This window comes from Peromyscus californicus, unplaced genomic scaffold, assembly GCF_007827085.1.
Source record: "Peromyscus californicus insignis strain IS unplaced genomic scaffold, ASM782708v3 Scaffold_5__1_contigs__length_169319896, whole genome shotgun sequence".
NCBI lineage: Eukaryota > Metazoa > Chordata > Mammalia > Rodentia > Cricetidae > Peromyscus > Peromyscus californicus.
In genome coordinates this window covers 54,796,401-54,868,489 of record NW_026294573.1, presented here as the reverse complement: position 1 = coordinate 54,868,489, position 72,089 = coordinate 54,796,401, and positions in this window count along the sequence as shown.

The window sequence follows — 72,089 nt, the reverse complement described above, 5'->3', positions numbered from 1 at the left end:
ACCACTGCAGGAGGAAGGGTAAGGTTTTAGCTCTTAGCTCTGACCTCTTGGCTTTCTTCTTTACATTGGTTCTGTGTTTCTTATTTAATAAGAAGGTTGTTTACATCTACATTTGGCACCTAACGTGACAAGAATACATTAAAAACCGCTTGGCTTGGCTTGGCGGCAGGTCCGGTATCCGGCCTGGGTGGCCCGGCTGCCTAGCTTGGGCCCAGGCCTGACTGACCCGCAGCTGGAGCTACTTGCAACTGCTACAAACAACTCAGGCCTGCCCTACCGAATAGGGCCCCTGCCTGTAAAGCCAAGGCTTGACTCGGCTCAAGCTGCTATGCTTTCTCTCTCTCTCTCTCTCTCTCTCTCTCTCTGGATTCACACCTGGAACACCAGGTGGCTGTTTTGAAATTCCCTCAGACTCTACTGTTCTACCCAGACTTGGTAAGTCAATTAACATATCTATTTAAAAGAGAATTTTTTTCTACATTAAAAAAAATGGGCTTTATGTGTACATTAGAAGAAAATTGGGCTTTGTTTGAAACTTTAGGCACTCTGACAATGGAACAACTATATGACAAGATTAATATTGATCGAATTATTCAGTTTATTACTTTTCTTATCCTCATTTTACTATTTAAAAAGATAGTCAATTTAAGTGCCAGGATAACAGTCTTAGAAAAACTTGTTAAACCGGTAAAAATAAATTATAGAGAAATTCAAATTCAGACAGAAGAAATAAACAGTGAAGTTGTTTCAAAATTGAATCATAAGGTTACAGAAAGAAAGCCAGTTTTCACACAATCACCCTTAATTTATCCGGTAGCCATACAGCAGCTACCTGATGAAGAGAATGAACAAAATACTTGGGTTCCAGTTAAAATGTTAGACTTACAAAGATTTAAGGAGGCAATAGCATCTTATGGCATGCACTCCCCATATGTAAAGCAAATGTTAAACACCTGGTCAACTTGTAATAGGATTCTACCAAAGGACTGGCGGGATTTGGCACAGGCTGTTCTTGAACCCGGACAAAATCTCCAGTGGAAAATGTGGTTCAATAATGAGGCTAAAAATATAGAAAAACAATGGAGGGATAACGGAATACAAGTCTGCCAGGATCAGCTTATTGGAGAAGGCCAATATGCTTCAGTACAAACACAATGTTTATATGATGTCCAAACCCTAGTTCTATGTCGAATGGCAGCTTTGAATGCATGGGACAGAGTTGAAGAACCAGGAAAAAAAACTGAGTCATTTACAAAGGTTATACAGGGCCCAAAAGAATCTTTCACAGATTTCTTACAAAGATTAGCTTCAGCAGTACAGAAAATGGTCCCGAATTCAGAGGCTAGTCAGATAATAATTGAATCTTTGGCCTTTGAGAATGCAAATGCAGCATGCAAAAGAATAATCAGGCCATTAAAGGCAAGATCTGCACCTTTGGAAGATTGGATTAGAGACACAGTTAATGTTGAGGCTTATGACCATGATGATATGTGGGTAGGAGAAGCAATTTCGAAAGGTTTGAGAAATGTTAGATGTTTTGGATGTGTAAAGCAAGGACATTTGAAAAGGGATTGTAAACAGGTCATTCCTAGAAATAATGTTTCTTCAAGGAACACTGGCAACAGAATGCCCCTTCCTTCTGGAGTATGCAGAAGGTGTGGTAAGGGAAAACACTGGACCAACGAATGTAGATCAACAAGGGACAGACAGGGTAATCTGCCTCGAGCTTCGGGAAACTCCTAGAGAGGCCTCAGGCAGGCCCCCACAGTAAATCCAGTTCAAACCTTCCCTGCAGTTGTAGAGGAAACCCCTACTCAAAGTAACTAAATAACCAAATGTCTATTGGAATAAATCATGTTAGTCGAGATGATAAAACAGAGAAAATAGAAAATTCAGGAAAAAAACATAAAGAAAATTTTTTGGCAAACTTCTATTAATGAACAAAGACCAAAACTAACAATAAAAATAAATGGTGTTTTGTTGTCTGGTCTGGTAGACACAGGTGCTGACATTACCATAATTGCACCAGAATTTTGGCATCCAACTTGGCCTCTTCAGGAGGTAAACATTCAACTGTTAGGAATTGGGACATTATCTCGAGTGAAACAAAGTGCAAGATGGCTTGAATGTATAGGTCCAGAAGGACAGAAAGGAAAATTAAAACCATATATGGCTAACATAGCTATGAACCTGTGGGGTCGAGACTTGTTACAACAATGGAATACTCAGATTAATATCCCTCCAATCTCAGAAACAAATCATAAATTAGTACATGTTTCTGAGAGAAATATTAAAAGATACTATTCTAATGAGTGCTCACCAGCCATCCATGTCATACAAGAACAGGGCACAACAACTGATAATCTTCCAAAAACACTAACAGCTCTACCTTTAAAACGGTCAACAGACAAGCCTGTATGGGTTCAGCAATGGCCTTTAACAACAGAGAAACTCCAGGCTTTACAAGAGCTGGTGGAAGAACAGTTAAATGCTCATCATATTGAAGAATCAACCAGCCCTTGGAATTCTCCTGTATTTGTTATTAAAAATCTGGTAAAATGGAGAATGGTAACAGACCTTAGAGCAATTAACAAAGTAATTCAGCCAATGGGCTCTCTACAATCTAGAATTCCTTTGCCTACTCTGCTACCAAAAGGATGGCCTCTCATAGTTATTGATTTAAAGGACAGTTTCTTTTCAATACCCTTACAAGAAAAAGACAGAGAAACATTTGCTTTCACAGTGTCTACTTATAATAATTATCAACCGGTTAAAAGATTTCAATGGAGAGTTCTCCCACAGGGAATGTTGAATAGCCCAACTTTGTGCCAATATTTTGTAAAACAGCCATTAGACGTGGTATGTAAAAAATTTCCTAAATCTATAATTTATCATTATATGGATGATATTTTATTAGCTGACTCAAATGCAGATACTTTAGAAAGAATGTTTGAAGAAGTAAAGAAAATTTTGCCTTGCTGGGGATTACAAATTGCTCCTGAAAAGATACAAAGAGGAGATTCTATTAATTATTTAGGATATAAATTAGAACTTCAAAAAATTAGACCTCAAAAGGTGCAAATTAGGAGAGATTGACTACAGACTCTTAATGACTTTCAAAGATTTTTTGGAGACATTTCTCATCTAAGAACTATTGTTGGGGTAAAAAATGATGAACTGAATAATTTGTTTAAAACCTTAGAAGGTGATAAGAACTTGAATAGTCCAAGAGAATTATCAACTGAAGCTGAGAAAGAATTGGCCTTGGTAGAAAAGAAAGTACATGAAGGGCACGTAGATCGTATTGATCCAAAGCTGGATTGCATTTTGGTTATTTTACCTTCTAGGCATTCCCCAACAGGAATATTAATGCAAAGGGAAGATATTATATTAGAATGGATATTTTTACCAAATAAACCAAATAAAAAATTAAAAACTTATGTGGAAAAAATCTCTGACTTGATTTGGAAAGGAAAATTGAGACTTCGTCAATTAGCAGGAATAGACCCAGCAGAAATTGTCGTACTTTTAACTAAGGAGGACATTGAAAAATTATGGATAGAAAATGAAGCTTGGCAAAAAGCTTGTAGTAATTTTTTGGGAGAAATTAACAGCAAATATCCCAAAAGCAATAGAATTGATCTTATAAAGAGAGCTGATTGGATCTTGCCTCGAATTGTGAGGAAAAAATCCATATCTGGAGTTCGTACATTTTATACAGATGCCAACAAACAAGGAAAGGCAGGTTACAAATCAGAAAATTTAAGTAAAGTGGTTCAAAGTCCTTATAATTCAGTTCAAAAATCAGAATTTTTTGCTATTCTGTTGGTATTAATGGATTTTTCAGAACCTCTCAACATAGTAACTGACTCTCAGTATGCTGAAAGAGTAGTATTACATATTGAGACTGCAGAATTTATCCATGATGCTTCAGAATTAACTTCACTATTTATTCAATTACAAGATACAATCAGAAAAGGAGTCATCCTTTATATATAAATCACATCCGATCCCATACTGGTCTGCCAGGCCCTCTAGCACAAGGCAATGATGAGATTGATAAATTATTGATAGGAAATGTGCTGGAGGTCTCAGAATTTCATAAAAAGCATCATGTAAATAGTAAAGGTTTAAAAAAGGATTTTTTCATAACCTGGCAACAAGCCAAAGAAATAGTAAAGAAATGTCCTACTTGTTCCTTCTACAATCAAACGCCATTACCAGCAGGATGTAACCCAAAGGGTACTCAGAGGAATGAAATCTGGCTGATGGACGTGTTTCACTTTTTATAGAATTTGGAAAATTGAAATATGTACACTACACTATTGATACTTATTCAGGGTTTCAATGGGCAACTGCTTTGAGTTCTGAAAAAGCTGATTCTGTAATCACTCATTTGCTAGAAGTTATGGCCATTATGGGTATACCTGCACAAATCAAAACTGATAATGCTCCATCATATGTCTCTGTTAAAATGAAACAGTTTTTTGCTTATCATAATATAAACCATATTACAGGTATACCACATAATCCTACAGGTCAAACAGTTATAGAACGATCAAACAGAACTCTAAAGGATATGCTAAATAAACAAAAAGGAGTAACAAAAACCCCCAGAAATAGACTACATAATGCTCTATTAACTTTGAATTTTCTCAATGCCAATGAGAAAGGAACAACAGCTGCAGAGAGACATTGGATAATAGAAAAAAACTACAGAATTAAATCAACCTATATACTTTAAGGATGTGCTGACCTCAGAATGGAAACCAGGGTATGTGTTACATTGGGGACAAGGTTTTGCTTTTATTTCTACAGGAGAAGATAAGCTGTGGGTACCATCAAAATTGATAAAGGTTCGATTTGAACAAGAGAGACCTCTTAATTAGAGGAGGTGATAGTTCATCAACTATCATGAACATCCAATTTAAACTAACTTACACCAGTAACACATGCCTTTTCATTTAATCAGATAATAACTTGCCAAAAAGGAACATCCCCAAAAAACCTTGGGGAAAGGTTTTTGGTTTTGTCTTTTAGGAAAATGAAGGTTAAGGACTTTGAAGAACAGTGGACAAATGAGACAACTTAAGAAAAGGGACAAATCGTCTATCCTAAGAAACAGAGTGAAATGGCGTACGGGTATGTTATCTAAAAAATTTTATGTCTTCCTAAATGTTTGTTTCTGCTTTTCTTTAAAGATTTAACACTATTTAACTTCTAATAGTCCCAGTTCAATTAAAATTTAAAGCTGACTTTGGAGTTGGAGAATGGCTCTCTCCTAATTTAAACTCAAGCATGTTGTTAAAAGGAAAATGCAAACTCCCTGTATCATGCCAGAATACAAGAGCCATCTTCTGCTATGGGACAGGAGAAAATCCAAATTAATTAAGGGACTATTCTATTACTAATCTCAACTCTTTGATTCTATTCTGATTCTTTAAACTTTTCTTAAAGTATAAATTTTATATCAAAATTTACAAGATTAATATATATAGATATATATAGATATATACATTTTAAATTTGTTAAGATATAAATGGTCATATAGAGTACTAACTAATTCTAAAAAGCCACATATATAGTCTTTGTGTTCGAGTCTCTTATCAGTTTTTTGCAAGAAATCACGGTCAGGCGTAGCTAGAGTTTTCCTGCCTGGCCCACAGTCAGGATAAATCTCTGCCACCCGTCAGTCCCACAACCTCTCAGACCCAACCAAGTAAACACAGAGACTTATATTATTTACAAACTGTATGGCCATGGCAGGCTTCTTGCTAACTGTTCTTACAGCTTAAATTAATCCACTTTTATAAATCTATACCTTGCCATGTGGCTCGTGGCTTACCAGCATCTTCACATGCTGTTTCTCATCATGGCGGCTGGCAGTGTCTCTCTGACTCAGCCTTCCACTTCCCAGCTTTATTCTCCTCCTTGTCCCGCCTACACTTCCTGCCTAGCCAATGGCCAATCAGTGATTTATTTACCAACCAATCAGAGCAACACATTTGCCATACAGAACATCCCACAGCACTTCCCCCCCCCTTTTTTTTTCAAAAAGGAAGGTTTTAATCTTAACAAAGTAAAATTACATATAATTTGGGAATTTGGGCGTAGCTTCTCTTACTACTTTCTGTTGGAGGGGGGCGCTGTATCTTATGGGGACACAAAGAAAATTTAAGGATCATGGTATAGTCCATGAGGCTGTATTGTCTGAGCCAGTTGCCTTCAAACCATTCTGGATGTTGGATCATCTGGGCCATGGTGTCACTGGAGACCTTTCAGGTGGTCTTGGCTGGTCAAACCTGATGTATCTTAATCTGGAACAAATCCATAGCCTTTGGCTTTCTGTGGGAACAAAAGAGACTCTTTTCCAAAACAACATATCCTTATATCCAAATTTTGAAGTCAAGGTACCTTTAAAATATACATTTTGGCATAACTCAACAGCTTTTACAATCAAACGTTTTTTTTGCAGTTAAAAATCCCAAAGACAACATAATCTAGATTCTCTGTGTAATATTTATCTTTACGTGGCTTTTTTTTATATTAATTTTACTGTCTCTTTAAAGACTTTATTTTTAAAACTATGTATTTGTTTCTATAACTGTATATATCACCTTTTTTGTCTCTTTCAAGCATATGTATATTTTACACACATTGTAAACTATTATATCTGAATCTGTCCTATTGTGAATCTATTGCTTTAAACTGCAGCAGCTATGGCTGCTGGCTCTGCCCACCTCAGCTTCCCAACATGGTGGTGGTAGTTTACCACCAGCTCTGGGAGCTTTCGGGGGTCTATGCTTTTATCCAAGCAGCGTGTAGCCCAAATACCTCTTTTTTTGTTTTGTACTAGCAAAGTCTAAATCCACCACGCAGCTTAATGTGCCACTTGCAGAGGCCTCATTCCATATGCGGCAGGTCAAGCACGCACTATAGGAACCCACCAGTAGCTCAAACCGGCAGCTGCCGCTCATTTGAGAGAGGCAATTAGGAACTGTTTTTAGCTCTGTTTTAGAATCTTTTTTTCTCAGTTTTTAGGTGGAAACTCTTGCCACCACGTTGGATGCCATTTGTAGCTAGAGTTTTCCTGCCTGGCCCACAGTCAGGATAAATCTCTGCCACCCTCCAGTCCCACAACCGCTCAGACCCAACCAAGTAAACACAGAGACTTATATTACTTACAAACTTTATGGCCATGGCAGGCTTCTTGCTAACTGTTCTTACAGCTTAAATTAATCCACTTTTATAAATCTATACCTTGCCATGTGGCTCGTGGCTTACCAGCATCTTCACATGCTGTTTCTCATCATGGCGGCTGGCAGTGTCTCTCTGACTCAGCCTTCTACTTCCCAGCTTTATTCTCCTCCTTGTCTCGCCTACACTTCCTGCCTAGCCAATGGCCAATCAGTGATTTATTTACCAACCAATCAGAGCAACACATTTGCCATACAGAACATCCCACAGCAGTCAGGCCTAACATCAAGTGAAGTCTCCAGGAAGAAGATGGGGCCCCACAACAACAACAATTCTACGTGGACAATGATAACAACACTAAGCTGACAAACATCATCTACAGATCAGCTTTGAACTATAAAGTGCTCAGAGCAATTTTGAGAGGGCTAACTGAGATGATCCAGTCTCAAAGACTACTTGAATAAGGATTTGAGATAAACCCTGAACTTTGGCATTATACACAGACTGGATAACGAAGGATATATTTACCTTTCCTAGAATTTGACAATTAACCTAAAATTTTTCTTTCAGGATAAAGATACCTTTGCCCATACCCAGCAGGAAGCAATTTCAAGAATACGACGCCCACATTCCCAAAGAGGTGGTGTGAGGCGGGTGGTTTTTTTGGTCTTTTAATGGGTTTTGGGTCTGGGATAATTTTCATTGATTAGGGGGGTTGGTTACAAGTTGTTGTCAAGGGTTAGGAAAAAGGCTAAGCAAAGGAGATTAGATTTAATGTTCTTATTTAAAAAAAAGAAAGAAAGAAAGAAAAGAAAAGAAAAATGTAAATACTTTACATTGGATTGGATTGTTTTATATTGTATACAAATTATATATATTGAAATTGACATTGTTAGAAAATGTTATATGTATATTTCTAATTGTACCGTTCATGTAACAATGTAATGCAATTTTCTGAACCTTGAATGTTATTACCAACTATTAGGATATAAAGAAATGAAAGTTAGTAGTTAGACATTATAATAGAACTTGTAGTTATATTAGGTATGTTTTCAAGATTGAGTAGATATATTTTAGATAGACAGGTTATCTTCAAACCCTTCAGAGATCTACAGAATATGGCATTTAAAATGTTTTAATAACTTAGAAAATTTTTCTTTTTTGTTATGACTATGAGACATGTCGGCTCCTGGCAGTACCAATCTACTTCAGAGAAAATATGGGCATTGAAAAAACTGCAATTGGAGTTAACTTTCATTGTGGCAAAAGTTAGCCATTGGACAACAAAGTATCCTCAAATCAACTGCTGACAAACAGGACAGACAGGACATGAAACAAAGGACTACTGATTCTTGTAAAAACAAGTGTGGTTATGGCTTTATCAAAAGGCATCTTCTGAGGCCAGGACAATATGGCACCATCCCTGAAGTGGCCTTCGCAATCTGGGAAAGTTACAGTGCTCTTTTCTTCGAAGGCAGCTTAACAGGCAGTGGGCCAATGGCTTCTGATGTGTAATGGGAAGGTAGTTGAAACAGTTATTCTTGAAGAGTAATTAAGCTCACACCTCTCAACAGTAGAATGGCATTTAATAGAGGGATGTGGAGAAGAACGGGATGCTGAAATGAAGCCACATACACACATAGCCAAGAAGAATGGACAGCTGAATTCAAAAACATCAACAATTTCCAGAATTTAAAATCCTGAATCATGACATGACATTAGTGGAATTCAGGTGTTTCTGGTATATAGACTGCTCTCACCCAATGTGAGGTTGAACTGTTGACCTTGTGTACATCCTACTTCACAAATGAGTCTGTCAGATATGCTAAGCCTGTAGGCTGAAGATGATGCCCCAACACTGCGGAAAAACCTCAGATGATTGTCCAGGCAGTTGGCTGTTTCTTTCAACTCACAATTGGAAGTTGCTTGAATATACTTCCTGTTTTTATTTTTTTGTTAGCTAATATTATTTCCTTCCTGGATCTCTGAGGGAGTTGAAGATTAGTTAGTTATAGTTGAAGATTAATTAGGATAGAAAGTGAATTAGATACAATAGGATAGATAATGGAATTATTTTCTCTGAATTCGTCAAATATAAATGAAGTAGACATTGTTTAGGTATTTATTACTTGTATATATTGTATATAGTTATTGTACTTTTGTATATAGTTTTTCTTATATTAGTTATAAGCTTTTTCTTTTTTTCCTTTTTATTAAAATAGAAAAGGGGAAATATGGTGATATTTTATTTGTATTAAAATGTTATTTGTATGTTAATAAATAAAGTTGCCCGGGGGCCAGAGCTATTAGCAAGCCATAGGAAAGCAGGGCAGTGGTGGCATATGCTTGTAATCTCAGCACTTGGTAGGCAGAGCTGGGTAGAGGGATACTGCCATTATTGGATACACATGCCTTTAATCTCAATACCAATCATGGAAAACCTGGAGGCCTATACAGACAGGCCGTGAGGAGGCGGTCATGTGGTTGGGTTTACAACCAATGAGAAGGCAGGACAGGAACTCTATATAAAGACTTTAACATAGGGGTAGCTCTGGTTCAGAGAGGTAGGACCACTGCAGGAGGAAGGGTAAGGTTTTAGCTCTTAGCTCTGACCTCTTGGCTTTCTTCTTTGCATTGGTTCTGTGTTTCTTATTTAATAAGAAGGTTGTTTACATCTACAACCCAGAAAATGGATAATTAAACCAAGTAGTACATTTGTCAACAAATATTTATTGAACTTCCACTAGGTATTATGTTTTGGGAACGCAAAATAGATGCAAATCATAGGACCTGCACTTAGGACCTAACTTTTTTCTTGTCACTCCCTAATATGTGCTCCTAGAACCCAGTCGAAGGTCTAGAGCATACAAAGTGAGGCTACTTTGACTAAGTGAAGGTGTTGATTGCTTCTTTAAGATGTAATCTTGAGCTGGCAAGATTGCTCAGCGAGTCAAGGGGTTTGTGGACAAGTGTGATGACTTATGTTTGGTTCATAAGACCTACAGGAATGAGAGAACTCATGCTTGGAAACTGTCACCTGATCTCCACCTTTGTTCTGTGGCAATCACCCCACACATGCATAAATAAATAAATAGATGTAATAAAAATTAGGAAAAAAAAACATGTAACCTAGGGCAGGCCTCGAAATTTTACTGTCCAACATGGCAGCCATGCACAGCTGTTGAAAGTTAAACTACACAAAGCAGTGGGGATTAATTTTTTTTACTGTATTTAATATTTATTACAAATTTTAATGTAAATAGCTACATTTTGTGAGTGGCCTTTGTCAAAGAATAGCAAAAAGAGAAATAGTTGTCATTACTGAATAACACTTGTTTAGTTGATATACACGTTACCTAAGGGCTGAGTTACCAAATAGCAATTCTATACTGTCTCCACGATAATTGATAAATTATTTTTCATGTAACCTAAAAGCCATAATTCTAATCAATGATATGACGTCCCAGGTACATCTCCAGGAATTCTTCCCTTCTTAGTTAACTTCTAAAATCCTATTTCATCTATGCTGAAATATTGAAATGAGAATAGCAGGCAATTATCGTCTAACTGTAGTCCCTGTGACTCATTGAACATGTTTGTACCTCCTGGCCTTAAAATTGTCCAGCACTAATTTAGTCATCACACCTGTAGTCATTCTCATTCTAGAAATGCTTGCTTGCTAGGCTATGGATATGCTGACTAATTATTGTGTGAGTAGTCAAGGGATCAGCCTGCAAAAACCACTTCAAAATATATGATGGGTAAATATGGGAGCTTTAATATTATTTATTAAAATAGGTAAATATATACAGGAAAGAAAATACATTTTAAAACAAAATATATACTAGAGAGAAAAACATTTCAAAATACTCAATTATCATATGACCTAAATGGTTAAAGACTCTTTCCTAATTCAGTAAAATTATTTGTCACTGATGTATTTTGGGTTCAAATTCTAAGTCACTTTGAAATAAGTCCCTGAAATTCTAAGAAAAGGAAATGCACTATATCATTTTTCTAATCATATTGAAGTATCATGTAGCTCTCCATATATACTGTATTCTTTTATATAGACCAGACTGACCTTCAATTCACAAAGATCCACCTGCCTCTGCCTCCCTAATGTAAGGATTAAAGGTGTCTGTCATCATTGGCACAAGTTATTTATCACCGATCCTGTGCAGGCCCCCTGCTCCCCATTCCCCGCCTCTGGCCAGGAATGGCCTTCATCTTATTTTCTATAACCAATGTGTTTCTATTTGTTTTGTTCTTCAAAAGCCAAATTGAATGCCACCTCCTTTGTTTCCATTTCCTTAAACTCTCCATAGACAAGGTACAATTTGTATATAACTTACAGGAAGAAGTTAACTGTTGTGGATATTTGTTTTTATGCTTGTGCATCATGAGCCCACTGAGTAAAGGCAGACCCGTGCTCTCCTAATCTTCATATGTTCTCAATAATTATCCCTGAATTGAAGGATATTTCATTAAAGTTGTTAAAATAAAAATGTTATGGGTCACCATTCATGGCATGAGGAAATTTCAAGTTATTTTTTATTTCTGTGTATCTATATAGTGAAAAGCAATTGAGGTGGTTCAAGTAAGAACAAGCCCCAAATTTTGGTATTTCACACTAGAATATGTCATTTAAAGTTACTTGCCTCTTGCAAAATGCTTTGTCTGTGATAATATTAAGAATTCCCTCTTTCTTCTTCAGAAGTAAAAGTATCTCCTCTTTCAAGCTTAGAGCACTGACTAATTTGACTAATTAGAATGTGTATGTATCTCCTTTTTATTAAAAATAGATTCTTCCCTCATACAATACATCCTGTCCACAGTTTCCCCTCCCTCCACTCCTCTATCCCTCACCTGCTTTCTCCCCCAGAACAACTCTCTCTCTATTTCCTCTTGAGAAAAGAGCAGGACTCCAAGAGACAACAGCCAAACAAGACAGAACAAGATACAATATGACAAGACAAAAGCCCTCATATCCAAGACGGACAAGGCAACCCAACAGGAGAAAAAGAGTCCCACCAGCCCACAAAAGAGTTAGAGAAACACCTGGTTCTACTGTTAGGAGTCCCATAAAATCACTAAGCTAAAAATTATAACATATATGCAGAAGACCTGGTGCAGGTCTTTGTAGGCCCTGTGCTTTCTGCTTCAGTCTATGTGAGCCCATGTGATCCCAGCTTGGTTGATTTTGTGGGCCATGTTCTCCTGTGTCCTCCATCCCCTTTGACTCAGACAATCTTTTCTTCCCCTTTTCTATGAGGTCACTACCACTATCTGCCATAGAACCTTACATTTAGCTAGTGAACTGGCTGGTTTTGTGTGTTAAATTGATACAAGCTACTTATCAGAGAGGAAGGAGCTTCAACTTAGGAAATGCCCCCATGAGATCCAACTGTAAAGCATTTTCTCAATTAGTTATTAATGGGGTCGAGTTTGGGCCCAACCCATGGTAGGTGGTGTTATCTCTGGGCTGGTGGTCCTGGGTTGTATAAGAAAACAAGAAACAAGCCAGTAAACAGCACCCTTCCACAGTCACTGCATCAGCTCCTGCCTCCAGGATCCTTTCCAGTTTGAATTTGTGTCCTGTCTTCCTTCAGTGATGAACAGCAATGTGGAAGTGCAAGCTAAATAAACCCTTTCCTCCTCAATTTGCTTTTTGGTCATGGTGTTTCATCACAGTGATAGAAACCCTGACTAAGACAACTAGTCTCTCTTAAGTATTACAAAGGAGATGAGATTGTCTACATAAAATATCTACTAATAAAATGTAAATCTCCCAAGAACAGGTACTCCCTATTTATTTGATGGCTGCCACAAGTCCAGAGTCCAGATTGGTTCTTTATGTTTAGTAAACACTCAAAATAATTAAAGTGACAAACATCAATTGTAAACAATATAAGCCGTATACTATCTTTTCACCTTACATTCTCTTAAATACCCAAAACATTATTTAGACCATCATCACTGTGACTCACACTATGGCCTATGCCACGGCCCCTGCCACTTCTGCCCTGTTCTAGATAACCGAGTGCCACCACATCATCAGGTGATGTTTCTGCAATATAGTTATATGCTCCTATGACCCTTTTCCATTCAAATGATGTTTTATAGAACATACATGTAACTCTGGGATCATCCTGGTAAAGGAAGTTTGGATGAGAAAATGCTCCAGTGGGATCTGGTAGCATCATTGTGCTTGCCAACAGTCAGGGCCATTCGCCAGGCCCTTTGTCTTAATTTGAGTGAGTTTTGTTGTTGTTGTTGCTGTTTTTTCCCCCTCTTTGAAAACTTCATTTCTCTGCCATTAGTTGAGGCATCTTCATGAAGCTATAGATTATTGTCTACTATAAATCTGGATATATGCTCTCTTTCATGAGACTTTTGTACATCAAAATGTGTATTTGGGTATCTGTTTTATCCTCATCAAGATTGGTCTTCACAGAGAATTTAGGTATTCTAGGAGTGGCCGGAGGAATGAAACAGTCAATCTGCTAAGGGAAAGCCTTCCTAGCAAACAAGCTAATCAAAAAGTCATTATTTTGAACAAGATCATGATTGAGGCTAAGGTCAGAACTGAAATGGCATTTTCAATCATAGTTTGTTATAAAACAAAGACCAGCAATTAGAAGACTGAGCTTCTGGATCATTGTCTCTAACAGTCTAACAGTGATTCGTAAGGTTGGTGGGTTGTATTACCTGAGAGTTCAACGCTTTTTCAGTGCTCTCTCTCTCTCTCTCTCTCTCTCTCTCTCTCTCTCTCTCTCTCTCTCTCTCTCTCTCTCTCTCTCTCTCTCACACACACACACACACACACACACACACATCATGGTATATCATTATCACCCTTTATCCCCAAATCTCTCCAATATATATTCAAACAAAACTTAGAAAATGGCAACTCTTTTTTTTTTTATTTTATTTTGCAATACAATTCAGTTCTACATATCAGCCATGGATTCCCTTGTTCTCCCCCCTCCCGCCCCCCTCACCTTCCCCCCAGCCCCCCCCCATTCCCATCTCCTCCAGGGCAAAGCCTTCCCCACAGACTGAGATCAACCTGGTAGACTCAGTCCAGGTAGGTCCAGTCCCCTCCTCCCAGGCCAAGCCAAGCAATCCTGCATAGGCCCCAGGTTTCAAACAACCAACTCATGCAATGAGCACAGGACCCGGTCCCACTGCCTGGATGCCTCCCAAACAGATCAGGCCAATCAACTGTCTCACCCACTCAGAGGGCCTGATCCAGTTGGTGACCACTCAGCCATTGGTTCATAGTTCATGTGTTTCCATTCATTTGGCTATTTGTCCCTGTGCTTTATCCAACCTTGGTCTCAACAATTCTCGCTCATATAAACCCTCCTCATTCTCACTAATTGAACTCTCAGAGATCCACCCAGGGCCAAGTCATGGATCTCTGCATCCAGATCCCTCGGTAGTTGGCTAAGGTTTCTAGCACGACAATTAGGGTGTTTGGCCATCCCATCACCAGCATAGGTCAGTTCGGTCTGTATCTCGACCATTGCCAGCAGTCTGTTGTGGGGGTATCTTTGTGGATTTCTGTGGGCCTCTCTAGCACTGTGTTTCTTCCTATTCTCATGTGGTCTTCATTTACCATGGTCTCCTATTCCTTGTTCTCCCTCTCTGTTGTTGATCCAGCTGGGATCTCCCGCTCCCCCAAGCTCTCTTTCCCTCGACCCTCGCCTTTCACTACTCCCACTCATGTCCAGGCTGTTCATGCAGATCTCATTCCATTTTTCTGTCATTGGGCGATCCCCGTGTCTTTCTTGGGGTCCCGTTTTCCAGGTAGCCTCCCTGGTGATGTGAGTAGCAGACAAGTCATCCTTGTTCCACATCTAGTATCCTGCTATGAGTGAGTACATACCATGTTTGTCTTTCTGAGTCTGGGTTACCTCACTCAGGATGATTTTTTTCTAGATCCATCCATTTGTCTGCAAACCTCATGATGTCATTGTTTTTCTCTGCTGAGTAGTATTCCATTGTGTATATGTACCACATTTTGTTTATCCATTCTTCAGTTGAAGGGCATCTAGGTTGTTTCCATGTTCTGGCTATTACAAACAATGCTGATATGAACATAGTTGAACAAGTGCCTTATGGTGTGGTTGAGCATTCCTTGGGTATATGCCCAAGAGTGGTATAGCTGGATCTTGGGGGAGATGGATTCCCAATTTTCTAAGAAAGCGCCATAATGATTTCAAAGTGGTTGTACAAGCTTGCATTCCCACCAGCAGTGGAGGAGAGTTCCCCTAGCTCCACATCCTCTCCAGCATAAGGTGTCTTCAGTGTTTTTGATCTTAGCCATTCTGACAGGCGTAAGGTGGTATCTCAGAGTTGTTTTGATTTGCATTTCCCTGATGATTAGGGATGTTGAGCAATTCCTTAAATGTCTTTCGGTCATTTGAGTTTCCTCTGTTGAGAATTCTCTGTTTAGTTCTATAGCCCATTTCTTAATTGGACTGTTGGGCATTTTGATGTCTAATTTCTTGAGTTCCTTATATATTCTGGATATCTGGAGAGATGGCTCAGAGGTTAAGAGCACTGACTGCTCTTCCAAAGGTCTTGAGTTCAGTTCCCAGCAACCACATGGTGGCTCACAACCATCTGTAATGAGATCTGGTGCCCTCTTCTGGCCTGCAGGGATACATGTAGGCAGAACACTGTATACATAATAAATAAAGAAAATGGCAACTCTTATTGCTTCCCAGCTCATTGGAAAAAAGAATAGCTTGAAATACCATTCCAAGTGGCTTCCAGCCTGCCCAGAGCCAGCTGGCTGGCTAACTGCTAAGATACTCTCCTTAAATGCCACTGCTTATACCCCATTGAGAAGATATGATTCACAGAAAGTATGATCCAGCTCAAACAGCTGTACTAGCCAGCATTAAATCTGAAGGAGACCACATTCACATCGTAGATATGCACTCCTTGAATAATATCGCTTAAAGATAAGACAGTAAAATGTAATTCTTTCTTTTGTTCTTCACATATCTTAAAGTCAAAAGAGCCTCCATTGTTTATCAGTGACAATTTGGTATTTTTCCATGATGATTGTGTTTTATTCCCAAAACTAACACTTCTCCTTCACCACTAGTCTTTACAAGCCAATTCAAATCTCATTATCCTCATGAATGTTTTTTTTGATATTCGCATGAAATAATTTTTTTCATTTAATGTATTAAAAGCTCTTGGCTGGCCTACTTATCATAGACTGCTATAGTATTACTATTTGTGTATGATTCAATTAGTTGGGATAGTCTTTTTACACTAAACGGACACATATTTAAACTGATTCCTAGTGACTTATCATTATACCCATAAATTACTGCATTCTCAACCCTCAGCAGAGATCTTTCTGCAGATGTTGGCAATTTAACACAGAGACTTGCAACAGATCAAGGTGCAGACAATAGAAGACTAAGGAATGCTTAGCCCTGAATAGTACACCTAAATCACACCCTGTGCTGATTAGTTTTTGTCACTTGACAGGAGCTACAATCATATAGGAAGGGGGAACCTCAATTAAGAAAATGTCTTCATAAGATTGGTCTGTAGGCAAGTCTGTGTGGCATTTTTTTGATTAGTGATTTCTATGGGGGGGCTTAGCTCACTAGGGGCAGTGCCACTCTTGGACAGATGGTCTTGGGGGTATATAACAAAGCAGACTGGGCAAGTCAAGGAGTGAAAGCCTATAAACAGCATTCCTCGGTGGGTCTCTGCTTCAGTCCCAGCCTCCAGGTTCCTGCCTCAGCTTCCCTCACTGTTGACTACAAGCTAACCTGTAAGATGAAATAAACAATTCCCAATCCCCAATTTGTTACTGGTCACAGTGTGTATAAAAAGCAAGAGAGAAGTAAACTGATAGATCCTCTCCTCGAAAAGCTCCTGGATCATTGCCAATGAAGGTGCAGAAAGATTGTAAAAGCCAGAGGTGGTGAATGCTTACAAGGCCACAGTATTTTCAGGATGTAACAGGGTGATTATGCATATGAACTCACAACAGTTGTGAGAGCGTGCACAACACTGCATAATTTCAAGCCAAACAAAATCCCAGCTTAAAGGGAGGAGCTAGGCATGAAGTTCCACCCCTACCTTAGGTTCTACTGGCAGTTTATACTAGAGAAGGGGGAGTCAGTTTTCTTTAAGGTGTGTCCCTCATTGGTCAACCTTACTCCAATAGATGCCTAAACACGCAGGAGGATATGGGCAGCACAAATTTGAAGAAAAAAAAGAGGAAATAAAGTTGGTTGGGTAAGGAAGTGGTAGATCTAGGAGTAGTTGTGGGTGTGAATATGGTCAAAACATTGTATGAAACTCAAAGAAGAATAAAAAAAATTAAAAAAAAGCTTAAAGTCTCTTTCATTATAAAGATGACCTTCTGAAATTGTTTAAATTTGTTGAGTTTAATTTTTAAAAATCTTGTTAGTATGGGACTATCATGCAGTCCTAAAAAAAAGTATAAGCCTCATATCTATTTCCTTTGTCCTTGACAATGTAACACTGTAGTTCACTTTTCAGTAGCGTAGCGGAAGCATATTTCTTCAACTCTTGAATTTTGGTCAGTCTTGATGGTAGCTTTGCCCAATGGAACATGCTGTATGGGACAGTGTAGATGTAACCAACGGTCTTATTAAATAAGAAACACAGAGCCAATTCAAAGAAGAAAGCCAAGAGGTCAGAGCTAAGAGCCTCACCCTTCCTGATTCAGGGATCCTCTTCATCCAAGAGAGCTCTCCGAAAAAAAAGACCTACCTCCTGTGTGTATGTCTTTAAAGTCTTCCTGTTCTGCCTTCTCATTGGTTGTAAACCCAAACATGTGACTCCCTCATCACTGCCTGAATGTACCGCCCTCCAGGTCCTTAAAGGCGTGTGCCACTGCCGCCACGCACTTGCTATGGCTCTAATAACTCTGAAACCCAGACAACTTTATTTATTAACATACAATTAAAATCACATTTCAGTACAAGTAAAATACCACCACATTTCCCATTTTCTATTTTAATAAAAAGAAAAAAAAGAAAAAGGTTATAACTAACAAAAGAAAAACTATATACAAAAGTACAATGACTATATACAATATATACAAGTAATAAATGTCTAAACAATGTCTAGTCCATTTGTATTTGACAAATTCAGAGAAAATAATTTCATTATCTATCCTATTTTGTTAAGTCCAAAATGTATCTAATTCACTTTCTATCCTAATTAATCTTCAACTATAACTAACTAACCTTCAACTATAACTAACTAATCTTCAACTCCCTCAGAGACCCAAGAAGGAAATAATATTAGCTAACAAAAATAAAAACAGAAAGTGCATGCAAGCAACTTCCAAAAAATTTGTGAGTTGACAGAAACAGCCAGCTGCCTGGACAGTCACCTGAGGTTTCTCCGCAGTGCTGGGGCATCATCTTCAGCCTATAGGCTTAGTGTATCTGACAGACTCATTTGTGAAGTAGAATGTACACAAGGTCAACAGTTCAACCTCACATTGGGTGAGAGCAGTCCATGTACCAGAAACACCTGAATTCCACTAGTGTCATGTCATGATTCAGGATTTTAAATTCTGGAAATTGTTGATGGTTTTTTAATTCAACTGTCCATTCTTCTTGGCTGTGTATATATAGCTTCATCTCAGCATCCCATTCTTCTCCACATCCCTCTATCAAATGCCAGTCTACTATTGAGAGGCGTGAGCTTAGTTACTCTTCAAGAATAACTGTTTCAGCTGCTGTTCCATTGCACATCAGAAGCCATCGGCCCACTGCCTGTTCAACTGCCTTCGAAGAAAAGGGCACTGTACCTTTTCCGAGTTGCTAAGGCCACTTCAGGGATGGTGCCATATTGTCCTGGCCTCAGAAGATGCCTTTTGATAAAGCCATAACCACACTTGTTTTGGCAAGAATCAGTAGTCCTTTGTTTCATGTCCTGTCTGTCCATTTTGTCAGGAGTTGATTCGAGGATACTTTGTTGTCCAGTGGCTAACTTTTGCCACAATGAAAGTTAACTCCATATGCAGTTTCTTCAATGCCCATATTTTCTCTGAAGTAGATTGGTACTGCCAGGAGCCGACATGTCTCATAATCATAACAAAAAAGAAAAATTTTCTAAGTTATTAAAACATTTTAAATGCCATATTCTGTAGATCTCTGAAGGGTTTGAAGATGACCTGTCTAAAATATATCTGCTCAATTTTTAAAACATATCTAATATGACTACAAGTTCTATTGTAATGTCTAACTACTAACTTTCATTTCTTTATATCCTAATAGTTGGTAATAATAACATTCAAGGATCAGAAAATTGCATTGTTAAATGAACGTATAAGTACAATTAGAAATATACATATAGCATTTTCTAACAATATCAATTTCAGTATATATATAATTTGGTTTTTTTTTTTTTTGGTTTTTCGAGACAGGGTTTCTCTGTGTAGCTTTGTGCCTTTTCCTGGAACTCACTTGGTAGCCCAGGCTGGCCTCGAACTCACAGAGATCTGCCTGGCTCTGCCTCCTGAGTGCTGGGATTAAAGGCATGCGCCATCACCGCCCGGCCTTATATATAATTTGTATACAATATAAGACAATCCAATCCAATGTAAAGTATTTAAAACTAGTAATTGTCTTTTTCTTCTTCTTTCTTTCTTTCTTTCTTTCTTTTTTTTTAAACAAGAACCTTAAATCTAATCTCCTTTGCTTAGCCTTTTTCCTAACCCTTGACAACAACTTGTAACCAACCCCCCTAAACAATGAAAATTATCCCAGACCCAAAACCCATTAAAAGACCAAAAAAACCACCCGCCCCACACCACCTCTTTGGGAATGTGGGCGTCGTATTCTTAAAATTGCTTCCTGCTGGGTATGGGCGAAGTTATCTTTATCCTGAAAGAAAAATTTTAGGTTAATTGTCAAATTCTAGGAAAGGTAACTATGTCCTTCATTATCCAGTCTGTGTATAATGTCAAAGTTCAGGGTTTATCTCAAGTCCTTATTCAAGTAGTCTTTGAGACTGGATCATCTCAGCCAGTCATCTCAAAATTTCTCTGAGCACCTTGTAGTTCAAAGCTGATCTGTAGATGATGTTTGTCAGCTTAATGATGTTATTATTGTCCACGTGGAATTGTTGTTGTTGTGGGGCCCCAACTTCTTCCTGGAGACTTCAGTTGATGTTAGGCCTGGCCGTGATTTCCTGCAGAAAACTGATAAGAGACTCGAATACAAAGACATATATATGCAGCTAATTGAAGCCTTTTTCCTAGAATTAATTAGTACTCTATATGACCATTCATATCTTAAAGTTTAAAACGTATATATAACTATATATCTATATATATTAATCTTGTAAATTTTGATATAAAATTTATACTTTAAGAAAAGTTTTAAAGAATCAGAATAGAATCAAAGAGTTGAGATTAGAATAGTCCCTTATTTAATTTGGCTTTTCTCCTGTCCCATAGCAGAAGATGGCTCTTTTATTCTGGCATGATACAGGGGGTTTGCATTTTCCTTTTAACAACATGCTTGAGTTTAAAGAAGGAGAGAGCCATTCTCCAACTCTAAAGTCAGCTTTAAATTTTAATTTAACTGGGACTATTAGAAGACCAATAGTGTTAAATTTTTAGAGAAAAGCAGAAACAAACATTTAGGAAGACATAAAATTTTTTAGATAATATATACCCATATGCCGTTTCCTGGGATAGATGATTTGTCCCTTTTCTTCAGTTGTCTCATTTGTCCAGTGTTCTTCAGATTCCTTAACCTTCATTCTCCTAAAAGACAAAAACAAAAACCTAAAACCACGTTGGATGCTACAAATGGCGTCCAACGTGGTGGCAAGAGTTTCCACCTAAAAACTGAGAAAAAAGATTCTACAATGGAGCTAAAAACAGCTTCCTAATTGTCTCTCTCAAATGAGCGGCAGCTGCCGGTTTGAGCTACTGGCGGGTTCCTAGCGTGCGTGCATGCTCGGCCTGCAGTATGGCGGGAATGAGGCCTCTGCAAGTGGCACATTAAGCTGTGTGGTGGATTTAGCCTTTGCTAGTACAAAAAAAAAAAAAGAGGTTTCTGGGCTACACGCTGCTTTGATAGAAGCATAGACCCACTATTTCTGAGAGTTGATGGCTCCCAGAGCTGGCAGAAAACGTATCACCGCCATGTTGGGAAGTTGAAGTGGGCAGAGCCAGCAGCCACAGCGCCAGTGCCGTTTCAGGCTTAGAAGGCTGCAGTTTAAAGCAATAGGCTCAAGCTAATATAAAAAAATAAGCCACGTAAAGATGGCTACCACACAAAGAATCTGGATTATGTTCTCTTTGATATTCATAACTAAAGAAAAACATTTGATTACAAAAGCTGTTGAGTTATGCCAAAATGTATATTTTAAAGGTACCTTGACTTCAAAATTTGGATGTAAGGATATGTTGCTTTGGAAAGGAGTCTCTGCTTTTGTTTCCACAGAAAGCCAGAGGCTATGGATTTGTTCCAGATTAAGATACATCAGGTTTGACCAGCCAAGACCCCCTGAAAGGTCTCCGATGACACCATGGCCCAGATGATCCAACATCCAGAACTGTTTCAAGGCAACTGGCTCAGACGATACACCCTCATGGACTACTCCATAATCCTAAAATATTCTTTGTGTCCCCATAAGATACAGCGCCCCCCTCCAGCAGGAAGTAGTAAGAGAAGCTACGCCCAAATTCCCAAATATACCAAGCTGACTTTGGAGATGTGTAAAGGTTAAAACCTTCCTTTTTAAGAAAAGAAAAGGGGAAGTGCTGTGGGATGGTCTGTATGGCAAATGTGTTGCTCTGATTGATTGGTAAATAAAACACTGATTGGCCATTGACTAGGCAGGAAGTATAGGCGGGACAAGGAGGAGAATAGAGCTGGGAAGTGGAAGGCTGAGTCAGAGAGACACTGCCAGTCGCCATGATGAGAAACAGCATGTAAAGATGCCTGTAAGCCATGAGCCATGTGGCAAGGTATAGATTAATGGAAATGGATTAATTTAAGCTGTAAGAACAGTTAGCAAGAAGCCTGTCATGGCCATACAGTTTGTAACCAATATAAGTCTCTGTGTTTACTTGGTTGGGTTTGAGTGGCTATGGGACTGGCGGGTGTCAGAGATTTGTCCTGACTGTGGGCCAGTCAGGAAAACTCAAGCTACAGGACAGTGTGCAGATTCTGAACATAAGCTTCAGGATTCAGGAGCTTTTATGTTCTTATGTGTTATCTTGGATCTTGTTCAAATGTTACATTGATAAACTAAGACTATCTTTATGAAACAGGTAGTACCACATAGAACAGAGTTGCACTTTCTCAAATTAAGGTTATAGATGGGTTAACTCTATCTGACTCAATAGTAGATAATGAGATGAGAAGAATTACCCACTGAGCCCACACAATTGAGTTGTGAGCTGGAGATATGCTCTGAACCTTGACCAGTTGTGGATCTCTGTGTTAAATCACATTCTCCTATAGAGAGAAGTTTCTCTGAGGAGGGTTAAGACATACACTAATCTGTGGTTATAACAGTAAGTCATTAGGTGCAAGTTTATAATACAACTCTTTTGAGATAACGATTTGCAAACTTTAGCTTTACATATGAAACACCTTGGGGGCTTGTTAAGATAGAGCCCTGGATCCCAATCCTAGAATTTGTGATTGATATATCTTGAGTGGGCCCCTAAATTTGCATTCCCAACAAGTTCCCTTGTAAAATCCTTGTAAGGAGAGAATGATTGTTTTGTATTGCTAGATTATAGTTCAGGTTGCCATAGCAAAAGTTATCTGATAAACATGGATTTTATAAAGTTTACTTACCACTAATTTGAAGTCTTAATAGGTCTTGTTATTGTTATCTTTTAAAATCATTAGCTAATATCAAGTTTCCTTGATGAAAAGACACATAAGTGATTGTGCCCATTTTAATTTTTCGTATTGCTGTATTCACTGTAAGGAACCTTAGCATAATAGCTTGCAATATGGCAGCAGGTGTCACGCACAATCACTTTACAATTTGTCACTATTGTCTTTCATAATATGGAAACATTTTTAAAAATCATTTAATGCCCTTTAATTAAATCTAAAATCATTTAATACATCCATATATCTGTGAACATCTGTTCAACAGAAATCACAAGGGGTCAAAGTTTTAAGTGATGATTGAAGACGTACGTGAGTAGCTTGAGGAGTTGAGAATTCTGGTAAGAAGATAACTTAAATAATATCTAAGGAAGGAAAAAGTCAAGGAGAGAATTAATGGACTGAAGGAAAATGATACGACTAATGGCCCGAGGGCTCTCTGAGGTCTAGAGGCAGCTGGGGTGGGAACACACCTAAGGAAAAAAAAAGGAGCATGCTTTTAATCTTAAAACATTTAAGATATTAAAATGTTTCTCATATATAATCTATTTGATAACAATATCCTGCTATCTTTTGTTGTTTTCTACTGATCATTACATCCAGAAACCAGGAGAAAACTCCTTTTGAAGAGCCAAAGCAGTGATGCCGAGAACATCACCCTTTACATCTTTCAATATTTCCTACAAAATCCATATAAAGAACTTCCAATTCGGTGCTAGAAGAAATAAAACGAATGTGTCTTCCCTGAAGAACTGCTTTTCCTTCCTTGATGATATTATAAGTTTTAAAACTCACCAGAGCCACAAAGTCCTGACAGTTGCTAAGTATGTAAGAGACAACATTGAAGCTCAATTATTTCCCTACCATGTTGAATACCCTCTTTGCTCCCAAAAGCTTATGGGAATACCTCTGAGTTACCATTTACATATTTCAGTTCAGTTATTCATTGAATGAATTTTTGCTGTAATTCCTTACAGTTAAGGATCATCTCTTTTACATCACTTCCTTTATAGTAAGTGTTGTTCTATGTAGTCTGTTAGAGACTCTGGGGAAAATGTCTGCTACATTGTGAAAAAACTGGTGACAGATACTACAGATATGGCTTGTATTAACAATATTTAATTGTAAGGTTTATATTTTCCTTTTTGTGGGTTTTTCACTTATATTAAATTTATTGAAATAGATAGCTGAAACACAGCATTATATATTTCTGAGATACTATGTTATGGTGTCATACATGCATGCATTGTATAATGGTGAAACACGGGCAAATACAAGTATCTTTTCAAACATTTATTATTTCCTTGTAGTGAAACCATTAAAAGTTCTTTCTTGATGCTTTTTGTAAAGCACAGTGTAGTGTCATTATGTGTAAGTACAGTACCATATAACTATATATCTGAAAGAGTAAATCTTCTTTGTTTCTCATGCTGTATTTTAAAAAGGGAAGGAGGAAAGAAGAAAGCAGGGAATGAAGTGAAAGAGAGACAGAGACAGAGACAGAGACAGAAATAGAAAGATATAGAGAGACAGACAGATAAACAGAGACAGAATAACACTGAGTTGCAACTACTTGCCAGTGTCTATAGTCACCCCAGGAAGCTGGATGGACTTATCTATTTGGATAATATGGGGAGATTGAGTTAAATATTATTAGCGCCTGTCCTCCATCCTCCTTTCCCCCAGTTTTGTATTTTCAATGTTCTGTCTTTATTTGGTGCATCCCTTTTTAGTTTCCATTTATGGAGAAATGACTTATCCTCTGAACCCTAACCTGCTTTCTAACTTTGTGTCTTACGCTTTATTGCCCATTATATAAACAGAGAATAACTTAATGCTGAACCCCATTTGTATGTCTTTCTAACATAGTACCAGTTACTGTATCTGCTTGTTCAACCCATACAGTTTCTGAGTCATCTGTCTCCTAAACCAAGGTACCATGTATATGCATCTTTTGGCATTTGAGGTTTATGGAAATTCTCTCTGCTTCCTCTGCATAAGGAGCATTTGTTTCTCTAATTTGATAGTGACCCATATTTCTCTTTATTTGTTCAGGAATATGATTCTTTGTTGAAAGGGTAAAGGCACATTCTGGATTTCAGATACTCAGAAGCATTAACAGCAGGTGTTACAGTGAAGTTTCAAAGACTAAATTTAGATTAACCACTTGACTCTGCTGGAACACAGGATAGCTTCAAAGGAAGATCAGTACTACTCACTGAAAGTTCGGTGTGTGTCATAAAGGTAAATAGCTCTAGTTGACAGGCATGTTAGATAGAATGATAATAATTATTACTCAGATGTCTTGTAGTGTGCACATAACTTACTTAATAAAGAGAATGAGAAAAACAAGAAACAGTAAAAAACAAACAAACAAAACAACAACAACGAAAAGTAAAACAAAACAAAACAAAAGTTTCATGATCCCAGACTCAAGCAAGGATGCCCAGGGGCCCCAGAACAGTGTTCCCATTGTAATTCAAGTTCTTAAGCAATGAACCAGCAGATAGGAGACAAACACTATCAACTCTCATCTTTATTGTGATAAAAGTTAGAGGGTTTGCATTACAGGCTGGTTACAGCTGGAGCCCTAACACAGATGTATCCACCTACCTACAGCCATGGTCACATACCTACAACCTCTTCCACATGATAGCAGACCCCCATGAGACAATATCTTGAAAGATTAAGGAGAGGCACTGTGCTCCCTGGAAGTGACAAGCACCAAAGTGAATGGCAAGCTTCTCTGAGCATGTCTAGGCTTGTCTCCTGTCACATGTGCTTGCATGTCTCTCCTCTTCCACTGGACTAGAGAATGTAAACAGAGGGAGATACTGTGAACATATGAGAGACATTAAAAAAAGATACAAAACTCAATCAATAAATATGATTAAATAAAGGGGAGCAAATGAAAGGACAAAAAGACAATTGTAAAAAGCCCATTGGTAAAGGTATATTTAGGTAGAAAAGTTTATTTAGGTATTAACCTTAGAATATTGTTTCAAATATCAAAATCTAAAACTTAACAGAGCTTTATGGTTGTTTACTTTTTATGAGCCATTTTTTAATTAATTAAATTTTTTAATGAATACTACACACTTTGTCCAGATATTATATTACATGACTGGCACATTTTAAGCTATTATCACACATATACACATATATAATCTGTAATCTCTTTTAGGTAAAGAGATGATAGATATAGAGATACTAAACTTCATATTTTCTATCTGCACTGTGATTCCCAAACTCACACTTTAACATTTATTATAACTATTTCTGCTAGCCTTTCACACTATTTTATTCCAGCCTATACTCTTCATATATTCTGAATCTTACATACAACATGTATGCCATCTATTAATATTTACACCCAACTCACTAATGAAAGTAATAATTTACATACAGTCAAGGAAAAATACCTTTCATCATATTAATAACCAACATATAAGCTTTAGTAACCTAAGAAGGACCAAGACCTGGAAATCTATCCATTGAAAGGACAAAACCATAGAAGTCTCCTGAAAAGCATCAATTATATCATAAATTTCAAGCAAGGTATATAGACTCATTGAGAAAAAACTAAACAACAACATCAAAAACTACCCTTGCCTGCAAGGAGCTGGGAACTAACAATACGATCAGTTTGCAGTCCCATCAATTAGCTAGAAATATAAAATATAAAATTACCCAATGAAATATCATGACATTACCAGGAGGATGAAAGAGGCTTGCATTAAGGAGTCCATCCTGGCTCTAGGCATGTGCTCAGAGCTATACGTACTTAACCCTTAAAATAATCACACGTGTGAGGCATCAATACCCCATTTTATTCCACTTAGGGAAAACGGGACTAAGCAACACACCCATCATGCTGAGAATAGCAAAATGAGGCTTTGACCTCAGGTTGACTTATTGTGAAATTGGTGTTCTTCTGTGTATGCCAAAGAAAACACATCTGTAAATATTAAGGGACAGCTTACGAGAACCCAAGGACCCTCTGACTCTCATGTCTCTTTGACCTGACAGTGTAAAAGCTCCTGAAAGTTACTGCTACCCCAGATAATTGTTTTCCTTCTTTCCTCCTTTCATTTTGTTCTGTTTCTTCTCTATTTGGAAGTTCCAAATGGCTAATTGGAAAGCTCTTGCACAAATACAGTAAAAATCATTATGAGGTTATCCAAAGGACAAAATGGGGAGGGAATGTAGGCTACAAATGGACAACGGTCAAATTGGATTCACAGTGTGGTTGGACTTGTCTGGAGTTTAACAGTGGGAGACACCACACACCAGGAACCTGCTAAATAGATTTACTTTAAAATCCAACATACAATGCCGGTTTTAATTCAAACATGGAAGATAAATGTTTCTTCTATGAATTGTTAGACTTCAAATTTGAACGATGGATCACTAAACAATGAAGGGGAACCTTGATGATCCTCATCTAAGGACATTCCTGGAAGTTCTTAACATGTGTATTTCCTTACAATTATTGTTCTGGGAAGCACTGACCTTGTAATCAAAGATGGATGCTTCTGTACAGTGGAGGCTATGTTACTTTGTCTCTCTAAGAATTAGTTCTTTTTGCAAAAAGCCAAAATAGTATCTATTTTACAAACTCATTTTGAGTGCCCAAAGAAAGCTAATACACATTTAATTGCCCCTTTTAGTGCCAGGCTTCTAGACATTATTAATAAATAATAGATTGTTTGAAAATCATTGGATATACATTTTATGCTTTCAAAATTTCAGACGATTTTTTGACAGTTACAATGTTGTTAAAACTAAAGATAATTTTCATTTTTGTAACTATTTTGACAGGTGCTCTTTTGGTCTTGAAACTATATCTGGTGGTTTGTTAGGCTTTGCTTTCTCTCTTTAAAGATTAATAAAGCTATCATGTTCATTACAGCCCAGTAGAGAAAACACTAGTCAATCATGACCATCACGACACATGAGATAGAAGAAATCTCTTATAAAAGCCCTAACTATAAAAGAAAAATAATCCTAAATATAACCAGGAGTAGTGAACAGATTCTTCATTTAGGAAGATGCACTTTTGGACAAATCACCTCATTGATACGTGACTCTGATCTTATAAACTGAGAACATATCACATGTTCTCAAAGTTCACATGAGACTGGAAATTAAAACTGAATATTGTGTCTGGGTTCATCGCTTAGCAGTTTTTCACTTAGGATATATCTATGAACAAAAAATTCTCTCTCTTTGAAAGAGAAATCCCCCTCTTTCTGCTCTGTCTCTCTCTGTATGTATATGCATGAGTGTGTGTGTGTGCGCGCACATGTGTTTGTGGGTGAATTAGATGGGGATTTTAATTTATATAACATTGTAAAGGAACTCATCATTGGCTATACTCAGGTCAATAGCAATGTTGGTGTAGTACTATAGTTGTATGAAGGACAAAAAGAAATCTTGAAAGTCTGTCTACTTATAAAAGTATAGGTGAAAAGTCACAATAGGTCAAGATTTATTGTACGGAACACTGTTTGATGCTAAAAGGTTCTATCTCTTGGGGCTAGTGATGCTTTGGTTCAGGAGGGCTAATATCAAATATGCACATGAATACTCCCAAAATGGACATAACTCCTTGATCAATGTCTCCCAGCTACTGAAATCAAATGATGGGGCAAAATCACTTTCTGACACTCCCCACCCGACCCCACATTGGCATTGTTTCTTATATAGCAAATTGGTTTTCACATAGAAAAACTTATTAGTTGATGAAGTACAGTCTCTCAGATAGTAATTATGATGCCTTTTTCTCTAATTACTCCTTGCAATGTTCCAAGCAACTGTAGGAAATATTAAGAAAGAGTAAAATTCATTAGAAAAGATGGCCAGGTCAAACTAGTGGAAACACCTGAACTGTGGACCAATAGCTGTGGAGCCCCCATGGGACTGGACTAGGCCCCCTGGACAGGTGAGACAGTTGTTTGCTTGAACTATTTAGGGGGCCCCCTGGCAGTGGGATTGGAATCCATCCATGGTGCATGAGCAGGCTTTTTGGAACCCAGTGCTTATGGTGGGACACCTTGCTCAGCCTTGGTGTGGGGGTGGGGGTGGGGGAGTTGGGGGGTTGGACCTGCCTTAGTTGAATGTACCAGGCTCTGCTGACTCCCCATGGGAGGCCTTGCCTTGGAGGAGGCGGGAATAAGGGGTGGGCTTGGGGGGAAGGCTGGGGAGCCAGAGTTGGGAGGGGAATTTGTGGTTGATACGAAACATGAATAGAAAATTACTTAATTTAAAAAAAATCTCCAAAAAAAGAAGTAAAAGGTTCTATGAGATTAAAAAAGAAAGAAAGAAAGAAAGAAAGAAAGAAAGAAAGAAAAGAAAGAAAGAAAGAAAGAAAGAAAGAAAGAAAGAAAGAAAGAAAGAAAGAAAGAAAGAAAGAAAGAAAGAAAAAAGAAAAGCATTTTGAAATTATTGCAACCAGGTCTGTACCATGACCAAGGCACCAAAGTGCCTGTAGGTGTCCTTATGGTGCTGAGCTACACATATGGTCCTTAGCTCCATATGTATTTTATGGTAGCCACCTCTACCTCAAAGTATTTCCCATGTCCAGGAGTTAAAGCTACTTTTAATACATTGGTTATTGGTACAATAACTATATATATCTACATCTCTATATAGTGTATTTAGTTTGTGTTTTTGTCTAAATGTCCACATTTGCCATGCAAAATATAGAGATTTTAACTTATTTCTAGGTATTTCATACTGCTTGCAATAACGAAATCATCTTTATTTTAGTTTCTATTATAAACAGCTAGTGTATTACTTGGCTCAGACTATCATGATAAGATAACATGCTCTGGATGGCTTAAACAATAAAAAAAATTATTTTCTCCCAGTCCCAGAGGCTAGTATTCCAAGATAAAGATAACAGCAGGTTAAGTACTCACTGTCTTTCTTCCTGTCTTGAAAATATGCACCTTCTCACTATGTTCTCATATGCCTTTTGTCAGTGGAGTGTGTGTGCGTGTGTGTGTGTGTGTGTGTGTGTGTGTGTGTGTGTGTGTGTGTGTGTGACAAAGTGGGATGAGTTGCTGATATCTCCTCCTTCTCTCATAAGGATATCTGTCTTATTGGATTAGAGTCAGTCTTATGACTCTATTTAACTTGTTTTGACACCTAAATGTCTCGTCTCCAAAGGCAGTCACATTGTAGAGGAGGACTTCAGCAAGTGCACTGAGAGGAGACACAATGCAATCTTTAACAGCTAACATGCAAAAAAATATTTTTTGTGTATTAACATATATCCAACTTCCCTTGAGAAACATATATACTAGTTTTTGAGTATTTTTTTTTTACTACTCGGGAATCTTCTATATAGACAATGAAACTGGTGAAAATAGAGAGATTTATGTATTTTTATTCACAATGAATGAACTTACTCTTGCTAGAGTTTCCGGCATCATTTCCTACAACATGGAGGTGACGAGCTTTGGGGTCCTCATTTATTATGGAACTTATGGAGGAAGAATTCACCTTCTGTGTGATGTGAACAATGAGTTTCATTGATCTCATAATTCAAATTGAAGGAGATTATTTCTTTTATTAGTTTGCTGAGAGATCTTATAATAAACATATTTTTACTTTAACAAATAGTTTCATATATTTACTAAGATGATCATTGAGCTTTCATTTTACTCCATTGATTTTTACAAGTTAAATTGATATGTTAATGTTGAATCAGTTTAAACCCTGTGATAATTCCTACATGTTTATATAATATTATTTCTGATGTATATTGACTGAATATGAAGATTGTGTGTGTGGAAGCTTCTGGGATGCTAAATTATTTTTGTGATGTTTTTGTTGTGAGTCTTTGGCTAATGCTCAGTTTGTAAGATGAATTTGGGACTGTTCTGTTTGACTTCTTATAAGACTTTTCCAACAATTACTTAATACTAGTTCTTTATATGGTTGATAGTGTTCACTAGTGACAACATGCTGAACCTTTATTTTGCTCCATAGAACATTGTTAGCTGCAACTGTAGTTTTATTCATGGATACACAGTCATTCAAGAGAGCTGCTACTGCAGTGACCCGTAGCAGCTGTGCCTTTAAAACAGTTTCCACTGAATCTAACTTTTCCAATGTACTGCAAAAACATTAATAATATATTCTTTGTTTTAGTATGTATAAGATCTGTTCAGGTGTTCTTTCATTGTTGATATTGGAGATTGTTTGTATATATTCCACCTCTAATTAGTCTAATTAAAGATTTGTCACTTTATTGGTCTGCCGTTATAGTGAGGCTTTTTTCTTTCCTGTTGTTTTTTGTTTGTGTTTATCTAGTTCACATCCATTACCTTTGTTTATCGTTATAATTTCCTGTCTTTTAAATAATTTGAAATTGATTTAGTTTTGGATTTCATTGAATTATTTTTATTATTTTATTTTATTTTATAATATAATAATTTTATTATTTATTTTTTCTTATAATTTTCCAGTACAATAAAAGAAATGCTTCAAAGAGATAAAGATCAAACACAACAGAATAAATAAAAAAAACCAGCAATCAAAGTTTCACAGAGCAAACCAACAGAAGGAAGTGAGCCTCAAGAGAAGGCACAAGAATCAGAGACACCCTCATTCACATACTCATGAGTCCCATAAAAATTCTAAACTGAAAGCTATAATAAATACTTTGAGAACCTAATCCAGACCTGTGCATGGCCTATACTTGCTGCTTCAGTCTCTGTGAGTTCACATGAACCTTGCTCAATTGATTTAGAGTGCCTTGTTTTCTCTCTCTCTCTCTCTCTCTCTCTCTCTCTCTCTCTCTCTCTCTCTCTCTCTCTCTCTCGGTGTGTGTGTGTGTGTGTGTGTGTGTGTGTGTGTGTGTGTGTGTGTGTCTATTTGTGTCCTCCATACCCTGTGTCTCCTCTCTCCTTTTGTCTCTTCTGTGAATGGAGTTCTCTGAGCTCTAAGGGGAGGGATTTGATGGAGACATTCCATTTAGAGCTGTGTGTTCCAAGGTCTCTCTCTCTCTGTGTGCATAATGTCTGGCTGTGGGTCTTTGTATTTGTTCCCATCTGATGCAAGAGGAGTTTTCTCTGATGATGGTTGAAAAAGGCATTGATCTATGAGTAGAGCAAAATATAATTAGGAGTCTTTTGTTCCTTTTTTTTAGACCAATAGTATTGATTTTAGCATTTATTTGTATGTATGTATGTATGTATGTTTTTTTGTATGCATGTATGTCTGTATGAAAGCCAGAAGATGGTGCCAGATCCCTTGGAATTGGAGTTAGAGAGGCCATGTGGATGCTGAGAATCAAATCTGAGTTCTCTAGACAAGTAGTAAGCTCTCTACTACTGAACTACTATACAGTCCCTCATTTTTTTTTACTTTAAAGTGAAAAATTACATAGTTTCTTAGATTTGTTTCCATAATAAATACATTGAATGTTTACAAATTTCCTGGAATTACCTGATTAGTTATATAGTTGTCACATATTTTGATGGTGTGTTTTCATTTCTATTCACTTAAAATATTTCCTAATCACTCTTTTACTTTCTATTTAAAATAGCCCATTATTAAGAAAACCAAAAAAAAAAAAAAGAAATTGTTTAAACTTAAAACTTAAAAGGATTTTGTGAATAATTTTCTATTATTAATTTCCAGTTTAATTTTATCATGGTAAAAATTGTAAAACTGCAAAATATGTATCATATAATTTTAATCTTCTTCAGTTTATTATAAGTTGTCTGTACAACACCATTTGGCCTACATGGAACAAAAGTCTGAATGGAAATGTGTGTGTGTGTGTGTGTGTGTGTGTGTGTGTGTGTGTGTGTATTCTGCTTTTATTTTGTAAAGTGTTTTCAAATGTCAATTCAGACAAGTTTGCTGATATTCATTAAGTCCCCTGTATTCTTCCTAAATTGTTTAGATACTTGCTCTTTCAACACTGAGTGTTGAAATTCTAACAATGCTTTTAGTTTCTATTTGATTTTTTGTTTCTGTTAGTTTTGTTTCTGTTTTGAAATTTTGTTGTTTTATATATATATATACACATATGTGTATATATATGTTATATATATAATATATATATGGAGAATCGTTATATTCTCTTAGCAAATGCATCCTTTCATCATTGTGAAATGTCCCTGCTTAATGTTAATTTATTGCTTAGACTTCTCGACTAAAAGTCTTAAGGAAAATTAAACTCAATAATGGATTAGTTTTGACAGAGGGAAGGAATCTTAATCAGCCTTCTTCAGTTGCAACAGACAAGCAATCTTACAGTGAAATTGAAGAGTTCTATGCATGAAGGCATGGAAATTTGAAAGGATAAGGAGTTCGTCTTTGTTGTTTGCCTTTTATAAAGGTATTTTACATCTTTGGGACTTCATTTACTCATCGTAGAATACATATTATCTCCTGTTTCTAAAGTACACAAGGAACCACTCTTTCTAGAAGTTGCTGCTAATATTTCCCCTAGAATTGCCTCCATAGTGCAGAGGCTTGGGCTTGGTATGTCTCATTCCTCACTGTGTGTTCAACACCTGGTTTAGAATCTGACCTCATGATGGTATCAAGGGCCTTTTGTAACTTACCTTCTCCCTGTGAACTTACCAGGTTAAAGCATGAGAATGAATTGGAAGAATTGTCATTACCAAATCTTTAAAGATAAAGTCTCACCCCAAGATAATTTGAAACATAACAAGCCAAGAGAAGGCAGATAATGATTAACAAATGTCAATAATAGGTCAGTGCCCTGAAGTTTAAATGGGGTACTGAGGAGATCCAAAAGCAAAACTTAAGTGTGGATTACAATTCGAGTGTAAGAAATAGCAAGTAATTCCTTCGGAATCCTATGAGTGACTCGACATCTAGTCAAGTTCCAAACTTGGCTTTGAAAAATCTTTTAACCTACCTGGAAAGTGTGGTCCTGGAACCCTCTGTCCATCACGAGGCACTTTGTGTCTTCCCTTGAGTATTGAGCACACTCTACCACCATCCCTTTTCTTCTGTTCTTCTTTTCGTCTAGAAAAAACTCTCTCTTCCATGTCCCTTCCTGAACTGGGTAAGATACTTATTTTCTTACCTTTTCTGACAGTTTTTCTATCTTCTCCAGGCCAACAAAATTCTTTTTATTTCATTTTTTCTAATGTTTTATAGCACTTTTATAACAAATATCATACCCTGCTATAGTTTTTATTTAGATATGTTATACATATATATTTGTTTATAAACAAAATATATAGTATTTATTGGTGTTTGTTTCCTCTGAATTTCCATTAACTAGAAGAACATCAGCCTCATAAGCATTTTATAAGGTGTTGGTTGAGTGAGTGAATGCAGACTGACTACAGTCTATTCCAACCTCAAGTGTTTCTAGTCTGGAGCACTAATGGTGGCTATCCTGATGTTAATTCGATTTTCATAGCTCTTCTCATTTATTTCTTTTCTATTCAGCAGGTCATAGGTTTTGTGGTCACATTTTCATATATGTAGTATTTTCTTTAATTCACATTTGTCCCTCTGACCCACTTCCTCCCAATTAGTCCTCTTCCTCACTCCAAATAGACTGTCCTTCTGTTACAATGTGACAATCTTGTTCAGCCAACCCTCTGTCTTTATATCTCTCTCCATCTACTTTTATGGGAGAGTTGCCATTTATCTTCAGATACTTCATATGTATGAAAACTTGCTGTTGGTCTTTCTGGGTTAGGCTTATTTTGTTTAACATAATTAACTCCATCTCTAATTCCATCTATTCCCTTTGAGTAGAATCATAGTATCTGCATGTACCTTATTTTCTTTAGGTATTCCTCTCTTGATGGATGCCTACATGTTTTGGCTACTGTGAATAGAGCACCAATGAAATTAATATGCAGATGTCACTATGATGTGCTGATTAAAGGCCTTTGTGTATGTACCTAGAAGTGTTGTGGGTCACATGGTAGTTTTACTTTTGGTATTTGAAGAACTACCAGATTGATTTCTATAGCAGCTACACTAGTTTGAATTCCTGCTATCTGTATTCATAGTTCTCTACACCACCAGCAGCATTTATTATTGCTTATTTTCTTCATGATAGTCATTCTTAATGGGGTGAGATGAAATCTCAATATATTTTAAATTTGTATTATAAACATTTGTTGTTTATATTTCTTTCTTCTTCCTTTGAAAACTGTCTTTTTAGCCCATTATCACATTTGTTGACTGAATAATTAGTTGCTTAATCACTACTGTTCATCATATATCCTTAATATTAATCAGCTGTCTAAAATATAGATGCCAAAAAATTCTTCCATTCTGTAAGCTGTATTCTCACTTTGGTTATGGCCTCATTTTTAATTTTATATAATACCATCTATCTGTTTTGGGGGTTATTTCCTATGTTATTGGAGTCCTTTTCAGAAAGTCATTGCCTGGAAGTATATCTTGAAATATTGTCTGTGTTTTCTTCTACCAAGCTAAGAATTACAAGTCCTACATTAAGATATTTGGTCAATTTTGAATGGATTTTTATATAGGCTGAGAATATCAACCTAGTTACACTGTTTTACCTGTATCTATCCAGTTTTTACAGCCCAGTTTGCTGAGGAGACTCTTCCAACATAACTGGTTTTATTTCTATGCCCCTTATTCTATTCCTCTGGTGTACATATGTGTTAGTGTGCCCTTACCATGCTGTTTTTGTTACTTTTCTCTGTAGTATAATTTGAGATTAGGTACTGTGATGCCTCAAGTACTATTCTTTTGTTTTAGGATTGCTTTGAATTTTCAGTGTTTTTTTGTGCTTCCTTTTTGACAATTTAGGGTGTTTTTTTTTTCTAGTCCTGTGAAAATGCCATTATAAACTAATACTAATGAACTTTTGAAAAATTCATATGCATTGCACTATTGTAGAAGCTTCCTAAAATACATATGTACACATATAAAAAAGATTTTAAATGGAGTTTACTCTGTAAGAGGGATAGTACCCCTATTAAAAACCACATGGGTTTCTTCGTCTGAAAGTTTCCCAGATACCCTCAAACATTACATTGCTCCTGGTTAGTCTCTGGAACTTGATGATAAGACCCTGTTGCTGAAGATTTCATGTACTTGAGCAATATTACAAAGAGAAATTATGCTGGTATTGAACTTGAAACTTCTTCGCCACTGGCTAGCTTTCATAGTGCTGTAAGGTGCTATGAATACTATCAGAGGAGAAAAGTAATTATCAATATTATCTCCCTGTGAACCCTGAGAGCTACAGTAATAATTAGCAGGGCAAGACATAAGTGTTGTGATAGTAATCACTTTCTGATTGAATTTAAGTATTGTTCCACAAGATGAAAACCATACCTGGCACTATTTTATAGTCAAAAGCTTGAGATTCAGTAAGTCATAGGCCCTAAGGAAAAACCTACAACTCTTATTATGCTAAATAGTATTGAAATTATTAATTATCAATGCCAATAAGACAAATGCCTTATCACTATACTGATAGATTAGTGCATCTTTCAAGACTCCTCAGAGAAGGTTCTTTTTTCAGTAGACAGTGATTAACACAGAAATAGAGAGTCAGTCAAGAAAATAATAAACAGCAAAGTTCTCAGCCCTAAATGAACATCTATATCACATCTCCTCTTAAAACGTGTCAAGGATCCTTGTGGCTCACAAGAGGCAAAGGCAGTAGAAGATTTCAATGTAACAGTGTTTTCTGGAAACACCAGGCCAGTTGCACATATGAACTCACAGTGGTTGTGACAAGGCATATAAGACCTGCTGGGGCTCATCTCAGCATAGTAGGGAGAGGTAGACATGAAATCCCTTTCTCAGCTGAAGATCTAATGGCAATAGATAGCAGAAGGGAAAGGAAGAGTTCGTTTTCTTAAATGATATGGTCCCTTATATGTTGACCACCATAAGTTCAAGAGTACTCAGTCAGCACAATTGTACTTGATTGGCTTAACACAAAAAGGAGAACACAAGTTGGGTAGTTATGGAGGTTGGATTTGGGAGGAGTTGGGAATGGAGGCACGGATATGATCAAAATACATTGTATGAAATTCTCAAAATATTAATAAAATATTTTTAAAGGAACTTTAATGGAAATTGCATTGATTCTGTAGATCTCTCTTGATAATAAAGCATATTAGCTCTGACAATCTGTGAGTGTGGGAGGTTTTTCAGTCTCTCAGTGTCTTGCTTAATTTTTCCAGTATCTTAGGGTGACATTTCATCTCCTTCACTAGGTGTATTGTTAAATACATTTGTAAAGCTATTGTGCAAGGGATTTCTAAAAACTAATTTCTTTCTTGTCAAGTTTATTATTGATATATTAAAAAGTGGCGCACGCCTTTAATCCCAGCACTCGGGAGGCAGAGCCAGGCGGATCTCTGTGAGTTCGAGGCCAGCCTGGGCTACCAAGTGAGTCCCAGGAAAGGCGCAAAGCTACACAGAGAAACCCTGTCTCGAAAAACCAAAAAAAAAAAAAAAAAAAAAAAAAAAAAAAAAAAAAAAAAAAGTAACTAATTTTGTATATTGATCCTGCTACTTTTTAAAGAGTGTGTATCAGATATAAGCATTTTCTACTGGAGTTCTGGAGTCTTTTAAGTCTAAAACTCTGTCATTTGGGGACAGGAAGGATTTGACTTCTTTACTGTTTTTATCCTTTTAATTCTTTCTCCTGACTTATTGTTCTAGCTAAGACTTTGAGGACTGCATTGATTAATGTCAGAGAAGGTGCACCTGGCCCATTCTTTAATTTAGAGGAAATGTTTTCAGTTTTTCCCTGTTTAGCATAATGTTTACTTAAGGTTTGTGTAGGTGGATTTTTCTGTCCTTCCAACCAGCTCCCAAATAGCCACATGGAAATTTATTATTAATTATGAAAGCTCAGCCAATAGCTTAGGTTTTTAACTAGCTCTTAAAACTCAAATTAGCTGGGCAGTGGTGGCGCACACCTTTAATCCCAGCACTTGGGAGGCAGAGCCAGGTGTATCTCTGTGAGTTCGAGGCCAGCCTGGACTACCAAGTGAGTTCCAGGAAAGGCGCAAAGCTACACAGAGAAATCCTGTCTCGAAAAACCAAAAAAAAAAAAAAAAAAAAAAAAAAAAAAAAAAAAAAAAAAAAAAAAAACTCAAATTAACCAATTTTTATTAATTTACATGCTGTCATGTGGCTCATGTCTTGTTACCTCATCTTTTTCAGGTCACATTTCTTCTGCATCTAGCTGGTGACCTCTTCTTCTTCTTCCCAGTGTGCTCTCTGCCTCAAAAATCCTGCCTAACTATTGGACATTTAGCATTTTATTAAATCAATCACAGTGACATATCTTCAAACAGTGTAAAGGAATAATCCACAAAATTTCTCTCTTTTTGTCTAGATAAAAAGGAAATGTTTTAACTCTAACATAATAAAGCTATGAACAATACATTTACAATGTCTAGCCCATTTGTTTTGCCATGTTTGGAGAATATACTCCATTATTTATTCTATTTTGATGAGTCCAGAGTTCTGTACCTAATTTACTTTTTATCATAATTAAGGAAAACTACAACTATACCTACCCAGTCTTCAACTCCATCAAAGACCCCAGAAGAATATATTACCTAAGTAAACAGGAAATACATTGCAAGCAACTTCAAAAAATATAGAAATGACAGAGACATCTGGCTGTGTGGACAGTCACCCAAAGTTCCTCTGCAATATTGGGACATCTATCTTTGTCCTATAGGCTTAGAATATCTGGCAGACTCTTCTATAAGGTGGGAGTTTTGAAGGACTGTCATGCCTAGTGTTGGCAAAATTTAGCAGTTTTTCTGTGTATCCTGCAGAATGTATGGCAAACTTTTCTATGAAGCACGAATTTTGAAGGGCTGTCTCACCTTATCTTGGCAAAGTCCCACAGTCTTTTTCTTTTGTGTCCTGATTGTCCAGTTTGTACAGCATACTGTCAGCAGTCAAGACAAGAGCAATTTCTTGTCCAAATGGCTAATTCTGCCACATTAAAAGCAAATGCCATATGGAGTTTCTTAGATGCCCATCATCTTCTCTGAATTAAATTGGTTATGAAAAGCCTTATGTTATTAAAACATTTAAAAGTCATATTCTTTAGGTCTTTGAAGTGTTTGAAGGTCACTTGTCTATCTAAAGTATATCTCTGTTTGACCTTGAAAACATACCTAAAATGATGACAAGTTTCATTGCTATAGGTGATTACTAACCTGCATTTCTTTATTATCCTTAATAGTTTGTAATTATAACTTTCAAGGACTGGAAATTTACATTACATTGTTAAATGAGCTGCATAGGTACAATACCTTAAACAAGAGTAGAAATAAGTGTACAGTATGTTCTAACAAAAATAACCTTGAATTTGTATCAACGTACAAAAATACATTAAACAAGAATAGAAACACAGAAACATATATACAGTATTCAAAAATAACCTTAAGTTTATGTCAATGTACAAAAATCAACATTAATATAAAATATTAAAGCAAGTGGCTGATCCAAAGTGGATTCAACAATCTACCCCTTTATCCTATCATTTCTATATTATATTCCTCTTTTTCCTTTTAGAAAGAGATTCTTGAATCTAATCTCCTTTGTTTGGTATTTTACCTGACCATGACCATTAACAGTTTATAATGAACCCCCCCAATGATGACAAGCATCCATAGCCCAGTGAATGACCAAAGACATCCACCCCATCTCTTGAGAATGTGGCCTTGTGTTCTATAGACTGATTCCTGTTGTCTGGAGGCACTGGAATCTTTGGATGACCCTGAGAAAATTAGGATAATGGTCAAGTCCTGGCTAGAATAGTCTGTGAGGCTGGACCATCTCAGCCAGCAGCCTTGAAGGTGTTCCAGATGTAGGACTCTAAGGAAACTGCAACAGAAGCATTGTGAGAGGCTGGATCACCTGGGCCACCTGTTTTCTTTGTTTTCTGGTCCCCTTGTTCTGAAAACACATAAATTTTTACAGGTAACATACATATCTGCATTAAAACAAGTGTGGACTGTGCATTGTACACAATCCAGTCAAAGATTACTTTTGTTTTATGTTTAAGCAGGTAAAATATATATCACCTGTCATGTGGTTATCTTAGGTTTATTTCTTCATGTCTGTAACAAGGATTATCAGGAGTTTTCCCCCATCAAATCTGATCTCTATCAGCCTTGAACAAATCTACAGCCTTTCCTTTCCTGCGAAAACAAAAACATAACATCTTCCCCAAAGGAATACATTTTTTTAGTTCCATTTTAAACTTAAGGCATTCTTGTATTTTTGCTTGTGAGCCTAACCTTTAACTGCTGAGCCATCCCTTTGCATGTGTGTGACAATTATGTAGCTTTGTCTGTTTGTGGGGCCCCTAGCAGTGGGACCAGGATCTGTCCCTGGTGCATGAGCTGGGATTTTGGAACCTATTCTCTGTGGTGGGATGTCTGCTCAGCCTTGATGCAGGGAGGAGGAGCTTAGTACTTCCTCAACTTGATATGCCATGCTTTGTTGACTCCCTTGGGAGGCCTTAACTTTTTTGAGGAGTGAATGAGGGGGAGTAGAAAAGAGGTGGGGGAGGGAACAGGAGGAGAGGAGGAAGGGAAAACTGAGGTTGGTATGTAAAATAAATTAAAAAAAAGTTAATAAAAACAATTTTAACTGTTAAGGAATTCTTAAAATTTCTAGGCAGCTTTCTTTCAGCCGTCCCTTTCACAATCCCATGTCTCCCAGAAGCTGTTGGTTGCTTATCAGCAATCAAAAAGTTCAAAGTCAACTCAATAACATATAGGATTCAGACTCCCTGTATATTTTCCATCTTTACATAACTTATACTTTTATTTTATTTTCTCTTTAATGACTATTTTATTATTTATAAACAATTTATTTTTTCTATGACTGTCTATATCCATTTTCTTTTCTTGTTTAAGTCTATGCACATTTTTAAACATGCTGTAACCTGTTTAGAGGTTTTTTTTTCTGCCTGGATCTATCTTTACTGAACATCTGTAACATTCTTTGATTGTGTGAGACAAATCTTAAACTGTTAGGTCAGCCGCCGGCACAGCTTAGCTTAGAGTATGGCTCTGGTGCATGGTGCTGAAGGCTCGCTCCAGCCTGTAGGCAGTTATAGGGAGATATCTTTGTACAGCAGGCTACATGAGAAACTGAGAGACTAGGAAGCCATGTTTAACTCCATTTTGTGTGTTTGGAACCCTTTTTTAAGCTTTCTCAGGTCTTATGTGCCCCTATGTTGGACAACATTTGTTGCTAGTCGTTCTCTGTCCACAACAGATTTGTTGTACATGCCCCTTATATGTTAAAGTATGTTCACTATTCTCCTAGTTCTTTTGGGATTTTTTCATGAAGGGATATTGAATTTTCCAAAAGTAGTTTCTGCATTAGTTTAGACAATATGAGATCTCCATACTCACATTTATTGATTTATATATTTAAACCATTCTTGTGTCCCTATTTTAAAAAAAAAAACAGTTGGGTAATGGCATTCAATCTTCTTAATTTGTTCTTGAATTAGTTTTGCAAGTATTTTGTTGTGATTTTTTTGGTCTATGGTCAACCAGGGAATCCATCTACTGTTGTTTTCTTTTTTTCTTTTTCTTTTTTTTTAATAGTTATTGTTCTGGACTAGAGAGATGACTCAGCCACTAAAGGCTAGGCTCACAACCAAAAATAGTTATTGCTCTGTCTTATCTGATTTTGATATCTGCACATGGGGACATTATAAAATTAGTTTGGTAGTGTTCATTTTATGTCTATTTTGTGAAACAGCTTGAGTAACATTAACATCATCTCTTCTTAAATGTTTGGAAGTCCTTTCAGTCCAGGGCTTCTTTTTGTTTGTTTTAGGATGAGTTTTTATTACTATTCAATTTTATTCCTGAAAGTCCACACAATAAAATTTCACTAGGATAAACATAAGTAATGAATAGTCTTTTTAGTATTATTTGTTGTGTAAAAAAAGATGACAAGGAAAACAATGTTTATCAATAATGGACTTATTAATAAAAGTTTTATTAGCTAAGAAATATGAGTTGAAGAGCATGTAGTATGATGTTTATTTTAGAAAAATAGTAAATGTCAATATTTGCCTAGAACTCTATTTATTTAATTTATGGTCAGGAGTGGTCAAAACTTGTATAATGGTGTAAACTTTTGGGAAGGATAGGGGAAAGAAAAGTGGCAAGATGTCCCAGCTGCATGGGCTACTTCTCTCCATACTACCTACCCACTGCCTCTGGACGCTGAGCCTTTCATCATGGCTCTAAGCTCCTTGGACACCTTGTCATTTCACCACCATGGTCATAACAATGGGTTGCACAAAGTAGATATTCAATTATCAATTATCATATGGTGATTTGTTCTGAGAAGAATACTAATAACCTACAAAGAATCCACATGTGAATGATGAGCATTTATTAAGGAAAAGCCACAACACTCTTCTGTCCTTATAATATGATCAAAGTACACACAATAAGTACTAGAAAATGGCAAGATGCTATGAATGAATTTCTGCAGCATTGTTATTTAGATAGAGCAACAGAAATACATTCAAACAAATAATACAGTGTTAAACTGTCTTGGTTAAATATTGTGATATAGTTATTCCCTCCTTAGTATATGTTCTTTCTCTATTTTTGAAAAATCAAGGAAAATAAGAGAAAAATAGATACATACCTTCATGCCAATCACACATAAGGTATGAGTCCCAGATATAGACAGCACACCATGTAGAAAGGTGCCTCTGAGCTTCTTCTCTACTGCCTGAAGCTCTTAACACCCACCCACATCTGGCTCTGGCCACTTAGCTTTGATTCTCATGACTTTCTGGATACCTTGCCCCTTCAGCCTCATGGTCATGACTCATATCTTGCATAGGTAGGTATTCAGTAATCATGTGGTTAACTGTACTGAGAGGAATGGAATTGAATGAGTATTACTTACATAATGTGAGTGGTAAAGGGATTAAAACAGAACAAAAAGGGTATATTGCTCCAAATATCAAGTCACTTATGTTCTAACAATGGGGCGGGGGAGAAGTTAACTTTGGTTGTGAGCCTAGCCTTTAACAGCTGAGCCAATAGTAGAGAGGGTGCTTAAACCCTCTGATCATCCCAGTAATCAGATCAGTGAATACCCTGTCATCATAGAGCTTTCATCCAGTAACTGATGGAAGCAGATGCAGAGATCAACAGCCACGCACCAGGCCAAGCTTCTGCAGTCCAGTCAAAGAGAGAGAAGAGGAATCCTATGAGCAAGGAACATCAAGACCATGATGGGGAAACCTACAGAGACAACCAAACCAAACTAGTGGGAACTCATGAACTTTAGACCAGCAGCTATGGAGCCTCCATGGGACTGGACTAGGTCCTCTGAACAAGTGAGACAGTTGTGTAACTTGATCTGCTTAATGGGTCCCATCAGAATCCATCTCTGGTGCATGAGCAATCTTTTTGGAGCCCATTACCTATGATGGGACACTTTTCACAGTCTTTATGTAGGGGAAGGGGCTGGGACCTACCTCAACTAAATGTACCAGGCTCTGCTAATTCCCCATTGGAGGCCCTACCCTGTCTGAGGAGGGAGTAGGAGGTAGATTGGGGGGGAAGGCTGAGAGGTGGGAGGAGGGAAGAGAGGGGAATCTATGGTTGGTATTTAAAATAAATAAAAATTTCTTAATAAAAATATTTTATAAAAAAAAGAAATTAACTTTGTAGTTCTTACCTGGGCAGAGCTAAAAAGCTAAGAAGAATGAGGAGATATATATGATGTGCATCTGTATATGTATCATGTATATATAAATATATATGAATAAGATAGATTGCTTAATGAATACAGTTGCATTGAGTCAATTGTGTAAATACTCTTGCATACCAGAAATGCAAAATAGTAGGAGCAGACTTTCAGTAAAACAATGATGTGTTAGTCCACAGCATATAATTAACCCATAATTGGTCCATCATGTAATCTACGCAGACTTAATCTGATCCTTACAGAGTTCTGACATGCTCTCAAACAGCGTTTTTTTTGGGGGGGGGGCACAATGGGAAATGTGATATCACTGTTCTCTGTCTATGATCTCCTCATCTCTACCCTGAGCTCCATGAAGCCCAGGATTTTTTCTCAGCTGGCAAGCACAGGCCCCAGATGCCAAGCTGTGGAAGATATGTATTTGCTACATCTGGTTTCTTAGCAGATTCGACAAGCCTCTGTGCTGGCAGCTTCATAAATGCCTTTGGGCTGATCACACGGCAAAAACTCCCAACTGGCTAGGACAATTGGTGACTATAATTTGGGTGGACACTGGACAGAAGGGAAAAATGGTTGGTTTTGTTTAACTACTGATAATGTCTTGAATAAGTGAGTAGTGACTTTTGACTTGCAAAGCACACAACTCCCAAAGGACAGTCCAGACTGAGAACTGAATTCCCCCACCACCACCACACAATCTTATAAGTTGCATACAACTAATATGTTTCCTTCATCAGAGAGAAAATTCCCAGCAATATATATTACAAAACGTATATCAAGTTCAGATCCCATAAGCATTCTAGATTTGGAAGGAAAATTAAGTCAGAAAATCCATCTCCCTAAATTTCTGGTGAAAAAAATAAATAAGCAGGCTCTGAAATGGGAAAGGATTTTGATTAGATACATAGAAAACAGGAGAAAGCAAGGTTTACCAGGTATAAATGCTGCAAGTGGGCATGTATGGAAGCAAATGAGAGCAGAAAATTGCAGACGAGGGGTTTTGTGCAGTCTCTGTATCAGGGAAGGCAGCCCATGGTCAGGAAGATCAGTAAAGCTGACGCTATCCTGTACAAGCCATCCTTAAGCAGGCCACCTCTTTTTGAGACCTATACTCTTACAATGTAGTATTATGTAATTACAGTCCAAATTTATTACTCTTTTGATGGTTTAAATAAGATAATGCATACTGTATAAAACAAGAGCATGGATTTAAAAAACAAATGTTGAGAGTTTGCCATATGATGTACACTATGCTCAACCTTTTATAAAGAGTGGTTATCACAATTTAGAAGGTGAAATTGCTAATGAAGGCAGCTGTGTAAGAATAAGGCAGAAGAGTGAGTTTTCTAAGACTGTTCCTTGTGGGAAACATGGGATCAGGCAGTAAGGATGTGCTGACACACATAAATGCATCCACAGCTGCCACAATTGTTCCAATTCCCTCTGCTGCAGTGAGCAGCCGTTTCCAGCAGGGGACATCCATACCTCAGACAAGAGAAGCTTGTCCAGCCCAAAGATGATGAATGGAGATGATCAAGCATCCAGATAAGAGCCCGAAACCGGCCTGTTATGATACTCATTCCATAAAAACAAAAGTTCTGGAAAAAGGACTTCCTAAGCCTCCTGATCTGTGAGTTGCTACGAATGTCAGGAAATTTGAGCTTCTCTTACTACTTTATTTACAAGCTGAGGCGGGACAAAAATTTTCAACCTCACTCACCTAATGGGATGAGGGTGGAGGTATGACATACTCTCTTCCATCTGAGGCAGGTCAAGGTAACCAGGTATCAGAAAATCACAGCTTTGACAAAATCATGCTAGGAAGACTGTGTGGTTTTGAATTTGCTTTTGCTACTGTCTAGATCCCAGGCTCTGTTTATTATCTTCTCAGGAGCCAGAAAAGATGATAGCTACAAGTTAGATGTGTCCTGAGGACAGGGGTAGACTAACAAATATTTAATAACCATTTCTGGGGGGAAACATGTACATGTGGGTACATAACTAAATTCATATTTTACTATGATATAGATGTGTAGAATCAATTTACCCAGCTCTATGGCATATGCCAAAAAACTAATTCTCACACTTTAGTTATTTTTGCTAAGTTCTTGTAATTCTGGCTAACTTAGCATGCAATTCAACCATGATGTACCACAATCAGAGTGCATGTGTTTGTTTACTGTCAGGATCAGCAAAGAATGTCTCAGTGAATGTGGTAGTGATGGGAATGTTTGTTGGTGTTTTTATTTATATTATCTAGGAATGATAATGTAAAACAACAGAGATGTATGCTCAAGCTTCATTTGTTTATTAATTTCATGGGACAAATCACTGCTGAATCCTCCAGCAGTCTTTTGAATACTGAAAGTATTTCTTCAACTGTGTATCCTGTAGCACAAATCTTAAATGGTCTTATTAATAAAAAAACAAACCCTTTTACCATTAATCCCAGTACCAACCATAAAGACCTGGAGGTCTCTACAGACAGGCAGTGACAAGGAAGTGAGGTAGCTGGGCTAAAATAGCCAACGAGAGGCCAGAACAGTAAGGCAATAAGAGCCTGGGTAGACAGGAAGTTGTGACATTTGGAAGCTGCAGAGCTGGTGAGACAAGGTTGGCTGGTGGCTATTCCCATTTCCCTGATCTCTAAGGCTTTCACCCCTATATTTGTCTCTGTGTTTTTTTATTTAATAAGACCATTTAGAAATTTGTCTACAGTATCCTGTATATAATGTAATATTTGAACACAGGATATAATCTTATTAAATAGCCAACCCAAGTCTAGAATAGTTTACAAAAAATAAATCAATTCCTTACTTACAGTTTTTGTCAGTTTCAATGGTATAAATAGTTTTACCAGAAATGGCTTTATAAAGGAATGTCATGGCACTAAATACAGAGTTGGAAAAAATGAAACCTAGTGAACCATTATATAATGTTTCTAGCATATGTTAAGTATAATACTTCAGGAATATAATTAACATGATAGCAACATAATTAAGAACTAGTGACTTCTCAGTGCTCAATATTTTATTAGAATATAAAGAATACTGTCTACTTTATACAATCTTTTAAGAGTACATAGTTGTCTACATAATACATAACACATGATAATCATAATTATAAAGGAAGGAGAAGACCAAGAGACAGATACGCATTTCTAAAATTGGAGGGAGGTCAAACTTTAGAAAGTTATTGTGGAAATATGCTATATGAAAACCACTGTGATTTATATAGGGTCAGCTACATATTTCTCCCAGTGGCCAGAAAGTATGTTCACTACATTAAAGAGAAATCTCTAACAGAGTAGAACCCATGGCCTAAAGAAGAAAAGGGACTCATTTGAGTTCAATCAGCCAAGAAATTATCAATCTAGGCTCAGAAGACAATCTGGCTTTAAACACTTTGCAACAAATAAGGCAACCACCACTGTCCAATACTGGTTTTGAATAAAAAAAAAAACCCTACAAATGTAGGTGGTGCAGGAGGATGCCTGAGAAGGAAAGTGACATCTGTTCTTGAGAATTTTGAGCAAATAAATTGCTTTTATAATTTGCTACATGAGTGAAGCTGGGTCTTTGCGAACCTGTGAAATGTGCTCCACTGTGGTTCAAAGCCAAGGTGCTAAAGACAAACGGCTCTATTGAAGAAAACAGTGCCATCACATTTTACTAGAATTCTATCTACGAGTGACACAACAGCTACAAGAACTGATATGGTAGAATGACTTAACCACTGTGTCCAGTTCTCCTTTCTTCTGCCTCTTACTTTGCATTCTTTTTCTCAGGAGATAAGAGAATGAGAACACCAATACCAAATTATTTTTCTTTCAAGATAAAGATGCAGTGCCAAAGTATGAGAACTGAAGAGTCAGTCCATGTTTTTCTTGACCACATGAAGCTTCCACCATCAAGGAGACAGAAAACAGAAGTGGAACCTACTAAAGGAGAATTGAGACTCCTGTAGAGAATATATACCTTCTGGCTGCCAATGCTAGTGATATCACAAAACTGTACAAGGGAGCAGGGACATATCTCAGTTACAGAGAGAACATTTGTGAAGCCCTAAGTTTGATCTCCAGTGCTGCAAAATAACAACAACAAACAATAAGAAGAGCCGAACAATTAAACAAACAAGAAGTATGAGTGATTTTAGATGGCTTTTATATTTAAGAGCTCACAGTGTTACTCAGAATGGACAGATTTCTCTGTGGACTACTGATAATGTCTAGAACAATACAACAAATCCCTGGAAAACAATATTTCCTCCCATTTTCAATAGTTCAGAATATTTCAATTGCATTTGGGGTCCTGGAGAAGGAATGACAAGCCTTTCTAGGGATTGGGTGGGAATAACTTAGCAAATGAAAGTTTATTAGAAGCTCAGGTACCTGACTGGCTCACCCCATACATACACTTTGAAAAGGTCTTGTAAGTCATCAGCTACTCCAAGGAGTCATATGTGTGTTGTTTCCTATTGTATACATATATCTCAGAGAAGTCAGTAGAATACATAGGACAGTAGAAGACTGCTCTCATAGAATGAAAAAAAAAAAAACAAATCAACTCTATGGAGTGTGAAATATTTATATAATAGTATATAGTCAGCCCTGTAAGTTCCCCATCTAAGGAGTGGATTGAAAATATTTGCAAAAAATAAACTGTATCTATACTCATCTTACAGAGGTGTTTTTTCATTATTCACATAGTCAACTTAGTAAAAGAAACCATCTAAAATTATTTCACTGAATTAAGCAATCTAACAATGACTTAAAGTAAAAAGTAGGGTATACATAGGCATATACAAATATTATACCATTCTACATAAGGGACTTGAGTATCTGTGGATTTGTATATCTGCAGAGGCCCTAAGACTGATTTTCCCGTGGATACCAAGGGGCAGCTGTAGTTAACACCTGAGGAAAATGAAGCTTAGAGATAAAGTGAATCTCTCAAAAGCTGAGCTTTATAATCAACATATTTCTCAAATCCCAAGTTTTACTAGTTTCTCAACACTGAATTAAGACAGCAGGTTTATATCAGTGTTAAGATTAAACTTTACAATTTTCAGGTGAGAATCTTGGAAATCAGATAGTAAAAGTTGCTAAGAAAAGGATATGATACTTACAAAAAGGTTTTATCATTTGTGTCAGGATCATGTTTGAATGATTTGTGGCTATGCAGAAGTGGGTCTGAACAGATAAGAATTGTTCATACGTGTATCTGCACATCCAGGTGTACACGTATAGCTTGGGTTATTAGGAAAAAGTTTGTGGGGTGTGGTAGTTGTTGTATCCCCTCTTACTGTACTGTGGAGGATCTTTTTATCAAGATAAAATAATCTTGATTCTTAAATTATATTTCTTGTTTCTGTGACCACAATATCTGTTTTAAAAAAAAACAATTTGAGGTCAGGAGAGTTTATTTGGCTCACAGTTTGACGGTATAGTCTATCACAGTAGGGGACTTATGGAGGCAGGGGTATGAGGGTGCTGGTCTGATTGTAACTGCAATCATGAAGAAGAGAAAGGTAAGTGCTAGTACTCATCTTGCTTTCTTTGTTTATTCCATCCTGGATCCAGCCCATGGGATGGTGATATTCACCTTCTTCAGTTAAACCTTCCTGAAAACGAAACAAAATAAAACAAAAACTCATACTAATAGACATGTTTCCAAGGTGATTGTAAATCCAGTCTTTTGGGCAGTTAAGATTAAGCATGACTATGCTCAACAATCCTCCCCATCCCAGCACAGCATATATATTGCAAATATAGACTCATACCCTTAGTTCTACAGCAGTATATGAGTTACTTTGTCACTTCAGTGTTTCTAAATAATGACTAAGCTTTTTAATTTTCAATCCCTTAAATGTTTGGTTTTTGGTTTTTTTTTTTCTATACAGAGGATAAAATTGCTAGGTTAAACTACCTCCTACAGAGTTTAGGAAAAGAATGGTTTCTCAAAAATTTATTGTCATTCTGTCTTTATAACAATGCTGGACATTCCCCCTCATTTGTTAGGGTGTTAGCTGAAGTGATACACAGTAGACCAGCATGGTAGGAAAGGTGGAATTTGTCTGATATTCAGAGACAAGCCTGCATCTCTCAGACCAATTGTTTAGCCAACTTTGACAGTTGGGCTTCCATTCTGTGAGCCAAAACTTATATTTTATGAAAATAATAATGTAAAGAAAATAGCTAGCATTTATTGAGTGTTTTCATGATAGTGGCATTATATTAGGCATCTACCTTTGATTTAATCTTCAACCAAAGCCTATGAAATCATCAGTTCTAATACTGGGGCTTGTTTTGACACAATTCTAGAATTCTTAGCTCATTGACCATGTAGAAAGTAAGACCATATGTTTTAGACATTGTCTTGAAAATGAACAAGTATGGAGTAGCAAATCTGAACATAAATTTCCCCATGACTTACGGAATTATGTGAACTGTTTCTCTTAATTTTCTTATTGCAGAAAGTTTAGTATTTGTCTCACAAACATGAAGGGTTAAAAAAAATTGGTCAATGCATGGCTTACCTTCTGTTGCTATGACCAAATACCTTAAAAGAAAGAACTTATGACAGGAAAAGTTTCTTTTGCCTCAAAGTTCAGGGTGTGCCATTGTTCCCAGCAGGGAAGTCATGACAGTAGAAGTAGCTCACATCTTGGTGTTGGGAATTTGCTCAAATCTGGGCAGATTGTGATACAGAGAAATAAGAATGCTGGTAGTTAAATGACTTACTCCTTTTCTTCCTTTTGTTCAGTCCAAGACCCCAGTACAGGATATGGTGCTGCTCACATTCAGGGAATGTCTTCTACTCTCAATTAAATGTCTCTGAAAATTATCTCAAAAAAATGCCCAAATGTGTCTGGTAGTGATTCCAAATCCATTCAAGGTGCTAGTGAAGATTAACCCCCATAGTCTAACTTTTAAGTGCTGCATTTTGGTGTATCTCTTTAGGTTCCATTTTAACTAAAACTGGGGAAGAAAAGGTGTTGTGCAGCTAAAGTCACCCTCTTTTCACTCACTCTCTCTTTCACCTGCCTTCCTTCTGCTCCATATAGAAGTAGACCACATAATTCACATACCTTTTACCTTAGTAATGTATGAATCTGCATACTTTCCTTAAGGAAGAAATACATTTTGTTGAGAAAAACAAACCTAGAACAATGGCACTGAGATGGCAAAAGAAAGCATTGTTCTTTAATAAACCAAGAAGAAAGACAAGAAATAGATAATGATGAAGGGGCTAAAAAGTAAGCATGAAAATGTGTTGCTGACATGGAAGAAACCAAAATTGTAAGGGTAAACTTAAAGGAAAACTGTAGCCAATGAGACATGCCCAGTGCTAAGGATAGCTGAAGGACACTAGCAGAGACATCTTCCAAGCATTTCTTTCTATTACTTTTATAGATTGCCTGCACAGCTTAATACACAAAAGCATGAAGAGGAGCAAACACATTGTGGTGGTTTGAAAGAAAATGACTCAAAGGGAGTGGTACTAATGACAGGTGTGGTCTTGTTGGAGGAAGTATGTCACTGTAGAAGTGGGCTTTGAGGTCTCATATATGCTCAAGAGAACACCTGGTATCTCAGTTCACCTCCTGTTGCCTGCAAGTCAAGATGTAAGATACTCTGCTACTTCTCCAGCACCATGTCTGCCTGAATGCTACCATGTTTCACCATGATGATAATGGACTAAACCTCTAAAACTGTAAGCCACCCCAATTAAATGTTTTTCCATTATAAGAGTTGTTGCATCTCATGGTGTCTCTTTACAGCAATAGAAACTCTAAGACATACATTAAAGCCAATCATAATGCAGAAAGGTGTTTCAAAAAATTTCTGAATAAAAAATGAGGAAAAAGCTGATGAATGCAGAGATGTTGCAGCTTAGCAGCTGGTGCTGGGGACTCCACTATTCCTCTTTCTCCTTTCTGTGAAATGCAAGATTTTGTTTCTTTCCCTCTGGTTACTTTTAGGTGGTTGTTTGAGTTCTGGCCAAGATAATGCAGGAACACATGGTGTTTTCTACTTTCTGACTCATTCCTGGCATACCCCAAACAAACCTATGTGGATGCCTTTTCTTCCTCAATTTCTAAATGCATTTAAAAAAAAACTTCTAAGACCATTTCAAAGAAATCTTAAGTGAGAAGAGCTCATAACAAACTGTTAGATGTATACTAGTTATATTTATTTTGCTCAGCTCTGTTTTTTTTAATAGTTACTATTAATCATTATGACAGAAAACCAGAGATGTTCTGTCATTGGCAGCCCCGAGAATCTCTGGATGGTGACATCAAGGAGGCTGGGGGAGATGTGCTAAAAATATGGGTATTACTAGGGTCAATAAATTGCAACAGGAAGGACTATGCAGTAAGGAAAATGCCCCACCATCTCCTATCCACCTTCATGCAGAGAATTCAATACCTCTGTTTCTCCCTGTCAAGATTCTACATACACTTCTGTCCAGAAAGGGAAAATGACAGCCCAGTGAAAAGCATTACACACTTAGACACGTAGTGGGTTAGAGCAGAAAGCCTCTGCAGGCCAAAGGCGGCTTCACATTAGTTGAGAGAGGAGTTGTCCCTGGGCCTACCCTGTGCTGCCTTAAGGCAGTCTACCTAAGAGCTCTACTTAAACAAGACATCCAACCAAGCACACCCAGATGCACACTAGAAGAAGTGTGCTTCCTAGACTAGCTTAAACCTCAAAACAACCAAAAATCAAAGGTGAAAAGTCACTGTAAATGAATAGTGAGTTCCTTAGCATATTTAAGTACGTGTAGAATGATTCAGGAGAAAGAAGAATCCTCCAGAATATCTCTCAATTTATAGATGGGAAAATTGAGCCTAGGAAAGGGGTGAGGAATCTCCTCTGGTGAGCTGATTTATCAGGCACAGAATGAGGCCAAACCTAGTGCCCAGTCCAGTGGTCCTCCTGGGTTCTACTAGCTTCCTCCTGGATAAGGTTTGTTGTGTGAATGAATGGATCCCAAGAACTCTACATAGATCTCATGCTCCAGCATTTTGAAATACCCATATAACTGAGCATAGGTCATGTAAACTCACAGAGAACAAAGCAGCAAGCACAGGGCATACAGGGGTCCGAAATATGTCCTCTGTTTATATATTATACCTTTCACTTTATGATTTTTTATATGGACAATAGTTATTATTACATAAAATTGCACTAATATATTCACTTTTGTGTGTCATGGAATTCAAAGTTGCTTATACAAACAACATTGTGTCATCACAAACTTAAGAGATTTTGGCATAATTGTTATGAATAGCCAAGATCAAATACAAATAGAGTAAAATGAATGTGTAATATAAAACATTTGAAGCAAACACTGCTCCAATTGTATTTTCTTTCTTTTTTTGGATTTTTAAATTCATTTTACATACCAATCACAGATCCCCCTCTCTTCCCTCCTCACACCCCTCCAGCCTTGCCCCCCAACCCAATCCCAATTCCCTCTTCCAACAATTATAAGGCGCCCCATGGGGAGTCAACAGAGCCTGGTACGTTCAGTAGAGGCAGGTCCAAGATGCTCCCCCTACATCAAGGTGCAAGGAGGTGTCCCACCATAGGTATTGGACTCCAAAAAACCAGCTCATGCACCAGAGATGGATCCTTGTCTACTGCCAGGGGCCCCTTAAGCAGATCAAGCTACACAACTGTCTCGCTGATGCACAGGGCCTAGTTCAGTCCCATGGAGGCTCCCAGCTCTTGGTCTAAAGTTCATGAGTTTCCACTAGTTTGGTTTGTTTGTCTCTGTAGGTTTCCCCATCAGGATCTTGATGCCCCCTTGCTCACAGAATCCCTCTTCTCTCTCTTCAACTGGACTCCTGGGTCTCAGCCTGGTGCTTGGCTGTTGATCTCTGCATCTGCTTCCATCAGTTACTAGATGAATGTTCTATGATGACAGTAAGGGTATTCACTGAGCTGAATACTGTGGTAAGCCAGTTCAGGCACCCTCTTCACTATTGCTAGTAGTCTAAGCTGAGGTCATCCTTGTGGGTTCAGGGAAACTTCCCTAGTACCCAGTTTCTCCCTATCCCCATGATGTCTCCCTCGATCATGGTATCTCTTTCATTGCTCTCCCACTCCATCCCTATTCTAGCTCGACCATCCTGTTCCCTTATGTTCTCATCCCCCATGCCCTACCCTCCATTGCTCTCCCTCATCCACAGTTTACTCATGGAGATCTCATAAATTTCTCCTTCCCAGGTCAATACATGCATTCCTCTTAGGGTCCTCCTTGTTAGGAGCTTCTCTGGAGCTGTGGTATATAGTCTGGTTATCTTTTGCTTTATATCTAGTATCCACTTATGAGTGAGCATATACCATGTTTGTCCTTCTGAGTCTGGGATACCTCACTTAGCAAGGTATTTTCTAGTTTCATCCATTTGCCTGCAAATTTCATGATGTCATTGTTTTTTTTACTGCTGAGTAATACTCCATTGTGTATGTGTACTATTATCCATTCTTTGGTTGAGGGGCATCTAGGTTGTTTCCAGGTTCTGACTATTATGAATAATGATGCTATGTACATAGCTGAGCATGTGTCCTTGTGGCATGATTTAGCATTCCTTGGGTATATGCCCAAGAGTGGTATAGTTGGGTCTTGAGGAAGATTGACTCCCAACTTTCTGAGAAACTGACATACTGATTTCCAAAGTGGCTGTACAAGTATGCACTCCCACCAACAGTTTAGGAGTGTTCCCATGCTCTGCATCCTCTCCAACATGAGCTGTTATCAGTGTTTTTGATTTTAGCCATTCTGACAGGTATAAGATGGGTACCTCAGAGTCATTTTGATTTGTATTTCTCTGATGACTAAGGATGTTGAGCAATTAAATGTCTTTCAGCCATTTGAGATTCTTCTGTTGAGAATTCATTCTCTGTTTAGCTCTTTAGACATTTTTAAATTGAATTGTTAAGTATTTTTTATGTCTAGTTTCTTGAATTCTTTATATATTTTGGAGATCAGCCCTCTGTCAGATGTGGGGTTGGTAAAGATCTTTTCCCATCCTGTAGACTGCTGTTTTATCTTATTTACCATGTCCTTTGCCTTACAGAAGTTTCTCAGTTTCGAGAGGTCCCATTTATTGTTACTCTCAGTGTCTGTGCTACTGGTATTATATTTAGGAAGTGGTCTCCTGTGCCAAGGCGTTCAAGACTGCTTCCTACTTTCTCTTCTAGCAGGTTCAGTGTAACTGGATTTATGTTGAGGTTTCTGATTCACTTGGACTTGAGTTTTGTGCATGGCAATAGATATGGATCTATTTGTAATCTTCTATATGTTGACATCCAGTTATGCCAGCACCATTTGTTGAAGACGCTTACTTTTTTCCATAGTACAGTTTTGGTTTCTTTGTCAAAAATCAGGTATTCATAGGTGTGTGGATTAATGTCAGGCTCTTCAATGCAATTTCATTGGTCCCCATGTCAGTTTCTATGCCAATACCAAGCTGTTTTTATTATTACTATAGCTCTATAGTAGAACTAAAGGTCAAGGATGATGATGCCTCCAGAGGTTGCTTTATTATACAGGATTGTTTTAGCTATCTTGAATTTTTGTTTTTCCATATGAAATTGAGTATTGTCTTTCCAGGTCTGTGAGAATTGTGTTGGGATTTTGATGGGGATTGCATTGAATCATTAGATTGCTTTTGGTAAGATTGGCATTTTTACTATGTTAATCCTACCTACCCATGAGCATGGGAGATCTTTCCATTTTATGATATCTTCTTCAATTTCTTTCTTCAGAGACTTAAAGTTCTTATCATACAGGTCTTTCACTTGATTAGTTAGAGTTACCCCAAGGTATTTTATATTATTTGTGGCTATTGTAAAGGGTGATGTTTCTCTGAGTTCTTTCTCAGCCCATTTATCATTTGTATACAGGAGAACTACTGATTTTTTTTTTTTAGTTAATCTTGTATCCCGCCACATTACTTAAGGTGTTTATCAGCTGTAGGAGTTCCCTGGTAGAATTTTTGGGGTCATTTATGTATATTATCATATTGTCCACAGATAGTGAATTTCGACCTCTTCCTTTGCAATTTGCATCCACTCGATCTCCTTTTGTTCTCTTATTGCTCTACCTAGAATTTTGAGTACTATTTTGAATAGATATGGGGAGAGTAGACAGCCTTGTCTTGTTCCTGATTTTAGTGGAATTGCTTTGAGTTTCTCTCCATCTAATTTGACTTTGGCTATTGGCTTGGTGTAAATTGCCTTTATTATGTTTAGGTATGTTCCTTGTATTCCTGATCTGTCTAGGACCTTTATCATGAAGGAGTGTTGGATTTTGTCAAAGGCTTTTTCAGCATCTAATGAGATGACGATGTGTTTTTTTTCTTTCAGTTTTGTTTATATGGTGTATTACAATGACAGATTTTCATATATTGAATGATCCTTGCATCTCTGGGATGAAACCTACTTGATCATGGTGATTCATTTTTGATGTGTTCTTTAATTCAGTTTGCCAGTATTTTATTGAGTATTTTTACATCAATGTTCATAAGGTATATTGGTCTGTAATTCTCTTCCTTTGTTGCATCTTTGTGTGGTTTGGGTATCAGGTAACTGTAGCCTCATAAAAAGAGTTTGGCAATGTTCCTTCTGTTTCTATTGCATGGAACAATTTGAAGAGTATTGGTACTAGCTCTTCTTTGAAATTCTGGTAGAATTCTGTGCTGAAAACATCTGGTCCTGGGCTTTTTTTTTTTTTTGGTTGGGAGATTTTTAATGACTGTTTCTATTTCCTTAGGGGTTATACACCTATTTAAATTGTTTTTCTAGTCTTGATTTAATTTTGGTATGTATCTAGAAGATTGTTCATTTCTCTTAGATTTTCCAATTTTTTGGAGTACAGGTTTTTGAAGTATGACCTGATGATTCTCTGTATTTTCTCATTGTCTGTTGTTATGTCTCCCTTTTAATTTCTGGTTTTGTTAATTTGAACAGTCTCTTTTTACCTTTTAGTTAGTTTGGATAAGGCTTGTCTATCTTGTTGATTTTCTCAAAGAAGCAACTCTTTGTTTCATTGATTCTTTGTATTGTTCTCTTTGTTTCTATTTTATTGATTTTAGCCTTCAATTTGATTATTTCCTGGCATCTATTCCTCTTGGGTGAGTTTCCTTCTTTTTGTTCTAAAGCTTTTAGGTGTGCTGTTAAGTCACTAGTGTGAGATTTCTCCAATTTCTTTAAGTGGGCATTTAGTGCTATGAATTTTTCTCTTAGTACTGCTTTCATAGTGTCCCATAAGTGTGTACATGCATTTTCATTGAATTCTAGGAAGTCTTTAATTTCTTTCTTTATTTCTTCCTTAACCCATTGGTGATTCAGCTGAGCATTATTCAGTTTCCATGGGATTGTAGACTTTCTGTAATTTTTGTTGTTGAAATCTAACTTTAAGCCATAGTGGTCCAATAAAATACATGAGGTTATTCCAAATTTTTTGTATCTGCTGAGATTTGCTTTGTGATTGAGTATGTGGTCAACTTTAGAGAAGGTTACATGGGGTGCTGAAAAGAAGGTATATTCTTTTGTGTTAGGGTGGAATGTTCTATAGATATCTATTAAGTCCATTTGTGTCATAACATCTGTTAGATCCCTTATTTCTCTATTAAGTTTCTTTCTGGCAAACCTGTCTATTGGTGAGAGTGGGGTGTTGAAGTTTCCCACTACTAATGTGTGGGGTTTGATGTGTGATTTAAGCTTTAGTAATGTTTCTTTTACATATGTGGGTATTCTTGTATTTGGGGCATAAATGTTCAGAATTGAGACTTCATCTTGGTAGATTTTTCCTGTGATGAATATGTAATGTCCTCCCTGATCTCTTTTGATTGATTTTAGTTTAAAGTCTATTTTGTTAGATATTAGGATAGTTACATCAACTTGCTTATTAAATCTATTTGCTTGGAAATTCTTTTCCCAGCCTTTTACTCTGAGGTAATGTCTGTCTTTGAAGTTGAGGTATGTTTCTTGTATGCAGCAGAAGGATGGATCCTGTTTTCATATCCATTCTGTTAGCCTGTGTTTTCTTATAGGGCAATAGAGTCCATTTATATTAAGGGATATTAATGACCAGTGATTGTTAATTCCTGTTATCATTTGGTGGTAGTGTGTATGTATTTCTCTTCTTTGGGATTTGCTGCTGTGGGATTATCTATTGCCTGTGTTTTATGGGTGCATCTGACTTCTTTAGGTTTGAGTTTTCCTTCTAGTACTTTCTATAGGGCTGGATTTGTGGATAGATATTGTTTAAATCTGATTTTGTCTTGGAATGTCTTGTTCACTCCTTCTATGGTGGCTGAACCTTTTGCTGGGTATAGTAGTCTGGGCTGGCATCCATGGTCTCAGTGTCTGCATTTCATCTGTCCAGGACCTTCAGACTTTCAGAGTGTCCATTGAGAAGTCAGGTGTTATTCTGATGGGTCTGCCTTTAAAAGTCACTTGGCCTTTTTTCTTGCCTGCTCTTAATATTCTTTCTTTATTCTGTATGTTTAGTGATTTAATTATTATGTGACAAGGGGACATTTTGGAGGGTCTAGTCTACTTGGTGTTCTATAAGCTTCTTTTATCATCATAGGTATTTCCTTCTTTAAGTTGGGAAAGTTTTCTTCCATAATTTTGTTGAATAAATTTTCTGTGCCTTTGAGTATTCTTCTCCTTCTTCTATCCCTATTATTCTTAGGTTTGGCCTTTTCACAGTGTTCCAGATTTCCTGGACATTTTGTATTATGACTTTTTTGGCTTTAGTATTTTTTTTCGACTGATGAATCTCTTTCCTCTATTGTATCCTCTATGCCAGAGACTCTCTCTTCTACCTCTTGTATTATGTTGGCTATTCTTGCATCTGTAGTTTCTGTTCACTTACTCAGCTTTTCTATATCCAGAATTCTCTTGGTTTGTGTCTTCTTCGTTGCTTCTATTTCAATTTTCAGCTCTTGAACTGTTTCCTTCTCCTGTTTAATTGTTTTTCATGGTTTTCTTGGCTTTCTTTAAGGGATTTATTGATTTCTTCCAATTTTTTGTTTGTCTTTTTCTCAATTTCTTTAAGGGAATTTTTCATTTCTTCTTTAAAGGCCTCTATCATCTTCATAAAGTAATTTTTAAGGTCATTTTCTTCTGCCTCTTCTATGTTGTGATGTTCAGATCTTGCTGTTGTAGAACTGCTAGGTTCTGGTGGTGCTATATTTCTCTTTATGTTGTTGTATGTATTTTTGGACTGGCATCTACCCATCTCTTCCTCCATTAGGTGCAAGAGGTGCCTGTGTCTGAGTAAGCTGCTCTTGTTCCAATATGTACTTGCTGTGTCTGTGTCTCAGGAAGCCACTCTTGATCCAATCAGAGCTGGCAGATTCTTTGTCTCAGGAAGCTACTGAGGTCACAGGGGGATGAGAGGATTTGGGGTAGGGCATGTGTCTTATGGATTGCAGGGTCTGAAGGGGAATTTTGATGGGGGAGCCTGCCTGCAGGATTCTTCCCTACTGGCCAGCATTTGTGGCAGCATGGGTGAGGGTTCCCAGGCATGGTTTGTGCCCCAGAGCCTGGGCCCTAGAGGCAGGACTTTCTGGGTGGAAGAAGAGGCACTCACCTCTCAGTTTAGTATTTTTTAAGTTCCTCCTGAGTATGTGAATGATAGGGTCTCTGACTCATGTACCTTCTCTTAGGCTGTTTTCCTTCTGTTGGTTTGCCTTGTCCAATTTGATGTGTTTATTTGTTGCTGTTTTATCTTATTATATTTTATTTTGTTATATTGGGTTGTTATCTCTTAGAAGCCTATTCTTTTCTAATGAGAGACAGAAAGGGAGTAGATCCTGATGGAAGGGGAAATGGAGAGGAACTGGCAGGAATAGATGGAGGAGAAATTATAATCAGGATATATTGTATGAGAAAATAATCTATTTTTAATAAAAGAGGAGAAAAGAAATATCCAGATAAGACAGAAAAGCACTGATACATAGAGAGCCTAGGTTCTCACTCTAACTCCTCTACTAACTGTTTGATGTAGACTATAACTATATTTTATAGTATCAACAACTGATCATGCAAACAATGTACCTCTTCTTGTGTATGTAAAGGGGCTCCATAGCTCATATTTGAATGTATATTTCCCAGTAGCATTATTTGAAGAGGATTTGGAATTTTGGGATGGTGGAGTCTGTCTGGCAGAAATAGTTCACCAGAGCTGGCCTTTGAAGGGTGTAGAGTAATACCCTGGCCCCTCGTTCTAGGTGTTCTTTGTTTCCTGGACCCTACAATATAAACATGTGTCCTCTGTCATTTGATCCTGTCTATTATGTACTGAGAGGCTCCATCCTGCCTTTCTGGCAGGTATTTATGGTTATAGTGATACTAACATAACTGAGGCACCCATGTTATCACATAGTTTTTATAAAGAAAAAGGATGATAACAGCGATGGTAGCCATCATCAGTGTTCACATGTTTCACATGCAGTGGTTTTTACTCTGATTCTCACTGCTTTTCTCAGTACATATATGAACATTGCTGACTCAGGTCCAAATGTATACCATAGGCCTTATTTTTTTATTTTATTTTTCTGTATGCATTTTTCAAATACATACTTTTTTTAATGCCGAATGCCATTTATTGAGGGAGGGAGGAGGTCTTAAATACAGGCTTACAGCACAATGGGAGAACCCCGGAGGGCAGAAGTTCGCTACCGATGTTTTACAATCTTGCATCTAAGCTGTTAATGCCCATTATGCAGGATACACAGACAAGGAACTTCCCTTAAGCATTCAGGAGGGTGGAACCCGACAGGGAATTAGCATAGGGAGGATATCAAGGTCAAGGTCAGCAAGCAAGGCAACAGTTACCCAAAACAGGGGCCAGGGGCCTACAGGTCCCCCTTTTACTAAAAAATGAACTTCTGACTTAGGTTGCATGGGACATCAACAGGTCACCTTACCACACAGGCGCTCTGTCTTAGGTTGGTGAACACCCCCCAGGCATTACCCATCTCTGAATACTCATTATCATACAGGCTCAATCATGTGTGAGCTGCAGAGTTAACTGCAGCCAAAGATCTCAAAGTGGCGCTGGGCTTGCAATCTGTGTGTTCAACACAGAAAAGACCAACAGAAGTTCTAACCCCTCTGTGAGTTTGAGGCCAGCCTGGCCTACAAAGCAAGTTCCAGGAAAGGTGCAAAGCTACACAGAGAAACTCTGTCTCTGGGGGAAAAAAAAAAGAAAGGACTGACCTTTCCCCTTATTCTTTTGGCATGTAGGCATACATGCTGGCAGAACACTGCATACAAAATAAATGAGTCTTAAAAAATAAAAGAATAAATTTTGCAGGCTGGAGGGATGGCTTAGAGGTTAAGAGCACGGGCTGCTCTTCCAGAGGTCCTGAGTTCAATTCTCAGCAACCACATGGCAGCTCACATGGCATGTAGGCCTTATTTTTCTATTCCCGGTAGTATTCTACTTCACTGTTACTTGTTTCTCCACAAGACTCTACCAACTATTTAGTAATTTTTACATGAACTCATTCTTGAGAGTTGCACACTTGTCAATGGAGATGTTAGTCAAGACACTGTTCAGGCAGGAATGGAAGTTACGGACAGTTACTTCTTTGTACTATATGAGAACGAGAGTGAAAATAAAACCTCTGGAAATAGTGGCTTCCTGTTGGCTTTAAAAGAAAAGTTTGTTTCCCTTAAATGGAAATGGCTTTTGAAGGCCCTGCTTCCCCTTTCTCTGTCTTGCACAAGTTTCCTTCCAGAATGCTCAAAACACTGTTCAAGAGCTAAATGCATTGCACTAAAACTTGACTATGGCAAAGAACATCAGGAGAAATGGTACAACTAGTCAAGTTCTATTAGACAAACACAGGAAAGTGGGCAGAAAGTTAAAGTAGCTCTAAAACTCGCATCCTACTGTACGGTTAAAAAAAATGCAGTTTTCTGAAACTAACAAAACAAAACAGGGATGCATCTGGGCTTACATTTGAAAGAGATCCTGATTGATAAGCAATGTATCTGAAACACTCTGGAACAAGACATGGCTGTAAACTGCTAAGGGTTTCCCTGCTGAGAGAACAAAGAAAGCAGTGCTAACTGGGAGAAAGTCATGCACATGACGATCTAGAAAGTTCTGATTCTTGTGTTTCTGACAATCATGTATGTTGTCACCTTGAACAAAATTTTATAACTTCTTTCTTAACCAGGGTATCTAGCCAAGTGCAGTATGAATGAATAAATGAATGAAGCTGTTATGCTACAAAAGCTGCTGCAGGTGTCATAAATAGGATAGACATGCCAGTTATTATTGAGTAGTCACTGGCAAATTTAAGGGTTTTTTTGTTTTGTTTTGTTTTTTTGGTTTGGTTTTAATTCAACTCTAAGATGAGCTCTTTTAGAACATATACATGGGTGTGGAGCATGTCTTAGTTTTCTTCTGCAATTTGGATCTATCTCCATTAGCAGGAGTCCAGAGTTCTGTGGGTCATATTGTTCATGTTGCCTCATTTAGCTGACTTCTAATTGGTTTTGTGGTCTCTCAGCAAAACTTGAAGCAGAAATATCTCTCAGATAGGGTATTTTACCTTTCAATTCCCACACAAGAAAATTAACCCGGAATTTGGGATGTAGTTTAGTTGGTGGAGTCCTTGCCTAAGATATCTGAAGCCCTGGGAGATTAAATCAGCATTGCATAAAATGGGCCTGGTGGTGCATAACTGTAACACCAATACTCAGGTAGTGGAGATAGAAAGGTCTGGAGTTCAAGGTCATCCTTGACTATGTAGCAAGTTCCTTCAAGCATCTGCATGAGACCCTTCTCCAAAAGGAAATAAGGAAAGAAAGTGTACTGGGTAGTTTTTGACAATTTGGCACAAATGTAGAAATACCTGGAAGGACAGGATCTTAACTGAGAAAATGCCTCAATGGATTGGCCTAACAAGCCTGCAATGGGTTTCTTTAATTAATGATTGAGGTGAATTCATCCATCTGACAGCAGTGCCATCACCAGGAAGGTGATTCTGTGGTAGATAAAATAGACTGAGCAAGCCATGAAGAGAAAAGCAGTAAGCAACACTCCTCCATGGTTGCTGCTTCTGTTCCTGCCCTGACTTCCTTTGATGACAGGCTGTAATGTGGAAATATAAATATAATACAAACAAACCATTTCCTCCCCAAGTTGCTTTTGGTCATGATGTTTTATCACAGCGATAGAAACCCTGACTAAGAAAAACATACCAATATACATGAAGAAAGAAGGAAGGAAGAAAATAAATTTAGTTCAAATATAATTATATCACAAGAGAAAAACATATTTAATTAAACTAATTTTTAAGTTATATTTCTAGACTTTGAAATTTTTACTCCCATTTTTGCACATCATTAACCATGTCTTACAAATTCCTACTATACATTGTTCTGTCCAGTAATATGCTACAGAACATGGTTCTCAAGACTTGCTGGTTGCTACAGTCTAGATCTATGTGTCCATACCTCTATGCTATATATGATGGCCATTGTCTTTCCTAGGTATCTAAATAATATTACACGTTTGATTCTAAATGTTAATACAGATCACCAGGAAACCCTGAGCAAACATCAATGACAAAACTGAGGTAATGAAGAAATCAGTTGTTGGAGTTTCCCACTCTTGAGTTTACTGATCTTATTTCTGCCCTGATATTACAGCGAGAGAACCATTAATCCTTGTTCCACAGCTTTCCAAATCTGCAGGAATCTCCAAAGAAGATTCAAAAATCACAACTCCACAAATAGCTGGGTTTCATTACACAAAGACCTAAGTGACTGTCATCCCATTCTGCATTTACATATACCCATTTATCCCTTCCCCATCTAATGGGCAAAAAAATCAATATCTTTCTGAGAGAAAGGGTATAGGGAATAATTGTTATAACAATCTCCTTGTGTAAAAGCTCCTGCAGAAATTGATATTAAAAATATCCCCGATGTGTGGCTGCTATTCTCTAAGGACTATAACTCACTCTTAAGTCAATTAGTATGAGGCCAGGAGGAAAAAGGGTCACCTTAAATCATTCAGCTACAGGCTTTAACTGGTGTAAGGCACACTAAATTCACCCAGAACAAGGCAGCATTTCCGACGGGCAGGAAAGTGAGAGTTAAGACCCACCTCACTCCACCCAACTGCTGGAGGCAGGGCACTCAGGCATCCTTTTAGTGCTTCTCTTTCTCTCTTTTCAATTTGTGTCCTTGCTCATTTATTATGCATTATTCCTGTGCTTGATCGTAATGTCACTGGGGGTCCTTTGTAACATACCATATCAATGTGGACTCTGTCCGCTTCTCAGTTTCTTAATGTCTGGCAGAGTCTACTTGGATGCAATTCTTCCTTTCAAGTTAGGCCTCCATGTGTGTAGCATTAATTTCTCTGGCTGCATGTAATTCATTCGGGGACTCAGACCAGCTGAGAACCACATATGGGAGTCCAGATTTACAGGGCATTTTCTATTTTGTCCCTTGCCAGCCCAGAGGAAACAATTTCCTATTTGAATTTTGAGTGTATGCCTTCCTTGAGTAATCTACTAGGGATGGTTGATTAAGGAGATACATTTAACAGGAGACCCATCAGGGTAGCCAGTTGGACCAGTCGATAATCTTCCACAGGCTTTGTTGTCCTCCCTTCAAGCATCACTCTCATTCTCCTTGTCCAAATAAGCTTCAGCTGCTGCTTATGCATCTTGTTACCATGGGCTCAAATGCCATCTCGATATGGATTCCCCTATAAAGAATGTTCTCCACCCCCTGCCCCATATTACCTATTCTTCCTTTAGCTGTTTGACCTTGTCATTTTTTTTCCTTTTGTACTGAGCAAGATCTTGCTGTAAAGCAAATATAGTACTCACCCCAATCCAGGAAGATAGGAGTTCGGAGTCTAGACACCCCCTGTAGGATGAATAGAAATTTAAAAAGGCTATTACATCTCTAAGATACTTTGATTTAAAATAAAATTCAAGATCACATTCTAACCTCATAGTACAGTCTCGTTCCTAACAGACTAATCTTGAATTTGTTGCATAACCAGTGGCAATCATGAACTTCTGATCCTCCTGCCTCTGTCTTCCAAGTGCTGAGACTGCAGTTATGGAGCACCATATCTGGTTATTTGGGAATCAAGTCAAGGGCTTCATGCATGCTAGGATAGGACTCTCCCAACTCAGCTGTATCCCCAGTTCTGCCCCTAAGGATTTTAAAAGGAAGAAATGAGGCCCAGAACACAAAAGGAGATGTCAGAGCTGAGATTCAGCATCATATGTGTTAGATGTACTCCCATTTCTGATTTCTAAATAATCTGACTTTATTCTCCCCACAATCTTGACATTTTTCTCTATATCACAATCTATTATTAGGAAAACAAAAGATGAAGATTGTTGCCATAGGATGTGGACAGTGTCTGAAAGAGAATTCCTGGTCAAGCTTCCACAGACAGGCTTTGCAATTTTGAGAATAAAGTATGTAGCTCCATGCAGACTTCGTGTTTCTGCAGTTAAAATCTGGAGATTCTTTCTGTCCTTTGTTTTCATCTAGGCCACCTTGAATGGTATGTTTCTTTTCTGTTATGCCCACTTTACAATTTCATACCCTACAAAATATACTGGACGATGAATACACAGTCATATTGGAGCTGGAACAGGAGTATCCCTTTCTGTTAACTGTGTTTCCATTAAACATTTATCATGATTGTGCAGTAGAGTTTTAAAAAAGGTGAGACAAAAGGCTGTAATATCCCTGGTCTAAAATTAAGAAACTAATTGAGCAAATGTGACCAAGGAGGACAGCATGTGTAAGGGGTGTAATTAAAGAAGTGGTAACCTATGGAGGTGCTTGAGAAGTAGAACATAGCCATCAAATTGCATGGGGGTGGAGGGAGCAGCAGTAAATCAAGAGCCCTGGATCAAATAAAATGGGGACAGTGGAAAGCACAAGCACGCTTGCTCCACGGCAAAGACAGTGATCACTCCAATTAAGCAAGGTAGGAGTTGGGAGTTCAGACACGCCCTATTTTGCTTAAGATTCTAATTGAGACTCACATCCTAGCTCTAAAGCCACTTTTACTTTAAAGTCCTCATGTAGGTTAAAATAATTCATTAGACTTCTGTTAGTCATTGACCTACAAATGCATTTACATGGTAATTGTTCCTGGTCCACTTAACTTAATCATTTGGTTGTGTCTTTATGCTTCAGAAGATTACACCTACTGGGTTATGACTTCGACCATCTTTCAAGAAAAAAACTTTGGCTGTGTAACTGACATGTAATAAGCTATACATAAAGTGTTATACTTAATATGCATTGAGCAAAAGTATACAATGGTGAAATAGTCACAACAATCAAAATATGCTCATACCAATCACTCCTAAGTTTCTTGTCCTTGGTAATCCTTCCTACCTGACCACTCTGGTTCCCAACTCCAGTAACCCTCATCTACTTTTCATAACTATCAGTTCATATTTTCTACATTTCTATCATTGAATTTATATTTCATATTTTTTTCATGGTCTCTCAGGAAATTATCTTGAGTTTCATCTATATTGTTTCATGGATTAATATTTCTTTTCCATTGATAAATATTTAATTGTATAGCTATATATTGCAATTTGTCTACACTTGTACTTGTTGATAGACATGTAGGTTGTTTCCACTTTCAGACTTTTATAAATACAAAGCTTCTATGAGTCCTATTTTTGCAATATTGGCATATTCAGATTGTTTTCCCTTAAATAAATATCTAGAAGAAGATGGTTGGATGACATAACTATGTAGAAACTACCAGGTTATTTTCCAAAGTACTTGTATGACTTCACATCTCTAGCATCTGCATATTTCATTTCTGCTTGTCTTCAACACCTGCCAATTTTACCTTCTTTCTTATCAAAAAGGAAAACAACAGGAACCTTCAAGATGCCTTCCATTTACCACCTGAGTGACTACTTCAAGAAAATTCCAGTAACTGCTTATATACAACAAGTACAAAAACCGGGAAAATCTATTATGGAAACTAGATATGCAAATATAGATGCTAAAATTGCAGAAAAACAAACACCAGTGGAGTTAGGAACAGGACTTGAGTCCTCTCCTCAGTCACAAGCATCATCTCTTGGTGATGAATAGAATTCCCAGAATACCTGTGATAGGAGAAAGGGGATGTCTTTAAAATGATGACACCTTTACCATCTCATTGGTGTTTTCTCAGTTACACTTCCTTCCAAGTGCTATAAGTAATAGGATCTTCTTAAAGGATTCCTTGCTGGTTGAGCATGATGTGTGACCAATAGATTCATAGAAAAACTATATACTGAGAGCTTCTGGGAAAAAAAGAGATGCCCAAAAGGAAGTATTGGTCTTATTTGCTATAGATGGCCATCCTTGTAAGCCACAGATACAACAGCCATGCTCCAGCTTTGAGCAGAGAAGCAGTTATCACATGGTGGATAGCCAAGCAGGAAAGTAACAGTTCAATGGGCATGGCTGAACCACTATGTCTGCCAACTCTGAAGTTGCCCTCACACAGACTTCTTACAGCAGGAGATACATTTTCCTTATCATTTAATCCACTTTTCATTTGACTTTCTCCTGCATGCCTTGAAACATCTTAATTGAATCAACTTAAAAATTACAGACCAATCATTAGACTGAGTCCCTTCAAATAAGTGATCCCATTTAATCTGCAAGACAAGGTCATGGGATAATTATTGCTTTGCTCATTTCAGAGATAAGGAAACAGAAACTCCGAGAGGTTAGCTGACCTACCTAACTTTAAGCTGATAACAAGTGGTGAAGAGTCAAACCAAAGACTGTTTGAATGTAAAGCCCATGTACTTTTTTTTTTATTAAACTATGACAACTCATGGGTGAGACTGTGGTATAAACGCAAATTTAATTAGAAGTTATATTCACTTAATTAATTATGAAGACAGCAACATGCTGACTATTTTATTAAGGTTAGAGAGTTCAACCAAACTTTTATATATATATATATATATATATATATATATATATATATATATATATATATATATATATATATATATATATATATATATATATATATATATCTGGAGTCTGATCATAGCAATCTTGAAAATGTTCAGATAATCACATTCTTTCACTTGTGATGTTTAAGTGTCTGCTCCCTGTCAGGCTCAAAGCTCAGCATTGTAAGATGCATAAATTACGATACAGAGACTAGGAGTCCTGATTCTCTCCCACAATATTTGGGTTCCAGAGTAGGTACACAATATCTAGTCAATGCCCAAGTAACAGAATTACATTAAATACTACTGTAACCTGTTTTTCAACTCTGTATATGCACAGGGTTTAAAGTTCAGAACCTTTCCCACAGACCTCTAGAGGAGAGGAGCTAATATAAACCCAGAGGGATCAGCCAAAAGAAGGTCTCTGGGTGTTCTTCAAAGTTTCTCTTGATGGCTATTCTATGTTCCTCCTGAGGAAATTCACCCAGGGATCTTGGGGTGAGACTGAATTGATGCAGCAGCTTTGAATTACTAGAAGTCTGATCAGAACTCCATGAGAACTGAGTTCACAATGAAAAGCATAGGTTAAGAAACCAGCATGTGGTAACCCAATTCTTCCTAACATAGCAGGTTCTTGGTGGAAAATAACAAATTTAAAAAGGAAATTTTCGTACCAAACCAACCAGTGCAAAACAGCGATGTGTATCAGACCGCAGAATACTCTCCCCCAATGGAAGCCGTAAAAATCCTCCCCACCTGAGCCATTTAAAAGTAGCCTGGTTAAAATAATTGGAAATTGGCTCCAGGGAACAATCCATTAGTGGCCAAGGATGTGAGAGATTGAATGGATAGATGTGTCTTAAAGCCCTACTTCCCATGGCACAGATTTCTGGCCATTTATGTATTTGCTATCTTCTTAAAATTTTAAAAAACTTTTTCTTTGAGTCATTTCCAGTCATTGACTGAATATTAATACAATGGTGCTTTCTAGAGTGAAAATAAATCTCTTTAGGGTCACAGCAAAACACTGTTCAGATCTTTCTCATCTTACACCCATGGCAGGGGGAGGGGGTATGGGAAGGGCATTCAGACGTCAATTCCTTTAAGCAACCTAAGGTGGGCTGGAGGGCAGAAGGACTGAGTTATTGACTTCAGCACTGACTCTTCTGGCTTATCTCTGTTGTGTCATTTTTCTCATAGAATAAATGAAATAATGAGTTTTATGGAGAGCTTGTAGCCTTTTTCTTGGTATTCAGGTTCTTTGCACCAAGGCCAACTATAGTGCTTTAAAAAGCCAACTGGAGATAAATCCTCTGTCAAAACCAAAATTTCCATCCAGGTTCAAAGCCAGACAGGCAGTACAGAGCCTGCAGGGAATAACAAAAGCCTGGTTCTGGAGATCCATTTGGATGAGGACTCAGCTGAACTGCCTAAAAGTTTAACCAGCCTAATTCCTGGTCCTCATGCCTTATATACCTTTCTGCTTTCTGCCATCACTTCCTGGGATTAAAGGCGTGAGTCACCATGCCTGCCTATTTCCAGTATGGCTTTGAACTCACCAAGATCCAGATGGACCTCTGCCTCTGGAATGCTAGGATTAAAGGCGTGTCCTACCACTGCCTAACCTCTATGTTTAATATTATGGCTGTTCTGTTCTCTGACCCCCAGATAAGTTTATTAGGGTGCACAATATATCAACCACACGGTTCCTTTAGCCAGGCTGACTGTGAGGACAATAAACCCAAGGACTGAACAGTGAAAGGCAAAGGTCCCATGGAAATCTGTCCCTTGAAACAGAGTTTTCAGTAACTCATAGTTTTGTTACTTTGCTCTCCTTATGTCTACCCTTCCTGTCTATGCCATTCCTTACTTTTGTCCTTTATGAAACTTATGTCACATAGAAAAAATTCTACTATCAACTGGGAGTACAAAGGCAGAGTTGTGGGCAGAATGCATGCTCTGTAGAAGAAGCCGTAGTTTAAATTGTACCTCCCAAAGTGATGATGTTAGTTAGATTCCTTTGGCAAGAGATAGAGAGGATTCAGCCATCTTCAGTTAGAGTAAGACCCTTACGAAACAGCACCCTAATAAACTTGCCTGAGGATCAGAGGACAGAGCCAGCCACTAGATTAGACATAGAGTTCAGGCAATGGTGGCACACATCACTCAGGAGGCAGAGATCCATGTGGATCTCTGTGAGTCCAAGGCCACACTGGAAACAGAGCCAGACTGTGGTGGCTTTAATCTCAGCACTGGGAAGTACACAGGCCTTTGATCCCAGGAAGTGACAGCAGGGTGGAGAAAGGTATATAAGGCATGAGGGAACAGGAACTAAGGCAGTTCAGCTGAGACCCTTTTGGGTGAAGACTCAGAGGCTTTCAGTCTGAGGATTAGTTGAAACAGGACTGGATGATGAGTTGGCAAGGTGAGGTTGGCTGTGGCTTGCTCTGCTTCTCTGATCTTTCAGCTTTCACCCCAACATCTCACTCTAGGTTTTTTATTATAAGACCATTTAAAAACTGAACAACAAAAATCATCTAAATATATTTTTAAAAGTTACATATTCCATCAAGTATCTTGTGTGATTACAATTAGACTAAGTTAAAATAGAAACCCCAAATAGCAGGAAATAAAATGTAAAAATCACCCACAGATACTCAATGGGTCAAGGATGAAATCATAATGGCATTTGGAAAAGACCTAAATAGACTAGAATGAAAAGGCATAGTACCAAAACTTATAATACTCTATAAAAGTAAAATAGTTTGCAAAGAAACATAATAGGTCTTACCTCCTGATTTGACCACTTGCTTCAAACTACAGTAATCAAGACAGTGGGGGCACCATCATGAGGGCAGGCACATACCAAAGGAATAGTAATAGAATGTCATAATAAGCACTTATACATAGTTAATGATTTTTCACAAAGATACCAATACTACTTAGTTGGGGGGGGGGGGGGTTAGTGCTATTATAACGGAATATCCACCCATAAAAGAGCAATGCTACATCCTTATCGAATAGCATTTAAGAAAACTGAAAGTAGACCAAATATATAGAGACTATAAAACTCTTGGAAGAAAACATACATCAAACCCTCATGACAGTGGGTTGATAATCACATCTTGGCTTAGACAACAAAAGGAAAAACAGATAAATTGGACCTCAGAGAAATGAAAAATTTTGAAGCACCATTGATGAGAAAAAGCACTATGCAGAATGGAGAGAAATAGTTGGAAATTGTATGTTTAATAAATGACCAATTAGAATATATAAATAACTCCTAAAATAACAACCTGCTTCAGAAGTGGGCAAAGGGCTTCGATAGGCATCACGCCAAAGAAGATATATGAATGGTCACTATTGTTTAAATCAACATTATTAATTAGGTAAATGTAAATTGGAAATACAAGACATCATGACTTCCACCAAGATGGCCAATATTTTAGAAAAGAAAATAACAAATATTGATTAGAACATGGAAAAATTAGTACTTCAGGTGGGACTATAAAATAGCATAGCTTCCAAGGGAAATAGCATGATATTTTCTCAAAATAGAATTGTCATATAATGCAACAATTTCCTCTGGGTTAAGTATAAGGAATTAAATCTTATAACTTAAACATATATTTGATTTCATGTTGATAGCCATATTATTTTCAGTAAAGTGTAAAGATGGTTTAAGTATTCATTGACAGATGCGTGAATTATCAGATGTGGTATGTGCATTCAAAGGAATATTACTATTCCTAAAAAAAGAAAGAATATCTGACATAAGATGTAATACAGAAAAGTGCTGATGATATGTCTCATAAAATAATATGACCATAAAAAGACAAATAACTAACCCTAGTCATTTGAGGAAATTAGCATAAGCAAAATCACAAATAGTCGAATGGTATTTTCCAGAGTCTGGGTGGAAAAATGAAATGCTAAATAATTGCTTAATATATACCAAATGCCATGTTTTGGAATGAAATGAGTTCTGCAGATACATGCTGGTGGTAACGGATACATAACAATAAATGCACCCTCAACACTTTAAATGACTATGATGGCAATGTTCATGCTATATGTACTTTTAACTTGTTTAAATTAAAACCAAATATGCCTGAAAAATATAATCTTACAGTTTCCAGGGCTGCCTGCTCACCAGTTATTATCAACCCACTTAACAATTTGGAGGGCATTAATACGAATTCCCAGGGTTGCTCTTAGCCAGGGCAGATATGT